This window comes from Papaver somniferum, chromosome 8, assembly GCF_003573695.1.
Source record: "Papaver somniferum cultivar HN1 chromosome 8, ASM357369v1, whole genome shotgun sequence".
In the NCBI taxonomy this organism is placed as follows: Eukaryota; Viridiplantae; Streptophyta; class Magnoliopsida; order Ranunculales; family Papaveraceae; genus Papaver; species Papaver somniferum.
The window spans coordinates 84,624,201-84,696,289 of record NC_039365.1 but is presented as its reverse complement, the minus strand read 5'-3'; the positions used below and the strand labels follow the sequence as shown (position 1 = coordinate 84,696,289).

The 72,089-nt window shown below is 36.2% G+C and overlaps 2 protein-coding genes across 3 annotated transcripts; both read right to left on the bottom strand.

Annotated features, from left to right (window-relative positions):
- Positions 1-37,617: 37,617 nt before the first annotated feature.
- LOC113305727 lies at positions 37,618-38,622 on the bottom strand. Its single transcript, XM_026554736.1, has 2 exons — positions 38,508-38,622; positions 37,618-38,357 (listed from the first exon to the last, which is right to left on the bottom strand). The coding sequence occupies exons 1-2, from the start codon at positions 38,620-38,622 to the stop codon at positions 37,618-37,620; spliced, it is 855 nt and encodes a 284-aa protein (XP_026410521.1).
- A 7,099-nt stretch (positions 38,623-45,721) lies between these two features.
- On the bottom strand, positions 45,722-51,387 carry LOC113301867 (trihelix transcription factor GTL1-like). Of its 2 annotated transcripts, none has more exons than XM_026550708.1 (3): positions 50,258-51,372; positions 46,829-48,533; positions 45,722-46,708 (listed from the first exon to the last, which is right to left on the bottom strand). In XM_026550708.1, the coding sequence occupies exons 1-3, from the start codon at positions 50,641-50,643 to the stop codon at positions 46,403-46,405; spliced, it is 2,397 nt and encodes a 798-aa protein (XP_026406493.1). In that variant the 5' UTR covers positions 50,644-51,372; the 3' UTR covers positions 45,722-46,402. The 2 variants fall into 2 exon arrangements, with proteins under 2 accessions (XP_026406493.1, XP_026406494.1); XM_026550709.1 differs by having other exon boundaries at positions 46,467-46,704; positions 50,258-51,387.
- Positions 51,388-72,089: the final 20,702 nt, after the last annotated feature.

Below are 72,089 nucleotides of genomic sequence, written 5' to 3'. Positions count from 1 at the left end.
TAATAATCTAGGCTACTCTTCGGGAGTCATAAGACCAGATTTTGAGGTTTGCTAGACTTTGTCTATTGCAATCGATGTCCTACCTCACCTTGATATTTGATCAGAACGGAAATCACATATAGGCTTATTTGTGGGAGGTAGATTGGTTTAAAGTATTCAATTGAGTTGAAGCAACTCTTAGGCTGTAAAGGACGCCGGCTAAGGAAATCAATTGCGCGAAGTCCTGCTAGGATTCACGAGGCGTAAGGAGTGCGACTGTAACTGAGTTGTTGTAACGGTTTAATTCGGACTCAACTACATTCCAGTTCAAAGTTCTGATAGTGTACCAGTGTGTGTAGCGGCTTAATACAGTTTGGTGTTCAATCTAGACTAGGTCCCGCGATTTTTCGACATTTGCGGTTTCCTCGTTAACAAAATTTCTGGTGTCTGTGTTATTTATTTTTCTGCATTATATTATTTCTCTTTATAATTGAAATATTACAGGTTGTATGTTAATCAATCAAAGTGGATATATCCATCTTTGTTTGTTGGATACGACTTGATTGATCTTGGATATTTATCTTTAAAAGCGTCCAAGTATCTTCGCACATAATCAGGTTCATGGACTTGCTTCTGTAATATTCAGATTGTGAGAGAAAGAGATATAAGCTTTTCATATAATTTCTGATTGAGATTCATTAAGTTGAACTCTCGGAATTGTATTCGAGTTTAGTCCATATAGGTTGCCTAAGAAAAATTTGGTGGTTTATTTTGGTACCCCTGATAGGATTCTGGAAAACCCTATTTGTAATAAACCGCAATCGCACGGTGTCTAACTAGTAGACAGAGGCAAGTACAGGTCGAATCCACAGGGAGTAGTGGAAATACCAATAATTAATATTTTTAATTGACTGACCAAAGATAATATTTTTGAGATTTTTAGAATGAAAAATGTAAGACAAGATTTTATTTTATTTTAACTAAAACAGATATGACAAGAGGGGTCGGTCGACAACCAGGGTCAACGGACTACACTACTATTTATGATTGAGTACTAAAAAGAATTTTGATTCCAAAAATGTGTTTATATCTTTGTTCAATCTCAACACCTATTATTGGTATAATTTTCAATAAACATGCATCTCCTAAGCATAACCCATCAGAGTCTCTTAAGCATGGACTATCAAATTATAATGAGAAGAAATTACCGAAAATATAATTTATAGGTTCACACTTATTATTTGCGCCGTCTAAACATAACCCATCAAATGATTTAACTTAAGCATGGATTATCAAATACTATAACAAATAAAATTGGAAAACTACATACATTTAGGCTTTTGTATCGTACAAAGCCGGTGGAACAACAACATATATTATTTATAAAATCAATAGATCATAATTAAAGATTTCAATAATTCAATTCATGATAGCCTACTATCCAAATAATATTCAATTTAATCCATAACGGTCTAATGCTGGAAGTGGTTTCCACCGTAAACACCCTAGTTATGAAATCTAGCAACACATGAGAAAGGGTTTCTCAAAAACCATAAAAATGAATTACAAGAGAAAGAAATAGTAAACCATAAAAATGAATTATAAGAGAAAGAAATAGTAAACCGATTTCACCGTTATCACCGGTCGATTGGGTCTTCCCCTCTTGTGTTATCTCCTCCACTGGCCGTCACCAACAGTGCAAATGAAAAATTCCCAAAACTGGAACTCCAGCCGTGTGCCGGACCCATGGCTACAAGAGTGTAGATTGTAAATGTGAAATGAAATCCAACTCTTGTTAGCATTGTACTGCCACCACTAGCCCAAACTATTAAGCCAAAAACTTAGTGGACCTTGTACCAATACTTATAGTCTCCCTTGCCACCACTTTCTATTCAAGTTCCCATCATATCTATTTCACCCGTCCAAAGAAAATGATATAACACCAATCTTTTGATATTGAATTCATACAGCCAACTCTGCTTCCTTCACTGACGCAAGAAAAGTTCTATTCCCGACACAGCTCAGGCCTCCACTTCTATTTTCACGTAGGCTAGTTATTCTTCACCCGGCCAAGCTCATTTGTAACCATTTATTCCAAAACCCATATTTTGTGCAGACAAGTCTATTTATTGTTATTTTTCGCACTTGGATGGAATTAGCTTATATTACCTAGAAACGACTCAAAATTAACATATTAGCAAAATAACGAGGCCTAACTAATGTAATTATGGATGTAAATGCGTCGCATTTACGTGCTTATCAACCACACGTTTTCAATTGGTATCAGAGCATCCAAACACGCGAAAGACCTAACAAGTTTGTGTTTGAAGCAATCTGATTATATGGACAGGAGTGCAATCTCGATAAACGTACCGCCAGCCTTTGATGGCACAAATTACTTATGGTGGAAAATTGCTATGTGTTTCTTTTTACAAGCTCGTGACTTTCAGACATGGAAACTTATAGTTATAGGATGAAATCCTCCGACAGTTGTTAGAGACGGAACACTGTTGTGAAGGATTTAGCAGAATATAGTGCAACCGAGATAAATGCTGCAAAGCATAATTCTGACGGGTTAAATGCTATTATCCACGCCATAAGCCAAGATCTTCAGCACAATGTGACCGAGTATACTAAGTCTAAATATGCTTCGGATATCTTAGAAACCGTATTCAAGGGATATACCTCGGAGAAAGAATCTAGACTTCAAACCTAAATTCTGACTGGGAAACTCTTTGTATGTTTGATGAAGATTCGTTTGATGAGTTTAATCAAAAGGTGTCTGGAATTTTTAATGCATGTTATTCGTTAGAAAAGACTATTCCCCAAAAGAAAATTGTGATGAAAATTCTCCGATCTTTACTAGCAAGATACGAGTCTAAGAAACATGACATCATGGAAGGAAATAACCTTGCAACACTTTCCAGAAATATCTTAGTTGGAAAGTTAAAGATCTTTGATCATGAACTGCAATCCAAAGACGGAAAGGATATTGCGTTCAAGGTACTGAAAAACACTGGAACTCTTCAAAGTGAAAGTGTTGACAACTCTGTGACCAATCTTGTTGATCCTGATTTTTTAGATGAAGATCTTGATAAATCAGTTTTATTGATCACATACAAGACAGTTTAGAGAACTTCCTAGGAAGAGAAATAAACAGTTCACTAGAGAAAAGCCTCTTACATCAGCTAAGCCACATAATCGTATTTTTGTGAAAAACTGAGACTTTAATGATACCGACGATGAGGATATGCCATAATGCTTCAAGTGTAAAGGGTTCAACCACTTTGCAAATGAATTCCCAAATCAGAGGAAATACACTGAAAACAGGAGTTTTGCTGCAACACTTGATGAAACATCTGATCATTACGATTACGAAGAGGATGATGGCTCAACTGCAGCACTATTTGGAGAAATTATCAATTTTAATGAATGTAGCAATGCTCATATCAACCTTGATAATTTAGTTGATGATTTTTCATCAAAATCATTTGAGGATGTGATGGAGTTGTCGTATATTAATTAATGAAAACTCTATAATGTTTCAGGTACTCTTTATTTAGTTGCTAATGTCGTTCCTGAGTCAATCTCCAAATTGACATGTCCTTAAAGTACCATTGAGTGTCACGGACTCACACAATATCTCAAGTACAAACACAAACTAAGATATGTCAACAAACTGCAACTGAGGGCTAGTCATTGGAAAATACGCTTAAACTTGTTCAAAAGTACAATCCTGGGGTATGTAAAGTTAATTCTTCTTCTCCCAAAAGATTTAATGTTTCAAGGGAAAAGGTAAAATCTCAAATGAAGAAAAGAGTCAGGGCTAAACATTTCATAAAGAAGGGTATTACAAATTCCGTGCAGGAACCTAGTGGTGAGCACTTCATAATTTAATTGTGTTGAAATGTGCATCTTGTCTCATGTGCCCTTAAAAGAGACAAGAATTGTGCATACTAGGGATTTGGATTAAATTTTAACATTATTACTTGGATGTCCATCTTTTATTTTCTATGTCTCAAGTAATGGTATTGAAAAATTTGATCTATGTGGAAACTTAAAGAAAGATAAAAGTGACATTTCATTCTTTTTAGGTTTTATGTATTTTCTAGTACGTGAACTATTGTTATTCCGAAAACCTTGCATGGTAAATATCTTCTTCATGAAAACTCGTATATCTTTCACAAGAAGTTTACTTGTTGAGCAATATATTTGTGTTTTCACAAATCCATTTTATTCTTATGAATCATGGAGACTCCAAGCACAATATCTTCTCGTAAAATCTATGCTCCAATGGGTGTTGATGTTAATCCAACTAGAAAGGAATAAGAGATGTCTTATACTTTTGTCTCATCTCTTAAAATTAAAAGGAAAAATATGAAGAAACCGAGAGCGGACCGCTCCAATCAGAAGAGGTTTGCAATTCTTCTTGGAGAACTTAAGAAAACAAAGAAGGAGGTGCAGGGACTGAAAGTGATTCTACAAAAATCTCTTAAACTATAAGAAACAATTGTCAAACAACAGCCTAACATGTTTGCAGGAACTAACTCTTTTATTCATGAACCGTATGTTCTTATGCCTGTTGTTGATAAGGAGTTCGGAGATGATAAAGAATTTTTCAAAGATTTTAAGTACTAGGAAACTTCTTATAAGAATTTATTCTTGTGTTCGACAAGGATAACTAAGGTTTGGTATAGAAAATATTGTGATTACACAAGCTATTTCTAATGATTTTCATCTTGCATGTTTTTAGAGTTATTTATTTATTTTCTAGAGTTTTTGGAAGATGAGCTTGCAGTATTTAATCATTATTGGTTTAATGTATTGCAAAGTCCTATGAGATATATGTGTCCTTTCACTTTATGTGAATTAAACTGATATCATATATATGCTCAAATGTTAAATCTATTATGTTTTATAAACTGAAAATAGAACAAATGTTGTGAGAATTTTTCGCAGTATTGATCTACTCGTGGTCACACTTTTGTGTAATTACTGCACTGTAAACTCTGTAAGACTTTCTTATGTTAGTCATACCGATTAAAATTATCTCTTTGTTCATAACTGGAATTGAGATTAATTTATGTCGATGTTCAGGATACAAATCTAGGTGATTTGTTAATGCCCGACAAAATCCTTCTTTTTCATTAAAGTAAGGTCATCGATGTTGTTCTCTTGGGAGTAACATGAAATGCGGGAGAGTTCTTAATTGAGCTTGTGCTTAATTGCTATATCTTTGTGGTGAGAGTGGATGTGGAATATCAACGGGATGCTTGTATCTTAAATCTCCTAATTGAGAGCTAAGTATTTTATACTCTGTGATATCATCTAAATTAAAGTTGATGTGAATTCCTTTGAAGTCTTTGTTGATGGTGGTTTTTAACTTAGGGCGAAAAATGTAAAATTCTGTGTACATGACCGGCATCAGGATTATTAGACCTTGACACATCTACATTCCGTAAGGAATTTAAGAGATATATCAGAAACTGGGGAGAGCCTATGCCTCTCTTCTTGTATACATATATCTATATTTATGAGCTTCACCTGGCTGAACTCAAAAGTATATATATGTACAACAGTATTCACTGCGTAATGAAGTACCTACATATGTAAAATTATCAGAACAGTATTGGTGCATGTTGCAATAATCCCAGGTGTTCTAATATTTTATCATAAACTCAAGCTCCTAGATGAATTGCTCACTAATATAGAGCGCAATGAATAATTATTTAGTGATGCGTTCCCAGCTAAACTCTTAATACTGCCATGATATTCATGTTCATTCTCAGTTGAATAGCATGAATTTCCTGGAGAATCTGAATTAAGATATACATGAAAGGCACCGCAAGTCGTGCCAACAAGAGCAGGTGTGCTACTCGTAAGAGTAGAAAAAAAATTAATGATTTTGTTAAACGTGCAAAATCCATCTAATCTACTCAATTTTGTGTCAATACACAAAATTTGATTATTTGACCTAGTTTTGTATCAACTCGCTAAATTTGATTTTTGCCCTAAAAATGGAGCATGTAGGATATCCTGATTCCTTTTGGTAGAAGACCAAACCTAGGAAAGCTAGGAAGTAGCCTATCATAGGGGTCGTAGGAGTAAAATCTAGAAGTTGGAAAACCAAATTAAAAGGAAACCATGACTGACTAGTCATGGGAGGGTGCAGGATGGGGCCACTTGGACAGTCTATCCCGCCTCACGCCTCCTTTGGCCGACCGACCATGCTCCATGTTAGCTACCGCATGATACGCTTCTTAACCAACCAATCAGATCGCTGCTATCCTACATGCTCCGTCCTAAATCGTCGACCAAAGTAGGTTGGTCGAGCTGCTTAATTTTCTTAAGGATTAAATGTTGGCCGCCCAAGTTAGTCGCAAACTAATCACGACCACCCAACTTGGCCAGTTGATTTGGCTAACCACATCCTTACATGCTCGGTAAATGAGGTGTCATCATGACTACCAGTCATCCACCTATTATCCCGACCAATTAGAATGCTTGTAGCACACATGGACCGCTTCCAATGACCGGCCAAAATAGGCTAATCGAGCGGCTAGTCTTCATTTAAAATTTTGATCATGACCGCCCAAGACGGTCGTAAAGCAGTCACGACCATCCGTCTTGGCCGGTCAGTTTGGATATCTTAGGTCTCTTTATGGTCGTCCAATCAGGAGCCATAATGACTACCCGTCGCTCGTCTATTATTCAGGCCAATCGGATTGCTAGTATCCTACATGCTACGCTTCCAGTGATTGGACAGAGTAAGCTAGTCGAGCTCGTTACTTTTATTAAGGAACTGAATCCTGACCGCCCAAGTCAGTCGCGAAGCAGTCATGACCATACAACTTGGCCGGTTAGTTAAGCTAGCTTAACTCTTTCGTTACATAACCGAGAAAGCTTCATAATGATCACCGCTCACCCCTCTACCTTTTCAGCCAATAAGAACACTCATATCTTACATGCTCTGCTCCCGGTAGCTAGCCAAGTAGGCTAGTCGAGTTACTTCAAAAATCCTAATTAGGTAAAATAAACGGTCCATAACAGTCGCATATTCATCTTGACCGCTCGACTTCGCTAGATAATTTGATCTGTTTAGATTTGATCTTGGTCAACCAATGAGGTGCCATAACTACTACCAGTCATTCCTCTTCCCAATGGACCAATCACGTTATCGATAGCTTACATGTGTGGCAACTAATGGTCGACCAAAGAAGGTCGGTCATGTTCCTAAAATTATATAAAAAATATTTAAGATTGACCGTGTAAGTCGCACGTGTGTAATCTTTTAAACATTAATTTTAAAGGATTTGCGGCAGGATCAAGTCGCTTTATTATTATCGATATATTGCCTATATATATTTTAAATAAAACTTAATAATGATAAACTACATGTATCAGTTTTGTTCAGAAAGCTAATAATGACCAAGTGGAGAGCCCCAAACCTGGCAAGCCATGGGAGACTCGAATTGCCACTATCTACATGTAACATAACTCACATGTGATTGGTTGAAACTTGCACGTCCTACATGTTCGATCAACACCACATAGTTAGTGGTTAAACAATCACGTCTTCTTATCCACCCCTCATAACTACTTTTGAATCGAGGAGAGGTGATGGAATATTCACGTTCCACACAACACAACTTGTCGACCTAGTCATACAGGTCAGCCTAGTTATACAAGACAAGTTAGTCATGTAAGATGATTTCTTTCATATTTTACTTGAGACATCAACAATATGTCACAAATAGGGGATGTTCATCAGGGTATTGGTATGGCGGCCTACAACATGCGGTTTGCAACACACCCATCATGAGAAAGCGATGGGAAGAGCGGACAGTTGATAAATAGAGGAGTAATGAGTGAGCAAACCGTCCAATCCTCCCTTAACAATAGGTGAAAACGCGGGGGTACAAAAATACACCACCAACTTTTTCTTAGGCAATCTATATGGACAAACTCAACACAACTCCAAGAGCTCAACTCAATCAAGGAATAATATCTAGAGTTATATCTCTTTCTCTTGTAATTAAAACGTTTACAGAAACAAATCCGAACGAATCCGTGAACCTAACTACAAAGAGATTACTTGGATGGTACCAAAGACCAATATTTAAGAATCAATCAAGTTGTATCCAACAAACAAGGTCGGATGTATCTACTATGATTGGTTAACGCACAACCTGTGATATTTCAATTATAAAGATAAACAATATAATGCGGAAAAACAAATAACACAGAAACCAGAAGTTTTGTTAACTAGGAAACCGCTAATGCATAAAAAACCCGGGACCTAGTCCATATTTAACACCAAACTGTATTAAGCCGCTAAAGACACTAGCCTACTACCAATTAACTTCGGACTGAAATGTATTTGATCCCTAATTAAGTCCCCCACTGATTAAGGTACAGTCACTTCTTACGCCTCTTGAATCCCAGCAGGACTTTGCACATTGATTCTCTTAGCTGACGTCACACCAACTAAGAGTTGCTTCAACCCAATTGAATAATTTAAACCAATCTACCTCCCACAGATTAAGCCTATATGTGATTTGCTTTACGATCAAAAATTTTGATCAAGGTGATGGAAATCGATAGCAATAGACAAAATCTAGCTAACCTCAAAATCCGGACTTATGCAACCCGAAGTGCAGCCTAGATTATTATTCACCTCACAAGTATAAAACTTGTGGAATCAACAAAGTTTGAGGCGAAGAGAACTTTGATGATTTCTATTTATCTTGATCGATTGAGCAGCTCAAAAATCGATCAAGATCGGGATACTCAAATTATCAAGATAAAAGATAACTGGACATGGCTTCATGAATCCCAGTGAAGTCTTTGTAGTCGCTAAACCATAAAATGATTAGGAAGAGGATGACTCTAGTTACAACTAGGACACACCAAAAAGTATTAACGGGATTCAAAGATCCCAGTTGCTTGAAGTTCCCCTTTTATAGACATTCAAAGCATAGGTTATTTTAGGTTTAAGCTATCAAAGCATATGTTGCTTTAGGTTTAAGCTAAGATGAGAACATTTGAAAACGAATAAGAATTCTTATTAGTGTTTTTTCTTCAAAAATTTCTCGTTCTCGTCAAAATACTTTCATATTTCATTTCGATCTTCATTTAGTTCAATGATTGATGTCCTTTTTTGGTTCAAGTATGATTAAAGATAATATTAATGATGTCTGAAGCTTCAAAAACTTGTTTAGATTCTGAATCTGGGTTGAGAATGAATAAACCTAACTTTGGATTTATTTATTTTCTGGTGGTGGTATGAATCCTTCAGAGGAAAGTATATCTAGTGAACCTCCATTATATATATCGGATGATAAAATAGATGAAAGCTTAAAAGAATGGAAGGTTGAATTTTGTCAAAATGAAATTTTCTGCTAATGAATTATCTTTGAGAAATCAATGGAAGCTTACAGTTACTTGTCAATTGATTCCTCTTAGTAAAGGTTTTTCATAATTAAACTGAATAATGAGATTGATATGAAATATATTTGGAATGGGTATTGGGTTATTGAGTCACAAACTGTTAGAGCATTGCTCGGTTGAACCCACTAGTGTTCGTATGCCAAGTTAGTTGTCAATTTTAGTTTCCAAAATGCATTCCTGATTTAGTATACTAAAGATAGTTTCGGACTAGATTAAGTCTAAGAAGTAGAATCGAAGCTATCCTTGAAGGATGAAGTTTGAAGACTACAAGAAGACATCAACAAGGACTTCATCAACAAAGGTATGTGGTAATTTATTTCATTTGGATTCTTGTTCAATTCTACCTTTCTAATATATCGAAACAAATGCTCACTCTATGGAACAATTCCTACGAAGGTAAATGTACATTTTTGTATATATACTCGAGGTTATTTGATCCACGACTTTTGTGACGATAACCTTTATCCCTAGAAAGGTTCTCATGTTATAGTGAATGAGCTTACGAATTTAATGAGCCAAGAATCACTCAATTCTGAGTTATAACGATGAATTTATGAGTGATTTATTAAAGTAACAATTATAAGTGTTGTGTAATTATTACAGTTCGTTAGTAGGAAACAATCCACGAACTGTTTGTAACGGTTCACGGACTTGAGCCCAATTACGTGATTAAAAGCCGTTTTTGGTCAAGTTTTTGATGTTTCCTTATCTAGGCAAGATAGCTATTACTCCGAACATATTTGATTACCATATTAAAGTGTTTTTGATCCCTTCCTAAGATAAATTGTGATTTACTCACATAAATACAATATTTGCTAAATTAATTATTTATTTAATTATTTTGGCAAGAGTTGTAACTTAAGAAAGACTCCCAAAATTAGGAGAGTCTTGAAAAAGGAAAATAGCTTTGCTTATCTTCCAAGCTATTGTTCACTACAAATTAATGGTTTGTGAGTGCTACACGTTTTTTATCCCCTTTGGAAAATTGGTGTAAGCTTTATAAGGTTGTTTTCCATGTCGTATGTTTTTCATGAACAGGAGTGAGATAAAAGTCTTTGTATTGGGGATCACAAAGCCGGGTTGGATTTAATCTTCGTGATTGATTATACAACTTTTAATCTAAGTTTTTCACCTCTTGTCTATTCTAAGGTTTTCTCTTCTGATATAAAACCATTCAAAAGTTGTTGATCATAAACCCTAGGTTTTGATAGATTTCAGTTTTCGATCGTATACCAACACTTGTTAGTCGATATCGGAAGCTAGAAAGAAAACTTCGATTAAGGTATCTCTTAAAAATCCTTAAGAAGTTTAAACAACATATCTCTAGATTTATTCTAATTGTTATTGTTGTAGAATTATTAGGTTTTTCTTAACTTGGAAATTGATCTTTGGAATCGCCCAAGTTCACTTACGAAAATCAGGTCCACAGACTCTTTGTGTGTACGCATACTGATTGTAAGTTAAAACCCTATTCTACAAGTTTTTCTCGGTATCTCTACTTTTATCTGGTAGTTGTTCGAAACAAACACAAGATTTCCAAAACTTTGATTTATATCTAAAAGGAAATCAAATCGGTGTTTGTGAAAACAAAAGATCGAAAAGTATCAACCGTGTTGTTGTATCTTTTGAAGAGAAATTTGTTCTGCCAGAAGATTTCGGGAATAACTTCTAAAGAGAATTTGTGTTCTGCTAGAAGTTATACGAGAAGAATTTCTATAGAGAATCGGTGTTCTGCTAGGAGTTTTATAAGTGCTTGAATACAGCTGAAGCAGGTATTATATCTAGTCCGAATAGGTAGTAGGTAATTGGTGTAACAGCTTATAATCATTGTGTATTTATTCTGGACTAGGTCCCGGGGTTTTTCCTGCATATGCGGTTTCCTCGTGAACAAAATTTCTGGTGTCTGTATTATTGTGTTTCCCCATTATATTGTTTATCTTTATAATTGAAATATCACAGGTTGTGCGTTAATGAATCATTATTGATAAATCCGACCTTGTTTATTGGATAGGATTTTGATTGATCTTGGATATTGGTCTTTGGTACCATCCAAGTATTTCTCACATCAATCAGGCTCATAGATATCTATCTGTTTTATTTGCTGATTGATTTGAGAAAAAATAGATAAACTCTTTAGTATTATTCTTTGATTGAGTTTTCACTCTCGGAATATTATTGAGGTTTTGTCCATACAGATTTCCAAATGAAATATTTGGTGTGGTTGTTAGGCCCTCGCTTTTTCAATTGGTATCAGAGCAGGCAAACACGCTAACCTTATAAGTCTGTGTTTGAAGCAATCTTGTTATTATGGAAAAAAAGTGATATCTCTATAAACGTACCGCCAGCCTTCGATGGAACGAACTATTTATGGTGGAAAATTGATATGCGTGCTTTTATACAAGTGCGAGATTTTCAATCATGGGTTCGTATTGTTAATGGATATGATCTTCCAACAGTTATAGTAGATGGTGTAACTGTTGCAAAAGATATTGGTAGTTATAGTGATGTCGAGATTAATGTTGCAAGGAAAAATTCTAACGGATTAAATGCTATCATCCGTGCCATTGCCCCAGATCTTCAGCACCACCTAACTACGTGCAATAAGTCTAAAGATGTTTGGGATATCTTAGAAACCGTATTTGTAGGGAATGCCAGAGAAAGAAGCAAGGCTTCAAAACCTAGCTTCGGAATGGGAAAACCTTCGCGTGTATGATGATGAAACCTTTGATGAGTTTAACCAAAGACTTTCTCAAATAGTTAACTCCTCATATTCGTTAGGAAAAACTATTTCGGAGAAAGTTATTGTATGCAAAATTCTCAGGTCTCTACCATCAAGATACGAGTCTAAGAAACATACCATTGAAGAAGCAAACAATCTTTCTACACTCTCCAGGAATACACTTATTGGAAAGTTAAAGAACTTTGATAATGAACACCGGTCTGGAAAAGAGGTGATTTCTCTTAAAGCTGCAAACAGTTATGAACCCTCTAAGGGTAAATTTGGTTTGCCAGATGCTAAGGATGTTACTCCACGATAATTTAGAAAAATATTGAGAGACGGGAAAAAGAGTTTTTCTAAAGGTGCAACATCTCCTAATGATGATGTACAATGCTTTAACTGTTGTGGTTTCGGGCACTTTTCTTCAGCATGTCCTAGCTGGCGTCGTAGAAAATAGGCATATGCAGCAACTTTGCCTACTCTTGATGATGGACCTGGAATTTATGATCACCAAGAGTACGTAGGCGAGGTTGCATTAGCTTCTGGAAAAATTCTTTCGGATTCGGATTCTGATTCTGATGAAGAAGTGTTCCATGTAGATCCAGTTGCTAATAATCTTTTTAAAGAGTGTCATCAGAAACTCTCGAAGCTGAAAGCACCATTTTCAGTGAGAAAGTTAAATATGACAGACTTCGTAGTGGGAATAAAAATTACAAGACCAACTTGATTCTATTGGTGCAAGAGATTATCTCAACGAAATATGAAAGCTTAAAGAAGAAATTTTCGGAGGTCGAGATCAGGAAATTACTCTTCAAGCAAAGTTAGACAACTTGGAGAATATTGAGCTGAACTTGTTATTTGATTCAGAACGAGAAGATTTCAAATTTGACTGTGAATCATCCAAGAATGATCTAGTTATTGCGCTTGAAAACGTCAAAACGTTGTAAGAAGAAAACTCGAGCTTAAAAGAGAGTTTGTCTAAAAATAGCAGCTCAGATAAATTAACCTCAATATTGGGAGCATGTAGAATTCATCGTGATACACGAGGATTGGGCTATTAAGGAATAGACGCTCTTGGTATATGCAAAGAGGTAAAATTTGTCAGAGCTAAAGTTTCTACTCAACCAAAACCTTCCACGGTTGACAAAAGTTAAGTATCTCTACCAACTACCGATGACGAAAAGAGAAAATCATGTCAAGTTCCAAAGCAAGTGCATACACATTCAGGTAATACTAAACATAACTTTTTCCATTCTACTAAACATTGCTTTTATTGTGGAAAACCAGGTCACTTGCAAAGGAATTGTATATTTCTTAAACGAGATAAAACCAAATCTGGTTCTGTTAAGATGACAAGATCTGATGTTCCAAACTGGAGAAAAACTGAGTCTCATATCAGTTTTTCCATTATTCTCCCCAAGAAGTTTGATAATTATATTGGAGAGAAAAATAAATATGTTGCTCCAAAAGGTAATCAGAAATGGGTACCAAAGAAGATCCATAAAGCAACGAGTGTTATTAAGAATAATCTCCCAGACAAGAGTTCGACAAGGGATAACATCTTAAAAAGGTATGGAACGTTTATTGAAAGTTTCAAGGAAGTTGTTAAATTCCTAGAGTTTATGCATGATTTTGTTTCGAATACCTATGGTGAGCAAGATTCTGTTCACCTCAACACAACCTGATTGTGTTGGAAGTGCATCTTCACCAAGAAGCGCTTGTAAATACGGTAAGGATTCCAAGAGAATTGGGGCGCACATATGATGTTGGGTATTTTTTTTATATATGTGGAAGCTTTTTGCATTAGCTAAGTTCATCTTTACTCGTGACAAAAGTCATATTGATTATTTCAATAACTTGAAAATCGCTTTGATGTTAATAGTTTGTGGATAACAACTATTTTAACATCCTCTAAGAAAGTTTCAATGATTGAAATGAGAATCTAGAACAAGTAACCATGTTTGGATATAAACATAGTGTGTTCTCACATTTGTGTAAAAGTCCAAAACTGGGAACCTAAAGTATGCGTACCCGTACGTGTACCGGAGGTTGTTGGGAATCCGGGTAAGTATGCGTACCCATGCGCATACTGGCGGAAGTTTCACGTCCGTGAATTTCGGCTGGAGTTTGGAAGTAAAAAACAAACTCAATCCGGCTACTTAAGTATGCGTACCAGTTTGCATACTTAAGCAGGTTACTTTCTAAAATCGCTTTGTTCATGAACTAAAACATTTATACAATAAGGAATGCAATCTTTGCAAACCGTGACTATAATGTTCATGAATTGATTCGAGTGAATCAAAAACGATTTTGCTTCGATTGTGTCTTGTATACTTCTATGAGATCTAAGCAATTGAACAAATCTCTAACTAGTTTCATTTGAGTCATTTGAACTAATTGTGGTTAAGATGAATATGGGTAAATACCACTGTATGAATATGGGTAAATACCATTGAATAGAACTTTGTTCTTCCAGAAGATTTTCGGGAATAACTTCTAAAGAGAATTTGTGTTCTGCTAGAAGTTATACGAGAAGAATTTTTATTGAGAATCGGTGATCTTTAGAGATAACCAAGGTGATCGTGTTGTTGAAAGAAAGCTCAAACGATCTAAGACCGACCATAACGGTCTCAAATTCATCACATCCGTCCAACTTAGCTAGCTAGTTGGACGGTCTAGATCTTCCTTCGAATGATTAAAGAGGTGCAAACGTGCCCACCGGTGACCCGGATCCACCCCTGGTTGATCGACCTGCCAACGGCAAGCCAAAAGTGCATCAAATCGTTTGCTCAATCTAGGGTGAACGCGTGTCTAGGAAACCTTAAGGAGGTGTTGTGGAAATGTTCTACTGTCGCAAATCGATCACAATCGTTCATCTTCGCCAGCCAAATGGAATGGCTTAGATCTAATTTTAGGCGGCCCAATAGATGTCAGCATGCTCACCGGCACCTCGCCTTTGCGTCCGGCCAATCAGCCTGCTCAAACTAGCGCCCAGTGCTTCCAAATCGTTTATCCAAAATAAGGTTGGGCACACGGCTTCTAAACCCTAATTTGAATCAATGGCAATAAGAAACTGTCGCAAATCATCTCGTCCATCCAACTTCGCTAGCCTAGTCGGATGGTCTAGACTTATTTTCAAGAGGCCGACAAGGTAATGTCGCGATCACTGGCCATCCCTCCTTCATAGGGAACGATCGACCAAGCCATGGCTCGTTCATAGGTTTCCCAAATGATCACTCAGAAGTGGCCATTCGCGCAAGTTGTATTACTCAACAGCAGTCATTAACTGCCGCAAATCGTCTCAGCCACTCAACTTGGCTACCCGATTTAAGCGGTCCAAATATAACCTGGATCGACCGATAGGATTTTAGAATGGCTACCAGTCGCCACTCTCCTATAGGGACTGATCGGCCATTCCCTGGGAGGGCGGTCACGCTCCTTTTAAGAAACTAAGCTTCGCGACTAACTCATACGAGCTCTGAAACAACGATGCTTCATTAACATCGATCATTTTAAGATGTTTGTTTAAAAGCGATGCTTTATATGCATCGACTATAAAACGATGTTTTATAAATATCGATTCTGAAAAAGCGGGGGTCTAACAACCACACCCAATATTTCGCTTAGCAATATGTATGGACAAACTCCAATATACTTTCTAAAGAATAACCTATACAGTCAGACTCAATATATATAAAAGTATATCAAAGAGTTAATATCTCAATCTCTCAATTTGATCTATATTCAAGCAAATAGAAATCTGTGAGTCTTTATCAAATAATAGAGAGATAACTTGGATGGTACCAAAGACCAATATCCAAGTGTCAATCAATTTAAATCAACAACCAAAGGTTGGATATTATAATTGATTGAACCTAATGCACAACCTGTGATATTTCAATTATAAATATAAATAATATAATGCGGAAATAGAAATAACACAAACGCCAGAATTTTGTTAAGGAGGAAACCGCAAATGCAGAAAAACCTCGGGATCTAGCCTACTTCAAACTAACTTCGGTCTGGACCGTAGTTGAACCCCAACCAATCTCACACTGATCCAAGGTACAGTTGCACTCCTTACGTCTCTGATCCCAGCAGGATACTACGCACTTGATTCCCTTAGCTGATCTCACCCACAACTAAGAGTTGCTACGACCCAAAGTCGAAGAATTTAATAAACAAATTTGTATCACACAGAAAAGTCTATAGTAATAGATAAATCTGTCTCCCACAGAAATACCTACAAGTTTTGTTCCGTTTTTTGATAAATCAAGGTAAACAGGAACCAATTGATAAACCAGACTTATATTTCCAAAGAACAGCTCAGTATTATCAATCACCTCATAATAATCTTAATCGACGCGACGAAAGAAGATATTGTGGAATCAGAAATGATGAGACGAAGATCTTTGCGATTACTTTTATATCTTGCCTACCGGAGACATGAATCTCAAGCCAATCTTTGCGATTTTACTCGTACGATAGAATATGCAAGATCATATCACACAACTACGAGAAAGTAGTATCGGTCTTGCTTCACAATCGCAATGAAGTTTTTAAGTCGTTAACCTGGTTTAGAAGAAGAAACCAAAGGTTAAAGGAGAATCGACTCTAGATATGCAACTAGTATCACACAGAAGGTGTGGGGATCAGGTTTCCCACTTGCTAGAGTTCTCCCTTATATAACCTTTCAAATCAGGGTTTGCAATCAATGTTAGCTTGGTAACAAAGCATTCAATATTCAATGTTAGATGAAAATCTGATTTAGATTCAATCTAATATCTTTCAACCATTAGATTGAAAAATCTAGCTTGTTACACACAAATGAAATGTACGATTTTAGGTTTGTGTAACCGTACCCAAACATGTACATTTGTTGGTTCAACAGTAGCTAACCAAATGGTTAGCCATATGAGTACTTTCATATCAACCAATATTTTCTTCACCATATCTAGTTCAAATGACTCAAATGAACTAGTTAGAGAGTTGTTCAATTGAAAGGAAATCTTATGTAACTACACAAGACACAATTGAAGCAAAAACGATTTGATTCACTTGAATCGGTTTATGAACTTTATAGCCACGGTTTGCAAAATTGTATTTCTTAGTTTATATAAACATGATTTCACAAACAATCGTCTTTAGATATAACCTAACTCAAGTTCGCGGACTAGGTTCGCGAACTTAAGTTCCCGGAAGGAGTTCTCAAACTCCAGCAGATTTTCTCGGGTCAAGAAATTCCGCCAGTTCGCGGACTGAGTTCACGGTTTTTGTTCCGGTTTTCTTGATCAACAAAGTATATATGTGTTTCCACAACAATGCTTATATCCAACAATGGTTATATAATTTTAACTCTCATTTAGATCATTGAAACACTCTTCTATAATGTTATAATAGTCGTTAGACATAAAGAATCGACTATCGTCATCAAAGCCATTTTCAAAGTGATTGAAACATAACATGACTTTCGTCACTAGGTAAAGATGAGTTTGGTCAAAGCGAAAGCTTATAAACACATATTTCGAGAAATATATAGGTGATATAAACTCAGCTCGAAATAGCAAATGTGTATAATCAAAGTCTCTATAGCACAATGACTTTTGTCTCAAGATAGGAGATAGAGTATATAGACTTTTGAGTGATAGATAAGTTCAAGTCTCCACATACCTTTTAGTCGATGAAGATCCACCAGTTCCTTGAGCAGTCCTTCGTCTGGTATGATGATCGCCATGGAGTTCTTGAGCTCAACTACACTTTATATCCTAGTCCGAGACATTAGCTATAGTAGACTAGAAATCAAGACTCATAGTTTTGATGACTAACATTGACAAACATGCTTGAGATAGCAACGCATGTGAGGTTTACCAAGCAATGGTCTAACAATCTCCCCCTTTGTCAATTTTAGTGACAAAACTATTAATACATATGGAATACAAAAATAAATGCATAGACATTTGTAGCTCCTATTCCACATGCCTAATCTTCAAAATTACTCGAAATCTTCGTCACTTCCAAGTACTCCAATGATTCCAAAGGTTGTAAGTTCAGCATCATCGTTGTTGAAAATCCGTAGCTATAGCAATGAGAAAACAAAGTTCTCGATCATTGTTATACAGTGTCATAGTATCATTACACAGTATCAAAGTTCAATTGTATCACAACTTTGACAATAATACTATGGTGATATTATCACTCCCCCTTAGTCAATACTCCATCTCACATGGAAACCACTCCCCCTTACATAATGATCCGAAAACCATATGTATTTGTAGCGTGAACTACATATTAATTCTCCCCCTTTTTTTCAATAAAATTGGCAAAGGTACAAGAACGGGATCCTAATGAAATTTCCGTAAAAGACATTTCATGACCAAAGGAAGCACATATCAACTTGTTTATATGCAATCATAAATCCGAAGCTAAATGCTTTCATCAAGGAGTTTATAAAGATACAAGATAACCCCTATAATATTCTACATCCGCACACCCCAAGAAGATTTAGCAATTAAGCACAAGTTCAAAAGAACTCTCCCCCATTTGATATCGTTCCCGAAAGAACAACAAGAGAGACCTTAATTTCAAAAGAAAAGATGGATTTATTTGGACATAACAAATCACATACGAGTATGAATTTGAATCCAAAAATACTCAATTCAATTAACCAAAGGAGAACCTATGATTAATTTAATCGGAAGTGCTCAACATAAGTAAACTTATGGAGACTCAAAAATGCTCAATTAGATTAATCACAAGAGAACCCATGGTTAATATAATCGGAATACACAACCAAATTAACCACAAAAGGTGATGATTTTGATTGGTTATGCTTGACATAAGAGAACTTACGGAGCAACAACTAAATTGACCACACAAGTATGATCAATTCAATTGGTCATGCTCAATCTTTAAGGATTCTCACAGAGCAACAACTAAGTTAATCATAAAAATATAATCAACTCAGTCGATAGTGCTCAACATAAGAAAACTTACGGAGCCTCACAGTAATACATAAAAGATTATGGATCAGGGAAGATCAATACTGCGGAATACACAAGGATTCATTCTATTTTCCATCACTATTTGCACAATGACATACAATAGACATAATCCTTGTAAATAAAAGATTTTAACCTATCTTCCATCAATAATTGACATAATAGGCTTAACTTTTGTATTTGTCAAAAGTCCATTCATTCTTTTATCAATACTTGAATATCGACTTACGAAATACTTTAATTTTGACAAAGTATGGGACAATCATAGTTCACGGACGTAAACACACATATCACATTGCAATATATAAAACCATAAAGATTAATACTGCAAAAATTATCTTCCAAACAATTTTTTAGAATTTAATCGAATAAACCTAAAAACATGAAGACGAAAATGTTGGACATAGATATGTGTAATCACAATAATGGCTATTCCAAACTTTAGTTATTCTTCTAAATAAAACAAGAAAAAATAGAAGATTTACTAGACAAGTAAAAAATCAACAAGATAACAAAACAGATTCTTGTGTCAAAGCTGAACACGAACTGAAGTCAAATAGACGGTTCTGAATCCTCATGAGCCTTGAGATCTTTAAGCTTGTGATTAACAACATCCATTGCATCTTCAGAGAAGAGATTATCTTTGTGAAGATCATTGATGTGAGATCTTATGAGACCAAGGTTAGAAGTAACCTTTTTCATATCAGTTTTCAACACATCAAGACTTTTCAGAGTATCAACGAGTTGTAGTTTTGCTTCCTCAAAATACTTAAGAAAGTCATGAACCACTTCAGCAGAGATCATATCTTCCTTCTCAACATCCTCATGAGCATAAGCATAGTAACATGAGGCATTAGGATGATCTTCATCTACAAGGGTTCTTTTCTTCTTTACCTTGGACTCGAAACCTAAACCTTTCTCAAGAAATCCTCTTGCAACATCACCATAGCGAGACGAAGAAGAAGACATTCTTGGTAACCCAGAAACAACCTAGAGTATGCGTACGTAACTCAATAGGTCGAGTACTTAAAGGATTTCTTAAGGAAGGAATTCTAGGGTTTTTCAAACAGTTGACTCGTACCAGAACATGGTTATCCGTGCGAGTACAACTTGGCCCATAAAAATTAAACACCAAATACTCTTGCAATAAAAAAGGCTCGATAAATTTTATAACTTCAAAGAAGAAATTCAGAGCACAAGATTAGCAGGAAACAGGATTGCAAAGAACACCCTTTTTAAAAAAAAAAAAAAACTTTAGGCACAACCAATACTTAGGAACAACTCGTCTGCAAACAATAGTTTAGCTATGAACGATAATAAAATAGCTCGACTAAACAGAAACGATTTTGCCAAAAGTATACCTAATTATTAACACATCTTACTCAACAGGATTTTTATGAGTAAGTTCTTTAACCCTTGTGATTAATTAGCACAAGTATGAGCTTTAAGCTCATTAAAAGAATTTTCTTTATGATTAAGTCTCGTTTTCCTTCTGAATCTAGAGAGGGATCCCTTTTGATGTGAGAATTTATCATAGAGCTTACTATCATCAAAATACGAGACATAGTTGGAGTCCTTACCCGAAGAGTTTTGACTTGAGGAGGATGAAAACCTGTTGACAATTTCTTTGTACCCTTCAATTGTCTCCTTCAGGTTATTTCACATATCATCAATTTTTCTTTCTCCTGAGATTTCGTTCATATTAAGGGTAACGTTGTTTCTCGAGGAAATGACTTGATCTTTCCTTAGATGATGTTTATTAAGACGTTTGTTCTGCTTTTGAGCATTCGAGGATCTCACTGAACTGACCTTCCTGGTAGCATACACAGGGTAAGTACGAAAACCAATTGGTTTAAACATACGAATGTCAGTTAAACATTTGAGAATTAAGTCTAAGGTGTGTTGAAGTTGAACTAAGGACTTTTTATTCAACTTAGAGTTTCCCTTTTGTTTAACAGAACTCTTTGTCTCACAGAAGAGACATACTTTTTGTTCACAAGAATGATTAGATAGTACAGTATTAATAGTCTCACTAGGAGATTTCTTCCTTCCATGTGATGTAGAACATCCTTGATTAGAGGAGACTAACACATCATTTTTGATTGGAAGGGACTTCAATTTTACTTATAGATCTGGAACATTTTCAGTTGTAGCAGAAGTACTTGGTATATTAGACTGCTTAAAGCATCCTTGAATAAAGAGTTTACTCAGGCGATGTTCAATTTCCAAAGCATCCTTTTTGAGGCTAGCCTCAAGAGAAATACGTGAAGAGTGATTTTTAGTATTTTCTTTGAATTTGCAGTCTCTTACTACACAAAGGAGAACATTAACATGGTGTTTCAACCGATTAAATCTATCAGCTTGGATTCTAATAAGATTTAGAATTAATTCACTCTCTTCAGTTGTTTCCTGTCCATTAATAGAATGGCCTCTTTTGGAGGGTAATCGGAATGACGCATGTCGTAGCCTGTCTGTCTTGTTTGAACACAAGGTTCGTCTGTGTTCGAGATTGAAGAATCTTTCTCTTCAATAGAGATAGGAGAGACAGAGATTTTATTTCTGGTGACGCTTTTATCAGAAATACTACTCTTGTCCATAGATTCAGATCGCTATAAACACAGACTTTTGAGGTCTTTAACGTGTTTGCCTGCTCTGATACCAATTGAAAAGGCGGGGGTCTAACAACCACACCCAATATTTCGCTTAGCAATCTGTATGAACAAACTCCAATATAATTTCTAGAGAATCAACTAGACAGTCAGACTCAATCTAGATAAAATTATATCAAAGAGTTAATATTTCAATCTCTCGATTTGATCTATACTCAAGCAAATAGAAATATGCGAGTCTTTATCAAATACTAGAGAGATAACTTGGACGGTACCAAAGACCAATATCCAACTGACAATCAATTTAAATCAACAACCAAAGGTTGGATATTCTAATTGATTGAACCTAACGAACAACCTGTAATATTTCAATTATAAAGATAAATAATATAATGCGAAAATAGAAATAACACAGACACCAGAATTTTGTTAACGAGGAAAACGCAAATGCAGAAAAACCCCGGGACCTAGTACAGATTGAACACACATTGTATTAAGCCGCTACAGACACTATCCTACTTCAAACTAACTTCAGTCTGGACTGTAGTTGAACCCCAATCAATCTCACGCCGATCCAAGGTACAGTTGAGCTCCTTACGTCTCTGATCCCAGCAGGATACTATGCACTTGATTCTCTTAGCTGATCTCACCTATAACTAAGAGGTGCTACGACCCAAATTCAAAGACTTTAATAAACAAATTTATAACATACGGAAAAGTCTATAGTAATAGATAAATCTGTCTCCCACATAAATACCTACAAGTTTTGTTCCGTCTTTTGATATATCAAGGTGAACATGAACCAATTGATAAACCAGACTTATATTCCCAAAGAACAGCTCAGTATTATCAATCACCTCACAATAATCTTAATCGACGCGACGAAAGAAGATATTGTGGAATCAGAAATGATGAGACGAAGATGTTTGTGATTACTTTTATATCTTGCCTATCGTAGATATTAATCTCAAGCCAATCTTTGTGATTGTACTCGTACGATAAAATATGCAAGATCAGATCACACAACTACGAGAAAGTAATATTGGTCTGGATTCACAATCCCAATGAAGTCTTTATGTCGTTAACCTGGTTGAGAAGAAGAAACCAAAGGTTAAAGAAGAATCGAATCTTGCTATGCAACTAGTATCACACATAAGGTGTGGGGATTATGTTTCCCAGTTGCTAGAGTTCTCCATTATATAATCTTTCAAATCAGGGTTTGCAATCAATGTTAGATTGGTAACAAAGCATTCAATATTCACCGTTAGATGAAAACCTGATTTAAATTCAAGCTAATATCTTTCAACCGTTAGATCGAAAAACCTAGATTGTTACACACAAATGAAATGTACGATTTTAGGTTTGTGTAACCGTACACAAACATGTACATTTGTTGATTCAACAGTTTTTAACCAAATGGTTAGCCATATGAGTACTTTCATATCAACCAATCTTTTCTTCACCATAACTAGCTCAAATGACTCAAATGAACTAGTTAGAGAGTTGTTCAATTGCAATGAAATAATATGTAACTATACAAGACACAATGAAGCAAAAACGATTTGATTCACTTGAATCGGTTTATGAAATTTATAGCCACGGTTTGCAAACTTGCATTCCTTAGTTTATATAAACATGAGTTCACAAAAAATCATCTTTAGATATAACCTAACTCAAGTTCGCGAACTAGGTTAGCGGACTTAAGTTCCCGGAAGGAGTTCTCAAACTCCAGCGGATTTTCTCGGGTCGAGAACTTCCGCCAGTTCGCAGACTGAGTTCACGGTTCTTGTTCTGGTTCTCTTGATAAACAAACTTCGGTTCAAGGAATAAGGACTTATACATATATGTGTTTCCACAACAATGGTTATATAATCTAAACTCTCATTTCAATCATTGAAACATTCTTCTATAATGTTATAATAGACATTAGACATAAAGAATCGACTATCGTCAACAAAGCCATTTTCAAAGTGATTGAAACATAACATGACTTTCGTTACTAGGTAAAGATGAGTTTGGTCAAAGCGAAAGCTTACCAACACATATTTCGAGAAATAGATAGGCGAGATAAACTCATCTCTAAATAGCAAATGTGTATAATCAAAGTCTATATAGCACAACGACTTTTGTCTTAAGATAGGAGATAGAGTAGATAGACTTTTGAGTGATAGATAAGTTCAAGTCTCCACATACCTTTTAGTCGATGAAGATCCATCAGTTCCTTGAGTAGTCCTTCGTCTTGTATGATGATCGCTATGGAGTTCTTGAGATCAACTATACTTTCTATCCTAGTCCGAGACATTAGCTATAATAGACTATAAATCAAGACTTATAGGTTTGATCGCTAACATTGACAAATATGCTTGAGATAGCAACGCATGCGAGGTTGACTGAGCAATGATCTAACAGATTCCACAAATAGTTTTGTTATTTGACCTAAAAGCACTATGTGCCGCTTTAAGTGGCATGTCACACGACTTGGCCCACTTACTCGAGACATCAAACATGTCACAAAATGGGGGATGCTTACTGGGGTATTGGTTTGGTGGTTTACGGCGTGCGGCATGCAACGCGCCCATTACAAGAAAGTGTCAGGAAAGGACGGATGGTTAACAACAATGAGGGAGTAGTGGATGAAAGGGTGACCGGTCTTCCCACATAATGGAAACGTGATGGTCACCACCATTTTCACAACCCCACTTCTCCACTACTTAACTGCCTCCACTTCCTACGAGATTAACGGTACGCTCAATGACTTGTATAAATAGGTTTTTCAACCTATTTTCGAGAACATAAGTGATCAACGGAAGTATCCAGAAAATACCAAGAACTGATAAGCTTACATTCTGCAAGCCAGTGCCACTTTCTTATACAAGTCATAAAACAGCCACTCCTTGATCTCAAACAATTTCTTCTCTTCCATCCCTAAGATCAACCCTTCTCCTTCACTTTGTGGCCGAATTGAATCTGGAACGACATTTTTGGTTTAGACCAGAGTCTTACAGATTGATCTCTCGAATCTAAAATTACTCATGTGCAGTACACTTTTGTAGGGTTTGAATTCATTTCTCATCAACACACCCAAATTTACCAAAAAACCGCAGAATCAGTTTTTACCCCAAAACAACTGGCGACCGCAGTGGGAAATTAATCTCTCGGTTTCAAAAATAGATTTCAATTTCATTTTCAATCTTCATTAAATTCAGAACGGGTAGATCTTAGTTCTAAGCTCATTCATCAACCCGATTTCATTTCAATCCCCAATCCTAACCTCCACTCCGTGATGTATCCCCGCCAGCCAAATTCTACGAAAGTCATAAATGATCGAAACCCGATCACCATAGAAGGCATGGCTAGAATATTAGAAGATGTCCTAGCAACTCAAGCCTATATCTCCAAACGGCAAAACAAGACGCTTTGTCTCTTAAGGAGTATAGCAAACCGGTTGTGGAAGGGGTCGGAAAGCATTTACCCTGGGAACACCATCAATGTTAAAGACGATACAAAAAATGTTGAATCTTTATCTGAAGTATGTGCTTTTTACAACAGCGATGCTGACAGAATACATAGCCACATCGGACATGAGCTGAAAGGAAATGACCAACAAAATCCAGCCAACGACAAGGAGCCGAGACAGTGTCACAAGGGAACGGACTCGCCAGGAGTGTCACAATACCTGCAAGATAAGGGTAAGGAACCAGCTTATGAAGCTTTGCTAGAAGATATGTATCTCAAGACCCTCGCAGAAGTCCAGAGAGTTGTTCAACAATCCACAGCCACGACGACTCTGACTTTACTAAACAGAGAAGCGCCTGAAGAAGGATAAATTTACCAAGGCCTCCATGAAGACAAGAACCGCGCTGATGAACGATACTCAGTTTAACCACCTCATAGCACTGTTGTCACCGATGCAGGGCCCTCGAGAGAAGTTGCACTTCAGCAAAACCGCCAAACTAAACGATCTGCGTCTATGTCAACGCACACTTAAGCCTCAACTCCACTCTCGAAACGAGCTTCGTATCAAGGCCCAGAAGAGCTATCACGACAAAAACCACTAACGCGAGAAAAACCAGACTTAGGGTACCCGCGCTTCCCATTTCCAATGAGAAAAGTTCTGGAGTTGCTTGATGATTGGGTACGAGACGGAGTAGTTGAACTACCTCCTGTGTGGCGCTCGCCAACTGATCGAGAAACGACAGATTCGAGGTATTGCCACTACCACAGGTTCATCCATCATCCTCCCAGTGAATGCAACGGCCTGAAGCGCATTGTCCAGGAAAAAATTAACTCTGGAGACTTACGTTTATGAACTGGAGATCCTCCATTTCTCTACAAGTCAACAAAAACAAATTGACCGGAGACTTCCCATTGTTGAGAGGCGCGTAATAACCTGGATTCGAAGCAACTCTCCAGGAAAGCCAGTTTTTGGGTCTCGTGAACAAGTAAGTCTCGTAAAACAACAATACACAACCAATTGTTTTGAAATTCACTGGGGACTCGACACATGCATCAGCTTATGTTGAGAATTGAGCCAATAATACGATTATTCTAAAAATATCATGTTACTCTAGTATTTCCCTTTTTCATGTAACACTCACAATTTCTCCAAAAGGGTTGCGTTATTTGCATTCTAACTTGTTAGTTCATCCAAATATTATCACTTCCATAAAATTATTTGCATTCTAACTTGTTAGTTCATCCAAATATTATCACTTCCATAAAATTACTCACAAAATCATTTTAAGAGTAAATTCAAAAATCCTCACAGAGCAATCACTTACTAGTTCATAACCAGAAAATCAAAACCATAAAAGAGGCGTCTTTTGCCTTTTCAAATAAAAAAAAACTAAGAGGAGAAAGTTCAAGAACTAAAAGCATTCAAGAGAAATCGTCCAACAATGGCTCATTCTTCTTGGCGAAAGCGTCCTTCATATTTTGGAGAGCAGCCTTCTTCAACTTCAACTCCTGGGATAACTTATCAACTTCTGCCTCCTGTTGGTTAATAAAATCCGTGGAAGGGACTTCAACCATTTCTGTCTGCAGCTTTTGGATTTTGGAAAATCCTTCACAGAACCAGGAGGCGTTAAACTCAAAGTTCACAAACATATACCGATGGAACTCCCCGTTTTGAACTATTTCCTCATAAACGACACACCCAGTTGCGCTACACATGTCATGAATGGAAGATAGAGCTTCTTCGACACGTTTAACCAGTGAAAAACGACTCTGAATCTTCTTGAAAGTGGCAATGTGACCATGCTTCTTCCATATCCTGGTGTACAACTCTGCATACTTAGCTGGCACGCTAAATCCTCCAACCAGCACATGGTCTATGAAGGGGACGTCAAAAGGGGGATCAAAAGTGGCTCCAACAACGGAATGCACAATTAATGATGTACCATTTCCAAGAGGTTCTTTGGAGGCAGTTAAATCTACAGCAATGGATGCGGCATCTCCATTCTCATCAGAAGGGGCGGAAATGTTCCTCGCATCATCATCCATCTCCACCTCAAGATTGTTTTCCATTACAGTTTCGTCCTGCAATATCACTGGTTAATGTTTATTTCACGTCAAAGAACGAGTCATTTTTCCTGAAAGTGTGTAGAAGACGTACCATATCATCTTCCGGCTCGCTAGAACAGTTAGATTCTCTACTACGCCTATAAGTACTTCCTTCATCACTGCCGTATTCTGAACCTTCTCCATCTTCAGCCTCATCTTCATCTTCAAGAGACTCATTATCTACGGATTTCTCTTCTAGGGACGCCATGTTGTGACTACGTGCGAGTCTAGAAAAAGCATTCACATTCCCGAAACCCTGATTTAAAAGATTCTTAGTGAGGCTGCCTCGAAATAACTAAAATCGGCTGGTTAAGAGAAATCACGTACGTACCTGCATATTGGAAGAATTAAAAATTATCATAGCTGTTGAAGTCATTAGAATGCCGCCTGCACGCGTCTTCGACCTCGCCTCTTTCTCCTGGGGACTGCGAGAAATACTATCCCTAGTCCGTTTTCCCGAAGGAAGCGGCTTCAACAGCGTATGTTGTTTCAAAGCCTCACAAGAAGGCATGTCGCGCGGAACTTTCACAACTTCTTCCAAGAATTTTTGAAAAGATAAGAGCTCTTCTTTATAGAATTCCTTATACTTATCAGTCGCCACCGGTATTCTTCCTGGGAGCAAGAATGGTAGGCTCTTCTTTGTTGCGAAGACGCTAGTATCGAAAAAAAATGCCAAAAGATCCACTGAAGGCGTTGGCTGGCGACAAAACGGGATTCCCTGATCAAATCCCATCTGACGAGCAGCCATGTCATTGTTATACGGAACCACAGTAAAAGATCCATTAAAGAAAGATGGAATATATCCTGGCATGCAGCTTCGCATAAATATAGTCTCTTCAAGACTCATATCTTTCCATCAGTGTGCAACACTATATCAGGAACGACGGCAAAGGTTTTTGGCTGAACTACAGAAGAATGAACCGGCACCCATGGGAGAAAATTTACGGAATGCACGCTGTCGAAAAATTCAATAAGATTTAATCCAGGATTTGGACGCCTCTTTTGCCAACATATTATTCTGGAACCCCCATATATACTGGAGAACAAAGTTGCAGGATTAAGAGCATAACCTTTGAAGTGCTCCCATAAGCATGCTTGGAGAAAAGTGATGTTAACGTGCGACTCCACCTTCATATATCCGTTGGAAGCATGCATATCCTCTGCCAAGGAATCCGGGTGAGAATACAAAGACCCAAGGAACAAGCTACCTAGAGGGAGGACTATGCCTTGCGCCAGGTTAATACCAAACATAACGAGCTTCCGTATTATAGTCTTCTTACCCGAGCAATCATTAAAAACATCTCTAGACATCCCCAAGGATAAAAACGCGGCAACGCTAAACATCATCCAACACTTGGCCCGTTTTCGCTTTCATGGGAAACCATTCAGACACCCACCAAGTATAGAAACATTTCTCGTTATTTTCCTTCTGATTTTATCCTTCAGTTTTTTTAACTAAAGTGGCGAACATCACTTCCTTTTCATTAGACAACTTGAAATCAAGATTCCCTACAACTGGAAGGCTCAACAAAACGGCTACGCTCTCTAAAGTGATAGTCATTTCGCCCCACCTACATATGGTCATGTGCGTGGAGGGACACCATCGAGAAATGAAAGTGATCAAACCTGCAGCGTCTTTCCTAATGTGAAGTGTTGCAGATGTATTGACAGCTTCAATGACCTGTGCCTTAATTAGGTTATTTTTGATAGGCTCATTCCCAAACATATGCCTCATCCATCCTTCATAAGAGCGCAGTGGATTATGGAAAATTTTGAAATCAATAGGATAATCTAGATACTCTTTCTTTTGGAAACAGAACCTCATCACACGCACTGTAGAAACTGACAAAGCGACCTCTTCATTCTTTGGACCCGTAACGAGGGTTATTTTATGGCCAGGATGAGTCCTAATGTTCGTATAAGTCACAACAAAGATCTTATCATCTATGTTTGGCATATCTTTGGAATTGCTGGCATTTCTCAGCTTAGAAGCAGAAATATTTCCAGGTGACACCTTAACGAGAATTCCTTACGTTCACTTTCAAATAACTACAATGAAGAAAAACGGAAAAGAGTCACTACTTCATGCTAAAAGAGGAATCATACACATAGATTCTTATCGAATTTGATATAATCGTTAATAGTCAAAGATCAAAGATGGGGAATTATGTGGATAACAAACTAGCAAGAACGATGGAAAAGGCCACGCGCAAATTTTGCTTCAGCCGCGGGATATACTCCCACAGCTGGGTTGCACCCACAGCTAGTCAAGTGGGGACTTACGCCCCTCGAACACAAAAAATTTCATGGGTATTACACCCACGGTCACAACCTAAATCTAGGTTTTCGCAAAAAAAAAACAAAAAAAAAAAGGAAGAGCAACGGCACTTACCACAAACGCGTCTGCTAACCCTACTATGATCTTTTTGCTTTGATCACCTCTACTAACGCTATCAACAAAAGGAGATTCATTCAGAATTGAACAAAATTCCAAAACTATGGGAGCAACGCAAGCGATTGGAGTTCATGCTCGCAAAGGGTAAAAGAAGGGAAAAGAATGAAGAAACTCTAACCTTGTTGTCAGTGGACGATTGGTGGTGAAGCTACTAACGACGACAATGTACAGACAGCGGCTGCTACGGACGAATCAAGGACGAGCGAATAAAAAAAAGAGGAAAAGGGAGCGTCGACGCCCTTTTATACACACACGCTTTGTAGAGTCCTATTGAAGGAAGGATTCCTTCTTTGATTCGTACATGAAGAAATAATCATGGGCCCGCCGTACCGATGCCCCATGGTCGCGCCAATGTCGTCTCGCACGATCCTGTTGCTGACGATTGAATCCTCCTGGTAAGTCCATCTCTTTCGTCTTTATTCCATTCTGTATGTCACCATCCATTGCTTACCCCGCAATAGCGTCACTTTTAGGGACTTAATGTTGATGGTGGATTTTAGTTCAGGGTTAAAATTGTGAAACTCTGTATTTAATGCGCTGTCACTCTGCAAAGGAACAAAAGCCATTTGAAAGTAACGAGTGCATAAACCTTTTCGCTCACAGATGTATTGAGAAATTCAATATATTTGTATATGTAATTCACTCATAATGGTGCATACAGCAACAATCCAAAATATTCTATGAATTTTATCTTTCACCAGCATTATTTACTAATGCATTTCCCGCCTAGTATTGTCTTATGCTATATTCCCCAGCTGAACTCTCAATATTGGCATGATATGACGATTAGTGTTCACTCGCAGCGGAGTAGAATGAATCTCCCGAAGTGTCAGTATCGAGATATGCATGAATACACTCACGCGAGATACACCACTCTCTAGTAAAGAGATTTCTGTGTCAACGCGTCTTTAATTAAAAGTTAGCACGATCGACGCGCTTAAACCTAGACTATCCATGTCAGTCTTAAAAAAGCAATCACGACCACACGATTTGGCCAGTCGATTCAACAAGCTTATCCTTTTCCCAGCGGAACTAGGCAATCTCCATGGTGTCCATCGGCAGGCCCACTAGCACCCCAACCGATCAGAATCCCTTTAGTTCACACGCAACACCCCTGATCTTTAGCGAGAACCAAGGTGATCGCGCTGTTGAAAGAAAGCTCAAACAAGCTAAGACCGACCATAACGGTCTCAAATTCATCACATCTGGCCAACTTAGCTATCCTAGTTGTATGGTTTAGATCTTCATTCGAATGATCAAAGAGGTGATGACGTGTTCACCGGCGACCCGGCTCCACCCCTGGTTGATCGAACTGCCCACGACAAGCCAAGAGTGCATCAAATCGTTTGCTCAAACTACGGTGAACGCACTTTCTCGGAAACCCTAAGGATGCATTGGGACAACGTGCTACTGTCGCAAATCGATCGCAACCGTTCATCTTCGCCAACCAAATTTGAATGGCTTAGATCCAATTTTAGGCGGCCCAATAGATGTCAGCATGCTCACCGGCAGCTCGCCTTTGCGTCTGGCCAATCGGCCTGCTCAAACTAGCGCCTTGTACTTCCAAATAGTTTAGCTAAAATATTGTTGGCTACACGGCTCCTAATCCCTAATTTGAATCAATGGCAGTAAACAACTGCCGCAAATCATCTCGTTCGTCCAACTGTGCTAGCCTAGTCGGATGGTCTAGATTTATTTTCAGGAGGCCGACAGGGTAATGCCGCGAAGACCGGCCATCCCTCCTTCACGGGGAATGATCGTCCAAGTCATGGCTCGTTCATAGGGTTCCCAAACGATCACTCAGAAGTGTCCATTCGCTCTACTTGTATGATTCAACAGCAGTCATTAATTGCCGCAAAATTCATCCCAGCCACTCAACTTGGCTTAACTGATTTAAGCGGTCCAGATCTAACCTGGATCGACCGATATGATTTTAGAATGGATACCAGTCGCCACTCTCCTATAGGGAATGATCGGTCGCTCCTTGGTATGCGTGCGTAGCTCCTAACAACTCCCTAAAAGAGGGCGGTCACGCTCCTTTTAAGACATTAAGCTCCGCGACTAACTCAAACGAGCTCTGAAACAACGATGCTTCATGAACATCGATCATATTCAGCTTCTTGTTTAAAAGCGATGCTATATATGCATCGACTACAAAACGATGTTTTATAAATATCGATTCCACAAATAGTTTTGTTATTTGACCTAAAAGCATTATGTGCTGATTTAAGCATCAAGTCACACGACTTGGCCCACTTACTCGAGACATCAAACATGTCACAAACTGTGGGATGCGTACTGGGGCATTGGTCTGGTGGTTTACGGCGTGCGGCGTGCAACGCGCCCATTACGAGAAAGTGTCGGGAAAGGATAGACGGTTAACATCAATGAGGGAGTAGTGGATGAAAGAGTGACCGATCTTCCCACATAATGGAAACGTGATTGTCACCACCTTTTGCAAAACCCCACTTCTCCACTACTTAACTGCCTCCACTTCCTACGAGATTAAGGGTACGCTCAATGACTTGTATAAATAGGTTTTTCAACCAATTTTCGAGAACAGGAGTGATCAACACAAGTATCCAGAAAACATCAAGAACTGATAAGCTTACATTCTGCAATCCAGTTGCACATTCTGATACAAGTCATAAAATAGCCACACCTCCATAATTCAACATTTTGATCTCAAACACTTTCTTCGCTTCCCTTCCTAAGATCAACCCTTCTCCTTCACTTTGTGACCGAATTGAATCTGGAACGGACAATTCTTGGTTTCGACCAGAGTCCTACAGATTAATCTCTCGATATAAAAGTACTCATGTTCAGTATATTTTTTTAGGATTTGAATTCGTTTCCCATCAACACACCCAAATTTACCAAAAAACAGCAGAATCAGTTTTTACCCCAAAACACTATGTTATTTCTTTTCCCCATTATATTGTTTATCTTTATAATTGAAATATCACAGGTTGTGCGTTAATGAATCATTATTGATAAATCCGACCTTGTTTATTGGATAGGATTTTGATTGATCTTGGATATTGGTCTTTGGTACCATCCAAGTATTTCTCACATCAATCAGGCTCATAGATATGTATCTGTTTTATTTGCTGATTGATTTGAGAAAAAATAGATAAACTCTTTAATATTATTCTTTGATTGAGTTTTCACTCTCGGAATATTATTGAGGTTTTGTCCATACAGATTTCCAAATGAAATATTTGGTGTGGTTGTTAGGCCCTCGCTTTTTCAATTGGTATCAGAGCAGGCAAACACGCTAACCTTATAAGTCTGTGTTTGAAGTAATCTTATTATTATGGAAAAAAAGTGATATCTCTATAAACATACCGCCAGCCTTCGATGGAACGAACTATTTATGGTGGAAAATTGATATGCGTGCTTTTATACAAGTGCGAGATTTTCAATCATGGGTTCGTATTGTTAATGGATATGATCTTCCAACAGTTATAGTAGATGGTGTAACTGTTGCAAAAGATATTGGTAGTTATAGTGATGTCGAGATTAATGCTGCAAGGCAAAATTCTAACGGATTAAATGCTATCATCCATGCCATTGCCCCAGATCTTCAGCACCACCTAACTACGTGCAATAAGTCTAAAGATGCTTGGGATATCTTAGAAACCGTATTTGTAGGGAATGCCAGAGAAAGAAGCAAGGCTTCAAAACCTAGCTTCGGAATGGGAAAACCTTCGCGTGTATGATGATGAAACCTTTGATGAGTTTAACCAAAGACTTTCTCAAATAGTTAACTCCTCATATTCGTTAGGAAAAACTATTCCGGAGAAAGTTATTGTATGCAAAATTCTCAGGTCTCTACCATCAAGATACGAGTCTAAGAAACATACCATTGAAGAAGCAAACAATCTTTCTACACTCTCCAGGAATACACTTATTGGAAAGTTAAAGAACTTTGATAATGAACACCGGTCTGGAAAAGAGGTGATTTCTCTTAAAGCTGCAAACAGTTATGAACCCTCTAAGGGTAAATTTGGTTTGCCAGATGCTAAGGATGTTACTCCACGATAATTTAGAAAAATATTGAGAGACGGGAAAAAGAGTTTTTCTAAAGGTGCAACATCTCCTAATGATGATGTACAATGCTTTAACTGTTGTGGTTTCGGGCACTTTTCTTCAGCATGTCCTAGCTGGCGCCGTAGAAAATCGGCATATGCAGCAGCTTTGCCTACTCTTGATGATGGACCTGAAATTTATGATCACCAAGAGTACGTAGGCAAGGTTGCATTAGCTTCTGCAAAAATTCTTTCGGATTCGGATTCGGATTCTGATTCTGATGAAGAAGTGTTCCATGTAGATCCAGTTGCTAATAATCTTTTTAAAGAATGTCATCAGAAACTCTCGAAGCTGAAAGCACCATTTTCAGTGAGAAAGTTAAATATGACAGACTTCGTAGAGGGAATAAAAATTACAAGACCAACTTGATTCTATTGGTGCAAGAGATTATCCCAACGAAATACGAAAGCTTAAAGAAGAAATTGCCGGAGGTCGAGATCGGGAAATTACTCTTCAAGCAAAGTTAGATAACTTGGAGAATATTGAGCTGAACTTGTTATTTGATTCAGAACGAGAAGATTTCAAATTTTACTGTGAATCATCCAAGAATGATCTAGTTATTGCGCTTGAAAACGTCAAAACGTTGTAAGAAGAAAACTCGAGCTTAAAAGAGAGTTTGTCTAAAAATAGCAGCTCAGATAAATTAACCTCAATATTGGGAGCATGTAGAATTTATCGTGATACACGAGGATTGGGCTATTAAGGAATAGACGCTCTTGGTATTTTCAAAGAGGTAAAATTTGTCAGAGCTAAAGTTTCTACTCAACCAAAACCTTCCACGGTTGACAAAAGTGAAGTATCTCTACCAACTACCGATGACGAAGAGAGAAAATCATGTCAAGTTCCAAAGAAAGTGCATACACATTCAGGTAATACTAAACATAACTTTTTCCATTCTACTAAACATTGCTTTTATTGTGGAAAACCAGGTCACTTGCAAAGGAATTGTAGATTTCTTAAACGAGATAAAACCAAATCTGGTTCTGTTAAGATGACAAGATCTGATGTTCCAAACTGGAGAAAAACTGAGTCTCATATCAGTTTTTCCATTATTCTCCCCAAGAAGTTTGATAATTATATTGGAGAGAAAAATAAATATGTTGCTCCAAAAGGTAATCAAAAATGGGTACCAAAGAAGATCCATAAATCAACGAATGTTATTAAGAAGAATCTCCCAGACAAGAGTTCGACAAGGGATAACATCTTAAAAAGGTATGGAACGTTTATTGAAAGTTTCAAGGAAGTTGTTAAATTCCTAGAGTTTACGCATGATTTTGTTTCGAATACCTGTGGTGAGCAAGATTATGTTCACCTCAACACAACCTGATTGTGGTTAAATTCCTAGTGTATTGTTACCATGAGATAGTTCTATTTTTTAGTAACACGATCTCATGAGAGTCTTTCAATGATTGGTTCTTAGTTTGTATCTCCTTGTGGGATTTCTAAAATACAATTTATAAATCCTTCTCCCTGGAGTAAGGTCACTCTTGTTGTTCTTTCGGGAATGGCATTTTATGGGGGAGATTTCTTAAATAAACTTGTGCTTAATTGCTATATCTTTTAGGGGATAAGCGGTTGTGGAACATGTAGGGTTAACTTGTATCTTAATAAACTCCTTGATGAAGTCACTAAGTTTCGAATCTATGACATCATCTAAAGTAAAAGTTGATATGTTCTCGTTTAGTCATGAATAATCTATTTGAGAATTTCGCTATGATCCCACAGTTTTCGTACCTTTGCCAATTTATATTGACAAAAAGGGGGAGAATTATTTTGTAGTTCACACTACATATACATATATTTTATGGATCATTATGTAAGGGGGAGTGGTTTTCATTGTGAGATGAAGTATTGACTAAGGGGGAGTGATACATATCACTGTAGTATTATTGTCAAAATTGTGATACAATTGAACTTTGATGATGTGTAATAATATTATGATGGATCTTCAACAAGTACAGGATGAACACACGCATAGTTGAAGAACCAAGGAAATCAAGCATATCGGATTATGGAGTTGTAATGCTTTTAACAAGTGCAATCCATATGTAAAATGGTTTTGTCACTAAAATTGATAAAGGGGGAGATTGTTAGACCATTGCTCGGTTGAACCCACTAGCGTTGGTCTTTGGTACCGTCCAAGTATTTCTCACATCAATCAGGCTCATAGATTTCTATCTGTTTGATTTGCTGATTGATTTGAGAAAAAAAGATAAACTCTTTAGTACTATTCTTTGGTTGAGTTTTCACTCTCGGAATATTATTCAGGTTTAGTCCATACAAATTTCCAAACGAAATATTGGGTGTGTTGTTAGACCCCCGCTTTTTCACAAACCCTAAAACTTAGAGAATAGGAGCCAAATTTCAATCTGGCTGCTCAGAAATCGACTACTGCTGTTGTCTGGATTCATTTTCCTAGTCTAGGAATTGAATATTGGAAAGAAAAAATTATTATGGATTTGGGTGAAAGATTTGGTAAAGCTATTAAGGTGGATGAAACTATATTGAAGAGAAAAGTTGGCTACTGTGCTAGTGTTTTTATGGAAGTGGATTTATCAAGATATATTCCGAATCAAGTTTTAGTAAAAACAAAGTATGGTAGTTTTAGTCAAGAAGTTCAAATTCCTCAAGTTTTGTACCCATTATAAGGTGGTAGGGCATTTGGTCACTGAATGTAGATCAAACAAAGGTAACTTTCAGTCTGGAAAGGAGCAAGTAGTAAAGAAAAAGAGACAATGGAAGCCTAAAGTGAGAATTCCAAGTACAAGTGGTTTTGATATCTGTTTCACAAATGAAGAAAAATCAATGCAACAACAGGTTGATGATCTTATTTTTAGTGAAGATGAAACAATGGATGCTATTGTACCTCCAATATTGCATCCAGGGGAGAATTTAGATGGTCTTATGGACAAGCAATTTACTCTTGATATTCAAAAGGATTTTCCATTATTATCTGATGAAAAATTACTTAATGTAGCTTCAGTTAGTTTTTGGTTCCTTTTATTAAAGAGCCGGGGAAAGTAGGTAACTTCTGGTATCATATGAAAGGAAGTGGTTAGAGAAATTATTACACATTCAGGTGGGGATAAATTTGGTTCAATCAATATGGTAGATAATTTGCAAAGAGGTGGGAGTAAAGTGACTTCAAATAAGTTTCAAATTTTGAGAGATGTGGCTGATGAGATGCACTATGATGCTGGTGGAGGTAATTCTACTTCAGGTGGGAATGGAAACTCCAAAGTGGTGGGGGGAAATGTTAGAGGATAGAATATAAGACCTAATTCTAATGTCATTACAAGAAAACAGGCAGCAACACAGTTAACTCAGTTAACACAAAAGGAGTGAGAAGTCCTTCTACTTCTAAAACTATTTATTCTCAATGAAAGTTTTGTTCTGGAATGTCAGAGGCTTGAAGAGATTGAGAGCCAAATATAAATTAAAAAAAGTTTAGTTAATCAATTTTGTCCTGCTTTGGTATGGATAGCTGAACCTAAAGTGAAAGCTAATGGGAATTCTATAAAAAAGTTTCAAACTACCAGGTATGTGTAAGCAACTAACTCATAACTCTATTCAAGGTGAGAGGCTAATATTTGGTTATTCTGACATGTTTCTTTAGCTTTTTTTTATCGAAAGAGAAGGATTCATTAGATGAAGAAGAATTTACAAAATCTACCAGAGGTAGAGAAAAAAAAAAAAAAAAAACAGATTACATGAAGACTACATCCCAACTATTGTGCACTGAATAAGAAAAGTTCAAATGAACTCTATGTCCAGCAGCAACAGCCCAGCTAAGAACAATAGATTTAACAACTCATCATCCATTTTAAAATTGTAATTCTTTTCGAAGGTCCTACAGTTCCTTTCAAGCCATACAACCCAAATCACTGCAGCTAGAATGACGCCCCAAATGAATTTGCCAGAAAGAGAAAAATAAGATTGTTGATCCCACATTTCTGCAAGTTGACGCATAGAAAAAGGAAAAACCCACGCCCAATTACCACCTGGAAAGACTGTACACCAAATCTTATGAATAATCTTACAATATAAGAAAAGATGTTCGTGAGTTTCTATTGTATTACCACAGAGAATGCAGGAATTGTAAAGATTAACTCCCTTAACCTGAAGCTTGTCGATAGTACTAAGCTTGTCATGGATTACACACCAGACTAGAAACTTAACTTTTGGAGGGATAGTTGCTTTCCAGATGAAATAATAAGGAAATTTTTCAATTCCAGAACCTTCAACGAGCTTAGAATATAAAGATTTTACAGTAAAGATTCTGGAACTATTAAGTGTCCATCTTCTAGTATCTGTAGCAGAGTCCAAAACAGGTGGTGAATCTCCAATGACCATGAAAAGAGCAGCAAGATCATTTGTTTCAGTATGTGATAGCAACCTTCTGAAGTTAAGATTCCAGCTACCATCTTGAGACACAACATCTGCAAGTTTTTTATTTTTATTTCTCACAATCTTATGCAATGAAGGGAAAAATACTGCAAGAGGGGCATTACCAATCCACCGGTCATTCCAAAAAGAAATATGAATTCCTTAGTGAATATAAAGAGTAGAGTTCATAGATATTAATTGATTGTTCTCGGCAGCAACTCTCCAACAAGAAATGTCGTATGTAGAGTTAACTTTACCAGGTACCCAACAAGAAAAATCACTGCCATGTTTGTCAGTAATAATTTTATACCAAAGCTTATTCTTGTCAATACCAAACCTCCAACACCATTTAGCTAACATAGCTAAATTCATCATTTTGAGATTGCAGACACCCAAACCACTGGCATGTTTCTTTAGTTGTTCCTTCTATAGTTTCTATAACTAAACAAGAAATCACAGTTGCAATTGTAATGTTTTGGTCACTGGAGTACATGCTGATTGTCTGACAGTTAATATGAGAACTATTGGAGGAATTGGTGGATATTAGTGAAATGGATTGTCCTTGGTTGGTAATTGGCGACTTTAATGTTGTTCTAACTAATGATGAGAAAAAGGGAGGGAGAAGACCTTTGAGGGTTTCCATTCAAGATTTTAGAGAATGTTTAGACTTATTTAAGCTAATGCAAGCTTCAAGAACAGGAATTCAGTACTCTTGGTACAACAATATAGTGGGGAAGAAGAGAATCTTATGTGACTTAGATAAAGCTTTCATCAATGTTAAATGGCTGGAATTATATGTTGGTTGGAGTTACAAGGCGGTGGTTAGAGGGGTGTCAGATCATGGAGCTCTACTTGGTTCTGTGGTAGGTATTCCAAAACCTTTAAATATTCCTTTTAGGTATCAAGATGTTTGGACTACTCATCCAGATTTCTTAAATCTGATAAAACAATCTTGGGAGGAAGCATGTGAAGGTAATCCAGCCTTTCAATTTTTTCATAAACTAAAAAGGTTTAAACATTGTGTGAAACAGTGGAATTTGAGTGTTTTTGGAGATTTAAGAAAAAAAGTGCAAAAAACTAAAGAAGATGTTATGAGTGCTTCAAAATTATTTGATGTAGATCCTGAAAATATAGAATTATTGAATAGTTTAGTAACTGGTAGAGGTAGATATGAAGTAGCTGCTCAACAATGTAATATTCTTATGCAAGCTAAGTCAAGAGTAAAATGGATTAAAGGTGGTAGAGCCAATATTGCATTCTTTCATGCAAATATGAGAATAAGACAAGCACAAAATGCAATTGTTGAACTGTGGTTACTGATCAAAAGGTAATAGCTGACATGTTAGTGGGGCGATTTCAAAATAAATTTAAAAAGCAATCTGTTGAGTTTGCAGATAGAATTTTTGATGTAATTCCAAAAATACTTAGTGAAAAGGACAATATTTTAATTGATGTTGTTCCTTCATATTTGTAGATAAAAAATGTTGTTTTTGGAATGGATGCAAATAGTTCACCTGGTCCAGATGGTTTCCCTGGAAGTTTTTATAAGTTTGCTTGGGAAGTAGTTGGTCAGGATTTGGTATCTACTCTACAATTATGCTGGAGATGTAGATTTATTCCCAAAGGTCTAACTCAAATTTTTTGTTTCTTCTACCTAAAGTGAAAGGTGCAAAAAAGGCCGATCAGTTTAGACCAATTGGATTAGATAACTTTAGTTTCAAGGTGATCATTAGAATTATAGCTACAACACTAAGTATTGTGGTGAATAAATTGGTATCCAGTCAACAAGGTTCTTTTATTAAAGGTAGAACCATACATGAAAAGATAGTGTTGGCATCTGAATTGATAAATGACATGAGCATCAAGAGAAGGGGAGGAAATGTTGGCTTAAAATTGGATATTTCTCAGGCTTATGACTCATTAAGCTGGGATCTTCTTTTTGAAGTGTTAAGAAGATTTGTTTTCTCGGAAGTGAGTATTAACTGGTTGAAAACATTGTTTACTTCAGCTAGAATTTCAGTATTAGTAAATGGTAGTCCTTGTGGCTTCTTTGAAGTGAGTAGAGGGTTGAGGCAAGGAGATCCTCTTTCTCCCATTGTATTTGTGATTGCTGAAGAAATATTGAGTAGGAATTTAACTCAAATGGTGCAAGAAGGAAGAATTCAGGCAATGGTTCAAAGAAATGGATGCCAACCCTCTCATTTATTGTTTGCAGATGATATGTTTGTTTTCTGTAATGGACATAAGAGATATCTTGATAGGTTAATGGAGTTGCTGATTAAATATCAAAATGCTTCTGTCCAGGTGATTAATATAATGAAAAGTAAATATATTTTTTTTGGAGGTACTTCTGATACTAGAAGAATGAGTATTGTTGAGCATATGCATATGAAACTATCTGAGTTTCCTGAAAAGTATCTAGGGGTTATCCTCAATCCTGGTAGAGTGAAAGTACATCAAATCTAGGGGATTGTTGAAATGATGCAGGATATGCTTGCTAGTTGTAAAGGTACATTACTTTCCTTCCCTTCTAGACTTACACTAGTCAAATTTGTGTTATGTAGCTACCTAATTTTTACTATGTCTATTTACAAATGGCCAAAAGTGGTGATAAAAGAATGGGAGAGAATTATTAGGAATTTTTTGTGGACTGAGGACCCTGCTGAAAATAAGTTAGTAATTGTTAGGTCGGAAGAAGTTAATGCTCTTATTTATGAAGGTGGTTTTGGCATCAGAAGATTGGAGGTGATCAATAAAGCAGTATTAATGAAACTTATGTGGAAAATTATGATTGAAGATGAAGAGTGGACAAGATTTATGAAGGCTAAATTTATGAACAAGAAGGGTAAGTGGATCCAGTCATATAAAAAATCTCCAATCTGGCCTGGTTTGAAATGGGTAATTAAAGATATAAATGAAGGTTCTAGATGGATTGTGGGGGATGGGAAGAGCATTTCAGTTTGGAATGATAAATGGGTGTTTGATTATCCTTTAACTGAGAGGTATCCAGATAATGAATTTATTCAACAACATCAAGACTGGAAAGTGAGGCACTTTCCTTTAAATGGAAAATGGCTTATTCCTACAGAAATGTACCAGTTCTTGAAGTTGGAGGATTTACCTCAAGTGGGTGATGGTGATGATAAGAGGATTTGGAGTTTATATATAACTGGACAATTTTCTATTGCAAATGCAGTTAAACTGGTCATAACTAAATTCCCTACAGTTTCTTGGACCAAAAAGGTATGGGATCCTTGTCTTCATCCTTATGTATCTATAAACGTATGGAAAATTCTTAGAGGAGCATATGCAACTGAAGAGACTGTTAGGAAAAAAGGTTTCAGTACAATATCTAAATGTTATCTATGTGGGAATGATCAAGATTATATGGAGCACATAATATGGAAATGTAGCTTTAGTGAAAACATATGGCATTGGTTATCTGAAATTTTTCAAATTCCAATTCCTTCAAATTTTGAAGAACTGACTAACCTTGTGAAGCATAAAAGTCCTTTTATAAAACAAGTTTGGTATATTAATGCTCTTACTACTATGGTGGATATATGGTTTAGTAGGAATATAAAAATGAATGAAAATGAAAATCCAAACTGGGAGAAGGTTAAATACAGAGTATTGAGTTTTACTAAGGAATGTAATATCAGAATGAATGACAAGAGATGGAGTGGTTTATATGATTTTCGAGTATTATCTACTTTTGGTATAAACTATATACCAGTTCTTAATAATGTGGTTAAGGAATGTTTCTTCGAGTTTTCAGCGGTCAATCAAATATTAATATGCTGATGGTGCGGCTAAAAGAAATCCTGGACAAGCTGGTGTTGGGTTTATTGGTAGGGATTGTGAAGGTGAATATATATGAGCTATGTCAGGTGGACTGGGAATTTCCACAAACTATGTGGCATAGGTAATGGCTCTGATAAGTGCTGGAGAATGGGCAGTGAAGATATGCTTTATAGAAGTTTGCTTTAGTCTTGACTCAAAGGCATTACTACTGACTTTTACTTATGGTAAGATCCCTTGGATTGTGAGAAATAGATGGCAGACAATAAAGAAGAAGTTGAGGAAATTATCTTTCAGACATTCATATAGGGAAATAAATTTTTCAGCCGATAAATTGGCTAAGAAAGGGGTTCTGATGAATATAGGAGAATATGTTTATTATGCCAATAAACCAACTTTCTTAGGTGCACTAGAAAGTGAAGAGAGGTCTTACTTCAGATTTTGATACAACATGTAAACTGTAATTTGTTCTTTTTTGGTTTCTTCTTGTCTGGGCATGTCTAGAGAGAAGTTTTTTTTTGTAAAAACTATTTTTTCCTGTTTGGTTAATGAAATTCTTATGATTAACCAAAAAAAAAAGGTTTAAGCTAAGATAGCTTTGGAACTAAGCAATCAATATCCACCGTCAGATGAATCGTTGAATCTGATTTACATAAACAAGATATACCCTATGGTTAGGTGAAACCGTAACCGAACCGTGTATAAAGACCATGTTCAAGCTGGTTAGCCGAAACTAGCCGATTTGAATTTATAAGATTAAGTATCACTTTCATAAACACTTCAGACATTAACCTTGAGTCACAATCATGTGATCAAATAAGTCTAGTTTTTTTAGAGATTTGATCAAATTCTAATTATCTCGTAGAAATAATTTTATCGCATTTAATCGACATGGTTAGCAGATGTACAAAATACAAATACTATAGTCGTTCGTGAGCAGGTTAGTCACAGTACATGTACCGGTTTGTGAACTTTTAAGCACAACCGAGTTCCGGAGTTCACGGATTTATTTAAATATGGGTATCGGTATGTGTACCTTAAGACTATAACCGGTTCCGAAGTCCACAAAAAAAAAATTTGGCATGCGTACCCGTATAGACACATACACGAGTTCCGAAACACATAACTTTTCTGGTACGTGTACCAGTATGAATACCAAACCGGTATTGTGACCATAGTTCTTTTTTGATTGGCATACGTGTACCCATACCGATTCGGTTCACGAGTCAAACAAATTTATACATTATGTGCATAAGGATATGCGTACCACAAATCTGCAAGTCTATATATAACTACTCCGCTACGTGTACGAGTACATGTAATACAGCTTCAGACCTATAAAAGTTTTCCCAGTTTGTAAGACTGATAACACTATCTTATATCTGAATCTATAATAGTTACATATTTCTCTCTAAATCGACTCGAAATATTCCCGAATAACATGAATGACACATATCACTGTTTCAAGCTATTTTCGAACTATAAAACTTGAATCATGATGTTGATTGCGAACAATAAACTTTCCTTAACCGAAATTCACCAAGTATGAATAAATGTTCATTAAGCTTAGTCATTATATTTCAATGACTAATTATCAAGATAAACTTGACTTGAAATTCTTGAATATGCATGATAGTCCAACTAGTTATGCGACATTGTCTCATAGATAAAAAGATGAATATAACTTGAGAAATAGGTAGTTCATTCTTCACTTACCTTTTGTTGATGAAGTTCTCCAAAAGCTTTGTTTTATCTTCGCCTTCAAATGGTAGAACTCAATGATGACTGTCGCGATCCAATGTTTCTCAACCACATTTCTATCCTAGTCTGAGACTTAACTAATTGAAACTGTAGCTTATCTTCTTTTCTTCAGTTAAACTGAAAGGAAATACCAAATCTCAATACTTGTAGTTTTTTTTCCCACTTATTCAATCAATTTGAACCTAAAATTACTCTCTGAGAGATGAAATCGGAAGGAGAAGATCTCAATTCTTTGAACGTTTGAATTGAAACACTAAAAACTAAGAAAAGTACGAAGATAAAATTAGGGGAGAAGATCTCTAATTTTTTTCTGAATTTGATTTGTTTGGAGAAGATCTCTTTTTCTTTCTCTAAATATTTCTTCGTCCAAAGTTATGTTTGAAACATAAATAATATCTATAGAAGGTCAATTCTAGAATTTATAAAATTACTGAAAACTAAATTTACGAATTATAAAAGGAAAAGGGTTTTGGTGCCATTTTTTTTCCAAATGGTTATTATTTACTAAAAATAATATAGGTGGAATTTTTGTATCCCAAATATGATCACCTTGATATTTTACCATTTGTTATATAATATACACGGAATACATACACATATACATGTACACATTAATTTAAATTGAAGCAAAAAAGGCAATCTCATTATAGCTGTCATTGACCACACATCTTCCAAACTCCCACAAATATCCTTCAACCTAATGGATACGAGTGTTCATTAGGTTTTTGAACCAACACCAACATCTAATCCAAAATTCATTTGATTTCTAACATTGCGCCGGCATCTAAGCCATCAGTCCATATGTCGGATACCCATCCACACAATAGTCAGATAGGCCGGATCAGGTTGGGTCGGCGGATTGACAAATCCTCTGCTCACTTGGGATAAGTAATGTAACACACCCGTCCGGAATTAATTCATTTCTTAGTACACTAATAACTGAAAAAGAAAAAAAAATGAAAATGGACTGAGGTAGGAGCAGATGATAGAGATTTCGATCATTTCTTCGTCAAGTTTGGATATGGATGAATTGCAAGGAATTAGAGAGAGATATTTATGGCTTTATGGGCCATATATATGGGGTTGGGGGTTGAGGTAGAGTTATAGTGGTGGACTATTAATACTAGCAAGCTACGTCATGACTAAAACGGTATCAAAAGTGGCCTGATAGTGAAATCTCTACTGAAGAAACCAATTACACCACCACTCACTTGCAAGTCACTACTACCATTCATTCAAAAAAATCAAAAAATTCAGAACAGTGATTATTATTTTCTTCGAAGGACCTCTTCAGCTTTTGTCCCCACACTCCCCTTATAAATTATATAGATCTCTCTCTATTCTGACAATTAAATGAGATATAAATAGGAAGGGGAGACCACTTGCAGCGATTACCCACCATGACTGAAACTGTTCCAACAGGCAAAAAAAAAATTACAAAATGCCAAAAGGAAAACTAAAAAGAAAAAAAAATGTTACTATCTGAGAAATCACAAAATGAGCTGAAACCGAAATTAAGCAAACAATCTGTGGAAAATTTTGAGTTCAAATGGTTCTTTTTACCGACAGGGAACATGGTTGAAACTTCATAAATAAAAAGAAAAAAAATGCACCACCACCTAACTGATCAAGTCAAGTCTCGACCAGTATACACAGAAAGGGTGTGCTTTCGGTTTTTGTTATGGAATCAGCATTTTGATGTAGTCGCCAAACTTGTTCTTGTTTGGTCGACGAAGAACCCATTCATTTGTTGTAATGAAATCTTTAATTTTCATCAAAATGATTTAAATCACCTTCTTCTGATTGACTTGCTGTGTTTGGTAGCAGTGGCCTCCTGAATGCCGCTAGAGGTCTGGTCTTTCAATAATTCAATGTTTGCTTACTGCTGCACTGCTTTTGTAGGAACAAATTGAAAAACAAAAGCTTATTTTCTGATCTCTATTCACTCTTAAACCAAATTCAGTATTCTTCTGTTTTTTTGTTTCTTCAAAAGATAACTGAAATTGATTCTTTATTATAATTCAACAACAAATTTTAATAATCAAAATAAAAATATCAAAAGGGATCGAAGCAACGTCTCTCTTCGCCAATACGATACGGTGGTAGTGATAGTAGTAGCATCAGTAGTAGTTCATTATCCAAAATGATCAGTTCTTGTATTCCATCGTACTGCTTGATACTACGTACCTCTAGCTCCCTTCTACTAATGATAGTAACGAATAAATTAAACAAGGAACAGTAAAAGAAACAAGAAGATGATGAATTGAGGAAAAACATGAACAGAGATAAAGGGAGGAAATGTGGAAATTTTTTGCAAGTTATTTTTCGGGCTTTAGTTCGATCCAATTCGAAGAGAAAGATGATATATCTACCTGATGATCAGGGCTAGCTCTAGCTTTTCATCTGGGTATGTGTTGTGGACACAATAGGTACATATGGTACATAGAGGAGGAGGAGGAGGAGGAGGGGGGGAGGAGGAAAAGTAAGAAAGGGTAGAATTCTATCCTTCAGGCATTTTATGGGGTTCCTCGGAAGAAAAAAAAAGTCAAGGCAATTGGAGAGAATGTGGATGGGGTTGGGACTAGTAGTATCATTGAACCATTGCCAAGAATGTGCTTGCTGCTGTATTTGCTGCACCATTAGAGGATCCTGTATTTTGCCTGTTTTGAAACTCAATCTTATAATTCATCTTACTAGTATTTCTATCTTCATCTTCTATTTCTTCCGTGGTGTCTTCATCATCATCATCATCTAAATCATCCATTTCCTCATCATCTTCAATATTATCGCTGTCCTCTCCCGTCAGCTTACCATAGTTGCCCATTGTCATTGGTTGTGGTTGTTGGTGATGATTGTTTTGTCTCTGTTCCATCAACTCCTTCACAATGTCTTCTGGCTTCAATGCAAAATAAGAATCACTAATCCACTTGCAGTCCCTCATCAATCATAATGTTGAGAACTTAAATTACGAAAATTAAACAAAAAAAAAGGGATTATACTATCGAGCTATACTTACTTTCTTTGCTACTGATGCTGCACCTTCAACGTTGCTACCACCACCGACATTGTTGTTGTTCTTTACATTGGTTTCTGCTGCTGATTCATTAGCATTTGTTTGTGGAGGAGGTGGCGGTGGAGCCATGATTGCTTGCTGCAAGGTTGTCGATGATTGATTTGGGTCCATTGAAGAAGAGGATGTATTAGAAGATTGATTATGATCTATTGGTGATTCTTGCTTGGTTTGATTACTTCCACCATGCACTTTCTTCCGGTATAGAGCATCTAATTGATGAAAATAAGGGCAAGTCTTAGCATCTTCAGGCCGTTTCTTGTTACTCTCTTTAACCTTTTTGAAGTACTTGTTGATGTTCTCCCATTTCTCTTTGCATCTCTTTGCACTCCTGCTGTATCCCATCTTACCCATCCCCGCAGAGATCTCTTCCCACAGTGGCCCCTTTGGTCCTGCTTCTTGATACCTTGATTCGAGTCCACTTCTGAGTTTAATAAGTGCAAGAACTTCTGTCTTCGGCCATCTTGATGATGCTGAGTCGAATCCACCGCTACCCATCTCTTGCGCGGGTGGATGTTGCTGCTCGGGAACTGCTATAATTACATGGTCTGCCGAGGTAGGTTGATGGTGGTGGGTGATTATGACCTCGCTGCTCTGACTCTGAGGCGGTGGCTGCTGCTGCGGTTGATGTCGTACTATCTGGTGATGTTGATGTTGTTTTTGCTGCTTTGGCTGTGAAGGAGGAGGAGGGGGAGGAGAAGGAGTCGGTGCTGTGGGAGGTGGAATAGATTGAGGTTGCGGTGTGGGTGGTGGTGCCTGAACTGGTGCTGGTGGTGGGGCGGCGGGGATAATTCCAGGAGACGGTAATTGAATAGTTTGTCCAGTGATTTTCTGAAGGAAGGCGATGACGGCGGCATCTCTAGAAGCAGAGATTGCTCTCTCTTGTGCCATCATCTCGTGCTCTCGAGTAAGCCTAGCCATCTCTTGACGTTTCCAAGCTTCTTCCCTAATCATTCTGTCTTGTTCTCTTTTCTCAATTGTCTCAAGAAATCTCTGTTGCATAGCCTCTTGTTTTTCCATCACCTGTTTCATTAGTCCTTCAAAGAAATGCATCATCCTGTGACTCGTACTTCCACCAACACTTACACCACCACTTCCGCCTCTTTTTCTTTTGCGGGTATCAGTTGGATTAGAACTTGGACCACCACCTTCATCTAAATCCTCGTCTGAATCTGAATCTCCCGAAGAAGATGAAGTATTGGAAGAGAAACTAATTCCTGCGGCAACAGCAGCAGCGGCAGAAGAACCAGAAATCCCAGTTGTGGGTGGCTGTGGGGGTGGTGTTTGGTAATCTGATCTTGGTACTCCGATCTGGGCAGTAGGAATGGCGGCAGAATCAGAAGGAGGAGGTTGAATTCGCCCAGAAGTAGCAGAACCAACCATCCCGATTCCCATAGGAAGTGGACTCACACCTTGGTTTGTTGTTGTTGCGGAGGTGATGGGAAGAGGAGGAAGAGAGTGAGTTGGAGTGGCGGTGGTGGTGGTGGTGGTGGTGCCGTGGAGAGCTTCAAGTTGAGTGAAAAATCTGTAAGATTTGCCGTCTTGACGACCAGCACGGCCTTCTTTGGTGCGCTTGTAGTATTTGTGGACGTTTTCAAACTTCTCTTTACATTTCTTGGCACTTCTGATAAACCCAAGCTCAGCTAGTTTCCTGAAAATGAATGTGAATACAGAGAAGAAGAAAAAAAAAAAGAATCAAGTTAAAAAAACAGAACGGAACCACCAAAACGGGTTAATAAAGAGAGAAGGAGAGAGAAATAATAAATTATTAATATCAATTACTTGAAAATTAGAAAGAAAAAGACATAAATTATTAACTAAACCAAGTTAAAAATGAATGAGTAATTCAGAAAGCAAGATAAAGGAAAAAGGAAAGGGGAAGGGAAGAGATAAAGTTTAAGTATTCTGCAGCGATTGTTGCTTTTCGTTTTCCCCTTCTCTCTCCACTAAACAACAACAACAAAACCTTCCAAACTTTTTCTTTTCAATAATGTAATCTCTCTTTTTCTCTGTTTAACTAGAAATATCCCCCAAAGCTTATCTATCATAACGCATCATGATTACATAGATCTACTTAATTATGATCCTAATTAATTAAATTAAGAAATTCAGTGGAAAAAGTAGAAGCCGTTATTTTGTGTGAAAAAATAAAATTATTTAAATTGCATGCATTTTAAGTAAGAATTTTGAATCCGGTTATCACTTTTTATTTTATTTTTGGGAAGAAATAAATGCTATCACTAAACTGGGGGATATGGTCAGGATCTGTATCCTGACCACTGTTTCCTAATTCATCACAGTAGATGAGCTTTGATTTAAAAAGAAAGATGCCCCCTAAAACAGACTAGACTCATCCCATTTCAGCAATTTGAGTTGTCCAGAGAAAAAGAAATCACACAAGATAGATGAAAAGGAAAACCAACGACAGCAGCTAACTCAACCTCTTACTGCTAACCGCTCGCCGAAAGGGATGAATATTAGCTGCAAGTTTTATTTTATAGTGCGTTTTTGTGCATCTGACTCTGAGAATCCGTAGTACGAAACCACCTCATCACCATCAGCGATTAAATCTTTCTAACTAGTTTAGGAATCTAACTCGGAAGAAGCAATTCTCTCCAATCAATTCATTCCTCTCTCTCTCTGTAAAGCTTATTATTTTCTTCTCGCGGTAATAATGAGTGAGAGGAGTTGAAACCCAAGAAGAAATTAAAAAAATAATACCATTTTCTTTTTTCAATTCTTTTTCCCTCACCTCTTTTCTCTCTCTCTCTCGTCCCGATTCTACACCTAGCCTGCATGACAGCAGTCTCTACCCACGTACAACCTGCTGCTGCGGAGTACAACTATTACTGCGATCGATCCCGATGGAGTAATTTTCTGTTTTATTGGATTCAATTTAAGCTAGCAGCTACTTCTTCATAACACCGGTTGCTACTTGATTTCCTATCTAACGCACTTGTGTTCCTCATAGATCTGCTTACTAATTCATCATTACCTACTGTATCCCCCACCTCAAATCTCAAAACATAAAATTAAAAATAAGTCTAGAAGAGGAAGAAGAATTGAAACCTAAACAGTTGGACTCGTTCATATGTTGAGTTTTGGCCACATTATTTGCAGAAGGAACAATTTTCTCCCGAGATGACATCCAGGTAGAGGCAGAAGAGGGAGAAGAGAATTGTCGATTATATAGAAAGATGTGGGAGAAGGGATAAATTAATAATTAAGTCAAAAAGAAACAAGGCAAATGTATGAAATGCAAGTGATGATTCAACTAGTTTATTTATGTACCCGCATTGGAACTCACTGAAATACTTTGGAATTACGATGATGTGACGATAGTGACAAAAGATTAGTGACAATTGTTGTTCATACCTTGAGACGTCTTCCCAGAGAGGGCCTTTAAGCGTGGCATCTCGGAAAGCGGCATCCATATCCGACCTAATTTTCAATAGAGCAATAGTTTCTTGACGTGGCCATCTATTACCTCCTCCACCTGCTGATCCTCTTTCAGTTTCTTCACCACCAAACCCATCCTCGTCTTGAAACCTACCTCCACCTGATCCAGGAGCACCTACCAATTCTTCAAAACTCCCTGATGCAGGTGGTCGACAACTGATTGGTGACGCTGCTTCTGCCGTTACCACTGTTGCATCCACACTCAATGATTTATGTTGCCTTTGTTGTTGCTGTAAGTGATGGTCTGCAGGATTATTACTCATCTCCGGTGATACCCCATATTGGGGTCCTCCTTGTTGCATACTAGATTATGATACTACTGATTATGATGAGCCAGTATTTTCCAATATGGAGAAGAGAAAGATGAAGAAGAAGCAGAATTCCCTTAACCCCTTTCTCTCTGTCTCTCTCCTATACCTTGAGCAGTATTGTATCTTTCTTCTTCTTCTGTATCCTTGAACCCCCTTTTTTTTTACCCAGTGTATTATACTATACAGTACTAGTACTATGAGTAGAGGTAGAGTCTGAACAGATGATTTTTGAACACCCAATTGTATGTTCTATTAAGCTAATAATAATTTCCTGAAGTACTTTTATTTCTCTCTCTAACTCACCCCCTTGCAATTGAGAAAAGGGAGGGAGAAAAGAGAGAAGTGGTCGGAGAAGAAAAGGAGGAATTAGAAAGATAGAAATTATGAATTTTGGAAGAAGAAGAAGATGGGGGTGGTGGATGATGGGTGAAAAAGATAAAAGACAGACAACTGGAAAGATAGATAGATGGATAGATAGAAATTAAAAAGAATAAAAATTTAAACAGAAGTTGGAAGAAAAGAGAATTCTTATTTCCAACAAGGGAGTGCTGGCGGATAATTTCTTTTTTGATTTATTTTATGGGTAACAAATTCTGTGAAAAAAAGTAAAAAATAAAGAAAGAATAAAAGAGATCGGCGCTCAAATCTTAACATTAAAAAAATATAAGTTAATAATTAACTGGTGAAACAAAAAACACAGATTATAAAACAGAAGTTAAGATGATGATGCAGATGATGAAGATGAGAGAGAAAGAGAGCGACAGACAGAATGGGGAAAATGAATGAATGAATGAAATGATTAAAATATAAATTACGAAATTAAAGTGGTGAGGAATGCTGCGTTGTCAGCAAGGTTTACTTCGCAGCGCGGCTGTTAAATTAAGCGAAAACGCGACAGATATGTCTCGAAGTGTTGTATATCTCTCAAAATCGTTGTCAAAATCAAAATCAAAATCGTAGAGTTGTACATCTCTCAATTTTTTTATTTTTTATTTTTTTTTAAACAATAAACCTTTTCATTAATGGGATTTGAAGGTTACACTGAGTTTAAGATCGAAAATAAGAGAATACAAAATAACAAAAACATATTATAAGTGTACAATACCAAGAAATTCGATAAGAGAAAGAGAATGATTACCGGAGTAAAACAAATATAAGTATGAATAAGATTTGATTAAATCGGAAGAGGGATGGTTTTTCTCCGAATTCAATTCTAACCATTTAGTTTGTTTTTCTTCTATAGAAAGAAATGCTCCAAAAGTAGGAGTGATTTGCTCAAATCTCTTGTAACTAGTGATGAAGCTTCCGTCGTCAAAAAGACCATCTATGGAGATTTCGTCGCCGGACAAGTTGATGATGAAGATTCCGATGAAGATTTCATCGCCAGAGACAATCAAGATGAAGATTTCATCGTTGGAGAGCATTGAGAGCATCACTATTGATCTTAAAACCCAACCCAATAACCAAAAATTGTCACTAAAGCGAAGATAAACCTCAGAAGAGTAGATAAAACCACCAAAAAGGTGTAGATAAGTCAAAAACATAACAAAAACTAAACTAAACTACTAACCAACCTAGAAAGCAAGGAATAATGAAAAAATCTGCTCAGATCTAGTCCAAAAATGGAGAAAGCATTTTTGGAGAAGAAGAAGGGGTGAGAGAGGGTTGTTTTCGATGATTTTGTTGGAGAAGAAGAAGGGGTGAGAGAGAGGAGAGGGAAAAAAAGGACGAAAAGTTTGCTTGCTTTTTTTCTTCCAAATATGGGGTATTTTAGGCTCATACCGTACAACGGACTGTGCCATGCTTTCTTACCGTGTTGTGCTGAGCCGTGTGTTATACTTGTGTTACCCTGCGACGTGTCTGTGACGTGTGTTGTGTCGTGCCGTGTAATTATATGATGTGTAAAGTCGTGCATTGTGGCGCCTTTGTTAGGCCTGTCAATGGAAGAATATCCGTCGGATATTTAGAAATCCGATATCCGACAGGTTAAGCACTACCGGATATTCGATATCGGATAATATCCTATATGATATCAAAATCAGATATCAATTCTGATAGGCTAAGTTGTCGGATATCCGATAAATATCTGGTTATAACAAAAAAGCTTAAAAACCCTTGTAAAAACATTTTCATAATTGACACTTATCAGATATTTATCCGACAATATCCGACAATATCCGATAGTAGACTCGAGGTTAAGATAAATTACAAATAAGTTCATATACTATCGGATACCGGGTATTAACATTTCGGATGGGGTCTAATCCGTTTCCGGTATGTAAAGGAAGAAATGTCCGATAAAATATCCGATCTGATATCCGATAAAACGGATAAAATCCTATAGGATCTCGAATACTCGGAAACGGATACCGGATATCGGACAAATATTGACAGGCCTAGCCTTTGTGGTATCATTTACGTGATGGGATAACACACTATACACTGAGCAATGTTTGCGCCAATAATAGTTAGATTTCGTATGATAATTAATTTATTTACTTACTAGTGTGTTTTTTTTTCTTTTTTTTTTTGAAGGAAATGAAGCAAAAACCTCAATTTCATATATCTCATATAAAATTTGCATCAATCAAATACAATCTAATTGAGTTGCGATAAAGGTACTTGCACTAGTTTGATCTACAGTAACTGGAGGACGCTTATGGTTTCGTGATCTTAGTGTTGATCTTATTGAGTCCCAATTGGTTTAGTTGGGACACTCCTTGTGCAAAGTTAAACTCTTTCGCATCAGTTTCAGTGATCTTGCAACGGGAGATTGACTGCAGTCTACAAGTGTTTATGAAATCTGTTTTCAGCTTCAGGTAACGGAGGACGCCTGAGTTTCGTTCATGAAAACTAAGATGAATGCTTACACATATGCAGTCTACTGACAGTCATTCTGCAATACATTGGCAGTCATTTTGCAGTCAGTTAAGGATAATACAGTCGGCGTACAGTCTGTGTTTTATTGCTTGTTGGAGGGTTGGCATCAGCTGTACTCTTGTTGCAAAGGCAACTTTAATTTTAGTCTTTTGGCAGATGTAGTGCTTGTACGGGAGGGAGGTCTAATTTGTCTGTAGACTTTGTATTTTGATATTACAGATTCAATATTCGTCTGTTGAGACCTGGTATTGGGTCTGTTGTAACTTTGCTTTTGTTTGTTTTTTTCTTTTTTAGTATAACCTTTTTCATTCAAAAAAAATAAAAATAAAATCTAATTAAAATACATGAAGAAAATAGAAATACTATGTATTCTAAGATAAGACAAAAGTATTAAATACACATTACATTAAGGAAGTCGGTGATTTTTTTATCTTTTTTTGAAGCATAAGAGTCGATAATGATTGTGGGATAATGTGAAATTTCTAACTCCACCAGTTGAATTTTCATTCTTCAATTAAAACATATTTTTTTCTTTTCGACGAGTAGATGTTCCGAGAAGGAGTTATTTGCATAGTTCATTGAAATTGCAATCACATGCAGTAGCTATGGAATTTCATATGAATGCAAGCCTATGTCACGCCAGTGGTAATTGTCTTCGAATTATACCGGAAACGATTGAATTAATCAATGAAAACGCCACACAAAACTGAATAATCACCAAAATAAGAATTATGTTTTATTCTAAATGATAATTATTAATATGTTTATAAATCCTAAATTTTGTCAAAATAAATATACCTAAGATCTTGGCAGAAAATTTAATTAAAAAAATATTAAACTTAAACTCAAGAAACTAAGAAATTGTTTTCTGACTTGAGAGAAAAATGGAAAGGAAGAAAGGAAAAGAACAGTTATTTAGAGTAAATCCATATAATAATATATTTATCATTATTAATTTTTATTTGATGGATTTATGTTGACATAAAGTAATTACTAGTTAAAATTCGTCTGAAGAGAAATATATTTATTTTATATTAAATATTAACTCTCTTTTTTTATCATTAATATTTCTGGTATTTGTAGTCCATAATCCTCCATAGCATCTAGTTGGAGAAAATTCGATTCTCATTTTGGAAGGGCTTTAAGCTCGAATTGTTAATCCCTTGGGGTCTGTTTGGCAGCTGGGACATGAAATACGTTGTCCAGATTAGGGAATTCCTTGGTTTATCCAAGACTATCATGGCAATGGTTATTGTAAATGGTATTTGTTTTCCATTGTGGGTTAATGTAGTATGTTGTTTGTAAAAGATTTGTATACAAGCTAAATTAATTAATTAAAAAAGAAATAAAAAATTAAACCATATAGTTTTATGGTTTTGAGCATAAGAAAAATTTAAATAAAATAGTTATAAAAGTAACCGTCTAACCCAGGAAATGATTAAGATATTCCAGGTTTTACATGGAATTCCAAAACCCCGCCTTTTTAGCCTCCTAAAATTCAGGTATGATACCTTCTTCTTCCCTCTCTTTCTCTCTCCGAAAAAGAAAAAAAACAAGCTCTCATCAGCCTCTTGCTCAGATTTGGTCCTTTTTGACCCGATCTGAGCAAGATTTCTTTTGTTTTTTAAGTTTTAGTCATTAGTTAATCAAATAAAACATGTTTTCTATTGTTTTGATGTCTTTCGGCGTATTTCTTCGTCGTTTGGGTCGATTTTTTTCGTCATTTTGGGTGATTGTCTCTTCGCTTTGTGGGCGATTTTTTCAAATCTTTGTGGCTGGATCGTGGCTTGCTATTCTCAATTCAAAAACATCAATCATCCAATACGATATCGCTTTCGATTTTTAATAAAAGAGATTTAGGGCATTTGGGTTCGTTTGGGTGTACAAGATTACGGAAAAGTACTCCTTTCTTTTAGGAGTATCTCTTATCAAAGAAGAAGAAAATCAGATTCAATGGTCGGAATTGATTCGGATAATACCATCATTTTTCCCTACTACATAAACAAAAACTGGGTATCTTTACGATTTATGACTCTTTCTCTTCGCGATATACTTATAATTGGTTTCTTTAATTGTATTGGGGTTTAATCATCATCTTGTATTTTGATGTTTTTGTTATTTTTGTAATCGATCATGTAATCAGTGTTTTGATTTGAATGAATTGAAATATGTTGACTGATCAAAAAAAAAAAACACACGTATGATACACTATTCTTCTTTTGACATGGAATAAGCACCTACACAAACACAATATACGGTTATTTAAAGGATAAGCCAACTAGGTTAGGATATCAAGGATGCCAATTTACATCATGTTTTGATTCAAGGAATTGAATTCTTGGTAATCCAATTCCGAGGGAATGTGGTCAATTTCTTGGACCAAAGTTACCAAACAACACAAATCAACTCTATGAATTTTGATTTCCAAGAATCTAATCTCTTCCAAAATGATAAATTTTCATTGTATTGGTTCAATAGTGTAATGGAATTGGATTTTAGAGTTTTTATTTATTCGAATTCAACTTTAAGAATTGGATTACTAAAAATGGAATCCTTCCAACCATACGAAGTGTTAATAATTGCTGACACTAACAACAAATTCAGAATTACCGTTGATTGCGAGACGATAATAATAGCTGACACTAACAACAAAGTCATTGTTTATTTTGAACACCGGCCAGGGCCACCTCTCTGTATCGATAAACTTCGAAGAAAAATGGAATTTCGTTGTAATTATATTTTGAGAATTTAAGTTATTTATAATTATTATTTTTTGATATATTTTCTAGAATTAAAAATTAAAATTGTTTTATAGAAGTTCATCTGATGATAGTGACGGTGAATGATCACTAATTCCAACTTAATTATGTTAGTTACATAATGAGAATTATCTATTGGCACCAAATTTTAATATACCAAATGAGGAAATCAAAAGTCACACCTCATTAAGCTCATTAATCAATCAGATCTTAATTATTTAATACGAAAGACTATAATAATTGAGAGGAAGATGAAAAATAAAAATTAAACAAAAAAAATAGTAGTAAAGAGAAAGATAAAAAATGAAAAGAAGATCGAACAAGAGATAAAAAAGTAAGAGTACCAGCAGACAGTAACACAATGAAACAGCTGTAGTGTGGGCCCACGGTGGTAAGAGAGACATAAAAGTGGGTTGTGGAGAGGTGGTGGGGTGAGGGTTGGAACGTGCCTGGCGATTATCGCGGATCCCACCCCTACAAGCATTAAGCTTCTCCTCTCAACTGCCAGACTTCCCCCACCCATGCCGGCATACCTGCCACGTGTTTTTATCTTTCAATTTTTCCTATGTTTTTTCGTCATGTTCTCTGATTATTAATTTACGTTTACTCGTTTTCTTTTTAATTATGATATTTACCACCCACGATATGATATTTACCACCCATGAATCAACGTTTATTAACGGATGGAGTCGGGAATTAGTAGGCCGATGGAGTCGGGAATTAGTCGACGGAATGTGTAATGCTAATGGTAGAGATGATTAACCTTTTAGAGCATCTCCAACGGGACACCATAAACCTCCTATTTTAGGGCCACCTAGGATTTATTTGGTTTTTGGAAAAAATCCATCTCCAACGGAGAAATGGAAAGGAAATGTGAGGATGACGTGGGTGACAGTTACAAGGACATCGTTTAGGGGATCCTCGGGTTTTAGAAGTTCATCTAAAGATGTGAACGATACTAATCAGCAAATCTATTGTTCCGTTTTTTTTGTTTTGTGGACGAATTGATAATTGATACTTCAAACTTCATAAATAAAATGGCATAGCCAATCAGGTTTGTCCAACTGCACCACAAATTTAGTAGAATACACGTTCCATTGGAGATGGTTTTGTTTCTCCTCCTAAACTCACTGAAATTTTATGTTAAGGATGTTTTACCAGCACAGCCACGTAGGAAGCACTCCAAGTTTCCACTGGAGATGTTCTTAGCGAGTCCTATAGACTCCTAGATGAAAAGAAGTGCGCTAATGCCGGTGACACCCGATGCGAAATTAGCAAGGATTACGCACTCACCATGACCACACAATGAAAATGAATTCTAAACGGTTATATTCACGCTATTTTTATAGCAAATATGACAGTTTGAAAATGCATGATCATTGTATACTCGTTACACGAATATTTCTCTCTTTTTGGTTAATACGGCTAGTTACGATCTTTTTTTTTTGATGCAAATGACAGCTATGAGCTATTACTCTTTCACATGTTTTAATTTACAACTCAAAATTGAGGGATATCCTCGCAACTTAAGGGATATTCACGATTATATGGAGCTGGATTTTAGCTAAGAATGTGTCTTTTTTAAGATGAAAATCCTAAATCATTTTCTTTGCTATCCCTCTCAAAACCTAAATAATTTTTTTTTAACATTATATGGTTCCAATTACTTAGAGCAAGGGTTATGGAATGAGTGTTTTTAACACTCATTCACTACCAAAACCAATGAGAGTTCAACTGAAAGAGTGTGTTTGTGACCGTGGGAGAGCAAAAATATATACTAGGAGGCTGAAGTTCAGCCGTTTGAAAACAATTTTTCCCTCCGAACGGCTGAACTTCAGCCTCCTATGTATTTTTATTTTATAAAACTCCTATGGGACCCATGTAAGAGAGTTTAAAAAAATAAAGAAACTAAAAATTCTATCCAAACGGCACAAATTCAGCCGTTTAATGTGTGTTTTTACCAAACGGCTAAAAATCAGCCGCTTAGTCTCCTCTTTCGCCCACTCTTTCGTTTCAATGAGTGTATGAGTGATTATTGATGAATGCGTGAGTACTCTCACTCCATAGTAGCACCTAATTTGAGCAAATCTAGTGAAACTCATTCATATTGAATGATAGCACTCACTCCATAGCCCTTGCTCTTACCAATCAAAGATCTTTAATAATGCCACGAAATCAAACATTTTCAGTACCAATCAACGTTGTCATCGACCCAAACACCTCGCAAAATTGTAAAATCTCTAATAAGTGTATGGAATTGTGTAATGGATCGCAAAATCCTAAGTCTAATTTCGATGTGCTTTCTCCAACGAGCGAAGAAGATTGCTCGCGGGATAAGATTTTATTTCTCAGGAGAACAAGAAGAAAAGAAAGAAAAAAACTTCTTTCTTTTCTCCGGCAACTCTTTCCTTCTAGTTCTGGTGTTTGAGTAGAAATATTTTCTGAATGCAATACCGAGTGTTATAGTCGGTATTGTTTTGTTGATGAAACCAATACCGACTGTGTTAGTCAGCACTAATATTATTTTGAAACCAATACCGACAGTCGGCATTGATATCAGTTTGGTATATATGTTGTTGTGATTCTCAGGTTTATTTGAGAGAATTTTAAATATAATTACTATGGGTACTGTAAATTTGCGTACAAAAAGTCCATGATTTATAATGAGTCCAATTATTTCATTTTCTCATGATCTTTATCAAAATGATGTTCTTCAAATCGAATCTCCCCATCATCAACATCTTCGATCTGATGATTCTTTACTTTTATAACTTAATTTTGATTTCTCTGAAGTTTAATCTTAACACACTTGGGGGATACTTAAAAGTAATTAAGCCATTATAGAAAACATTTGGATAATGGGTTATTCAAATTACTTCATAATGTTTTATTTTTTTTGAGTATCCCCCAATTGTACCTTCTTAATTTACCCTCCCTCACACTTTTTTTTTTTTTTTGCTAAACCACCAAATACCATTCATTCATAGAACTTGAGAGATTACAATTGGGATAAAACATTCCTTACAAACCAAAATATAACAAGTGATACTAACTAATAATTCAAAAAGAGAAAGATCGGAGAACCGTAAAAGCACCAACATTGTGTATTCGAAAGAGGGGAAGATAATGGTTTTTGGAGTACTATCCAACCATTTTGATATGATTTCTTCTTTAAGAAGATGTGCTCCCATGAGTAGAGATAAATTTGCTCAAATTTTTAATGAAGACGCCATCATCGAAGTACCTTGATCTTGTTGTTCTTCACGAAGACCCAAATTTTGCCAGAGAAAAACATCGTTCTTCAAACTCCCACTTGAACCAAACCAGAATCAGTGAATAAACACCATAAAGGTACAGAAAGAATTGTGAAAACACACAATAAGAAGTCGATAATCGACAGCTAAGAAGCCGTTAATCGGCAAGAACAGGGAAGAACAAAAGTTAAACCCTAGAATCAATAAACTACTCTAAAAACAAGCAAACGAAATTAAAAACTTAAAACAAGCCTAGATCTATAACGAGAAAGCAAAGAGGAGCTCAGATCTACTCCGTGTAGAAGATCTGAGCTCGTCGGAGAAACATCGGATATTAATTGTTTAGCTCGTCGGAAATCGCCCTAGAGGAGAGAAAGTTTTGAGGAGAATGGATGGATAATGTCTTTACTAATGTGTATAGAATGAAGATCCTCACACTTTTATTCATTATTATGTTTTTTTTTTTTTCTGAAGCAGCTACCCCGTTGCTTGCTACTCGCTTTGCCCATGATATATAGGCAGAGAAGAGATTTTTGTTTGTCCAACTAGATAGGAGAAAATCTAATTTCTAGGTGAATTTTTCATATATACGCATATTTATGATACATGTATATCCCCACAATTTACTTAATGTTTCTAGTATTGGGAGTATAACAAAAGGTAAAACAAGAAATGAGATGAAATTTTATAAAACCTAGATTTTTTTTTAATCTAAGATATTTGAGTTTTCCGCTTATATAATTTGGACGGAAGAAGTAGTTTTCTCGTACATGTATTTGCCAAATTACGACGGCATCCGTAAACAATAATATTTCAACAGTTTGATATGTGATTAATAATAATAGTTGGGTTTGTATAATCCTTCCGCATAAGCTTCAAAAAAAAAAGGAATTTTATGTGTATTACGATGGTTTAATGAGAGTAGATATCCGACATAATATGGATTCATCTTGATCTTAAATAGCATAATATCACTTTTTTCTCAAGCATAATATCATTTTTTTATATGCATTGGCTTATTGAATATATTGACACAATTTTTTTCGTAAACATGGCTTATTTTGAAGATTGATGCGAGCTTCGCGTTAATTTTTTTTTTTTTTTTGGTCAATCAACATATTTCAATTCATTCAAATCAAAATACTGATTACATGATCGCTTATAAGAATAACAAAAATATCAAAATACAAGATGATTAAACCCCTAATACAATTAAATACGAATTACAAGTATATCGCGAAGAGAAAGAGCGATAAACCGTAAAGATACCCAATTTTTGTTTATGTAGTAGGGAAAAATGATGGTATTATCTGGAATCAATCCCGACTATTTAATCTGATTGTCTTCTTCTTTGATAAGAGATGCTCCTGAAAGAAAGGAGTATTTTGCATGTAATCCTTTATACCCAAACGAACCTGGATGCCCTAAATCTCTTATGTTGAAAATAGATTCAAAGCGATGCCGTGTTGAATAATTGATGTTTTTGAACCGAGAATAGCAAGCCACGATCCAGCCATGAAGATTTGAAAAAATCGCCCGTAAAGCGAAGAAAAAATCGTCCAAAATGACGAAGAAAAATCGCCCCAAATGGGGAAGAAATATGCCGAAAGACATCAAAACAATAGAAAACATGTTTTATTTAATTAAATAATGACTAAAACTTAAAGAAGAAAAGAAATCTTGCTCAGATCTGGTCCAAAAGGACCAAATCTGAGCAAGAGATTGATGAACGCTTGGGTTTTTTTGATGAAGTTTTACTATATTTGGTAAAAACAAAACCATCACAACTTATATGATCAAGAGAAATAGGAGCTATTAAAGAGTGTTCAATTGACTCTCAAAAATCAATACATTTAACGTTATCTCGATCGAGGTTGTGCTCTCCAATTGATCATAATACATTGTGGGATAAAAGAAGTAATTTGTGAGGTTGCAAAATTGATTTATATGCATTTTTTTGTTCATAGAATATCTTAACGGTTCATCCTATTAGGCCAGTTACTATGGAACATACCAAATGAAAGTTTTTATTCAACCAGGTGGATAGGCAAAATAGAATTTCCACTATGGTAAAAGTGTTTGGTAGCTTATCAAGAGGCACGCTTTCTAGCTAAAGTTGTTAGCGGTTTTGGGAAATCCGCGCTGATTAAAATAAATCGCTGGCGGATGATTGTAATCCGCAGGCGGTCGTAGTAAATCCTCCAACGGCTATTTTGTTACGGTAAAAAATAGTTACTTTTTACAACTATAAACTACCCCAACTTTCAAACACTTCACTCACACCAAAATTCACTTCTCTTAAAAAATTTCTACTAAATCTCTTCTAAATTTTACTCTAGTGTTTTAAATTTATTAATAGAAATTCTCAAAAAGCTATTACACTTTTTTGTGATGCCAAACATGAAGTTGTTGTTTTTAAGATATGTGGTAGTTTTAAAAAGATTGAAAATACTAAAAATCAAGTGCAAGTTTTATAAGTTAATCCAACAAAATGTTCTGTTAAAAGACGAAGAAAAGTTCCAGTTTTGAAAGTGAACAACCGAAGTTACAAAAACAAAGGAAAAACAGTTTACGAGTGCGTCAAATGGAAGATACGTCAAATAAAGAAAACTAGGAGGCAAAGATTGTACTAAATTTTTATTGAAGTCATTATTTAAGTTCTTATTGTTGTCTAGGTTTATATCCTACAAAAGAAGTGGCAGTAATATTAATCAATGAAAATATTTAAATCTTAATTTAGATTTCGATTTTATATTAAGCGATACTTATTACATTAGCAAACTGGGATTGAGCCATCTCTAAGGATGTTGAAAAAACCTTCATAAAGAAAAGATTTGCCTTGAGTTTCCTGCCAATTATTTAGAGCTATTCCGAACACTTCAGCTTCAGTTACACCGTTAAATTTTCTAGATCAACTTTCCTTATCTTAGCAAGAAATGGTGTGACCGCATGCTTAATTTTTTGAAAACGATCTGGCAGTCCATGAGCACCTCGGTTTCCGGCATTCCCCGTTTCTAAAATGAACGTTGTGAAAATGTTTTGCCAAAAATATGTGTGCGACACGGCTTGATCAGTAATAATATTTCCTTGAGTACGAAAAACATAAGCTTTACAGATAGCAAAATTATCTTCTCGAGTATATTTAGGATCACGAACTTCGGCAGGCATCTTTCTACAGATATATATAAAGAGAGTTTTAGAAAGAAAGATTAGATTCAAGTGAAATTATAAAGTAGTGTAGGAGGTGTGAATTTGGAGTTGGGAAAAGTTGAATTTATAGGGTAAGAAATTAGAGTTGTTGTATATATATCCATTGTCGATTAAAATAGGCCCACATGGCTTCACCTATACCGCTCCACGTAAATTACCAACGGCTAAAAAATAACGACTCTACTTTTCTTATAAATACCGCACTAATTTTCATTCTCAACTCAACCACTAGAAATCATTCTCATCCAACACCGTCCACCATGTTTTCTAAAAGAAAAGGGAAGCAAATATTATTTGTGGAAGCAAAAGAGGTTTTTCCATTATGTATCATGAATTAACCACAGTCTGATGCAATGCACTTGGATGTATTCAAAGTTTCCACATAAGGGTTTTTCACGCATCAGAATGGTCATTGAATCCAAACCTTAAAAGCTCAGGTACTTGCAATGTCAAGATCCCGACTGTTCAGAGGAACCACATATGCTAGATGCAGCGATGAAGGTTAAAGAAGAAGAAAAGTTTGCAACATTGTGCAGAACTTCAAACATAAAGTCAAATTGAAGAAGAAGTTATACACTGCGAGCATTGTGGAGATGGAGATCACGTATTCAAACATTGTCCACATAGAATTAGTGGATGCTCAAAGCCTGGTTACAGAACTCTTATGCATTTCTACACTTCTACATAAGAAGACACATACGGAAAGAACTTCTGGAAATGTCCTAGGTATTTTTTGCTGGAGTGGACTGATTAAAGTGTAGGTCCTGATTGATTTACTATCGTTTTATGTTTTACTTTGGTGTTATGTTTATATAATTAATGAATATTTTTTTTTGCATTTGCAACATCAATATCATAACCAATGTCAACCTTTCTTATAAAAAAAGCATACTATATTGGATTAAATCAACTACATTAGATTAAAGAAACTACTACATAACAGTTAATTAACTTCCTCACTTAATTGTCGGGTGGTGGAGCATCTAGGATGATGAAAGGGTTGAATCTGTTGAGCTCTCTAAGAATGTTGAAACAAGCTTGGAAGATAAAAAGTCTGTCGTGAGATACCACCCACATTGCTGGTGTTCTTGGTTTCACTTCATCTAAAGCTTCACCATTCAATTTATTGCAGTGATTGTGCATTAGTAGACATGGAAATTAAGATATTACCCGACTAATTACACTAAAACGATGCAACAATCCTTCAACCTCACGATTAAACAGGTTCCCTGTTTCTGCGATGCACATTCTAAAAATGTTCTCCCAGAAAGTATGAAAACACCTGGCTTCATTATCGTTGATATTTTCGTTTGTTTGAAAAATATAGGCTCTACAAATAGCTAAATCCTCTTCTAGAGCTTATTTTGGACCACGAACTCTAGGAGACACTCTGGGAGGCATTGTGAGATGATTTTTGAATGATATTTAGAAGCGTAGGTGTGAATTTTGAGTTGAAATGAATAATATTTATATGAAATTCAAACATAATCGTTGGATGATTAAATCTGTAGCCGTTCAAATTAATCCGTTACCGGACAGAGAAGGGCCACACAGATTACCTTGAACCGCAAATGGATTTACTGGGACCGCATGGATGACTATAGTCCGTTGACGGCTGAAATGAACCGTGAGGCTTGAAAAGAGACGCGCAGATGATCAAGGACCGCAGTAGGCAAACCATTAAATTTGTCCATTTGCCAATCGTTTTTCTCTTTTACTGAGTCCATAGTGGTAACAAAACGGGCAAATCTTTACTTTCGCCATCGCATCGGAATTACTCTTATTCCTCAAGTGAATACTTCCGCATATTAATTTATAATTGTCGGTGAGTTTTGAATTATAAATTTACATATACAAGTTGGCTCATAAAAAGCTAACTATTAATCAGAAATTACAACTGACAAGTAACTTTGTATGTTAAAATGATTTTGTTTATCTACATCACCATTGATTTTTGCTTCATCTTATGGTCACTTTGGTGGACCATAAACGAACTCATATATTGGCAAAAGAACTTAAAAATCAACAAACATTTTTCATACAGGACAACAGCTATAATGAGAATTTATTTAGGATAAAGGGTGCTCTTTCCTCATTTACCTGACATGTACCCACCTGTAAAATCACACCCTTCCCTCCGTACAACTACAATAATATGAACCGGACCGTTCATGGGTTGGATTAAAATTAACATGGACGAGAAGGATAGGGGATGCCTAGGTTATAATGGTCATGGATTCATCTGTAGTGATGCTACAACAACAATTGTCACTGTAATGGTGCAACCTCTTGGGGGTGCAACCTCTTGGGATCACTATAATGACTCGACTTTCAATCGATAATGTTCCTACTTAGCCACTACGGTTATCTGGCAGTGTGGGATTTTCAACAGGCACCACTGCGGACATCCAATAACAGTTTTCCAAGAAGTCACCTTTTTATGAATTACTCTTTTCTAAGCACGCTTAACTGTAGAGTTATCTGCTAACTCTGGAACCAATTAGATTGAAAAGGCCTCAGTATAATATAGACGTTATCTGCCTCTTATGAGACCAATATTTGGCATAACTTTCCAGAATACTCTCACACTCGAGCACAAGAGAGTTGTCCCTAGTTGTATATTGTTTCCGCTTATTCATCACGGTTAACCAACGGTGAGGGATTTTTCACGCCACTGCTACGGTCATCCAACTGAAGCTTCCCGAGACACCCATCATGTGAATATTCCAGGCCGATCCCAGCTGATCACACTTAACTCATAAATTTTTCCTCATAACTCAATCAAGAGAATTCATCAGGCCTCGATGTTAGGAAAATACAAACCATTACCTATATTCCATTCGACGAACCCTACCTGCCGAATCGAAATACTACAATCACCACACCGCTACTGGAAGAGACGTGGGCTATTCAATCTACCTTAACGTGTTTATATAGGTTGTAAGCAAAACATTTCTGATCCTTTACAGAGAAGATAGTTAATGGTAGTAAGAACATCAACATCACGCCAATGAACTAAAGTTTACTTTGAAATTGATTCAGCAAATCGATACATTTTATTGTCTTCAATTCGAAACCGCCTTGATACCTCACCAGCATGGTCAAAGGACTGCACGCTACTCCATAATTACAGAGAAGCCAATCAGGTGACACGGATCAGACAATAATGTGATGGACCAAAGCCTAACGGAAGATTTTAGAACGACTATCTGGAGTTTGTAATCCCTAATTTTTTGATTAAAATTGTATTAAACATCTCAATGGACGGGATGTGCTCGTGTAACAGTTTATTCCATACCTCCGGAATGACAAAATGTCCTTAGTTACAACGATAGTATTCTTCCACCTACATAAACAATAGCTAGACAGGAGATTTTACTATACAACCTATTCTTTTTTACATAAACAACGAGTTACCGTTTAGACCAAACACAAAGACCTCCAAATTATGCTTTTATATTTGATAAGGTTTTGAGTCATACCTTCTGGCTATTATCACATATTCATTTTTAAGCAGCGAAATGAGTGTGTATTTCTATGGATCCTAATACAGAGGCTTCACAGTCCAATATAAGGGCCTCACTAATAGAACAAAAACTTGAACAAAAACGGGTCATCATTTAGTAATTTCAAAATCTATCTAAAATATTTGTATAGTGGCTAAAAAACCCTATCTAAAATATTTAGTAAGTTTTAATAACCTAACTAGCTAATGATTAAATTAACAAGTTTCTTATTATATAATTATAGCGATAAAAAATCAGATTAAATGTGTTATTTTGGTGGGAAGAAAAAGATAAACTTTGGAGAAAAAATTCAACTAAAACCCTAGATTTTCGATACATCCAACCAATGTCCTTTTTATTTCTCAAAATTGGTGAAAATAATAGCAAAAAGATTGAATTTTCAGATTTTTCAGAGCCGTTTACGGTTGGGTTTTTCCTTCGTAGCCAACCTTAAGACAAATTTATGGTTAGGTGATGCTGAACTCCAGTTATGGTTGGGTTTTTGGTTTTACGGTTATGTTTGGTCTTAGTCGAACCCAATCGTAAATAAGTTATGGTTGAGTCTTTTAGGAAAAAACCCAACTGTAACTGGGTAAAACCCAACTGTAAACTAGTTACAGTTAGTGTTTTTTTTTTTTGGGAAAGCCCAACCGTAAATTGATTAAAAAAACTTGAATTTGACTCAGGATTTTATACAGTTAGGTTCTATGAGAGTCGAACCCAACCGTAAATCTATTTACGGTTACAAACTTAACCGTAACAATACATGCAATTTTTCTTTTTAATTTTTGGTTAGGATTCTTAGTTTCCTAACCTTAACAGCTTCAAGAACAAGTTTAAATGTTAGGAAATTAATAATACCTAACCGTAAATGGTTCTGCAAACCTAATTTTTTCTATATATTTCAATAAATCTAACCATTTCAAACGTAATTGGTTTGTTGATTATCATCACTTCTATCAATTTGTTTCTACCGCATCTTTAATAGAGATTTCAAACGAAGATTATAACTTTTTGAATCGCCGATTAATCGAAGATGATTAAATGATTTTAATTGAAAAAAAAGAGATAAGGATTTACGATTAATGAAGGAAAGGAAGTTTAGAAGAACAAGGGGAGCATATTTTTGAATTAGAATTAGGTTTTGATTCTAGTTTTTATGTTTTTGTTTTAGATGGAGGATAACTTAGACATTTTCTATTGCATCAAGATACCCCATAACCAACTTTTTAGTCGCTAGAAAATCCACGTGAAGCCCTTTTATTGGAAAGAAGCAAATTTGAGAACAATTGGGTGAAAGAGCTTTTGAGACATGTAATCTCCTTGATAAGGCCATGTGTATCCCAATTGGGTGCAACTTCTTCTCGGCACAGTTGAATTGCGTAACTAGAGTCACTCTCCACTTCCACACAATGTAAGCACAGGTCAGCAGCCATAGGCAAACCATCTTTGATCGCCCAAACTTCAGCAACGTTGTTGTTGTTATTGAAAATGTGCTTGCCATAACAAGCAACAAAGGTTCCAGACTCATCTATAATGATTCCTCCAATACCTACAAAACGACACCTATTAGATGAGCCATCAATATTTAATTTAAAGAATCCATTGCTTGGACTCTGCCAAGCAACTAAATCTCCTCCTTTGCCTTGCCTTCCATAACCAAATCTGAGTTAACCTTGCAGAATTAGTTAGCAGCCTTAACAGCTTCAGCCAAAACCCAGAAACCTGACATAGTAGTAGGACGAGGAGGAGTTGTGTGAATCGGTGAGTTGAGCTCTGAGGATCGGGAGATAACTCGGCGAAAATTTCTTCCCCAGATCTCCTTTTCAGGGCGTGAAGCAATTAATTCAGGTGAAAAACTTCTCTCATTGTTTGATTTACAATGATTACTGAGTATTAATTGAAGTGTTTTTTCATGGATTGTCCGAAAAATACCTTGATTAAACATCATAGTTCTGAAATGGATAGTTTTAGTAATGGAGAAAATTTTAAGAAAATTCCTTCGATTCAGTTAGCAGATGATTTGTTTGAAAAAAGTTTAGATCCTTGGAAATTTTCTCTCATTGGAAGACTCGATTTACAGAAGATCAAATTTGTTGATGCGTCAGTTATTTTAAAAAGTCAATGGAATTTAGTTGGAGATTGTAAACTTATTCCTCTTAAAATAGGTTTTTTTGCAATCAAACTTGATAATGATCAGGATAAACAACATATCAAATCTCAGAGATGGGAAGTGTTGAATCAAATCTTACAGGTTAGAAACTGGGTGTACAATTTCAAGCCAGCAAGTCAAAGAACTTCAAAAGCAATGCTATGGGTTAGATTTCATGGGTTGGGATTGGAGTTCTGGAATGAAAAAATTTATGTACAATAAGGAAATTGGAACTCCACTCAATATTGATAATGCTACAGCTAGATGTGAGGTTGGATATTATGAAAATGTTTTGGTTGAAGTTGATTTTTCTCAGCATATTCCCAGTAAAATATGGATTGGGACCAAATATGGAGGCTTCTTTCAGGATGTTATGATTCCAGGCTGTCCTAAATATTGTTCCTCATGTAAGATTGTAGGGCATTTGAGCTCTGAATGTAGATTTAAGAAAAACCCAGAATCAGAAAAGCCCGTGGAAAGTGTTCATCAAAATAATCACAGAAGGGAGCAACATGTACCTTTTGATATTTGTGAACCAGTCATACCTGAAGACTCAGTAGTAGATTCAATTAAGGATGTTGTTCAAACTAATTTTTCAAATGTGGAAGGTATCTCACAAGGGAGTAAATTCAGTGCTCTAGAAAATGATCCTCAAGAAGAGGTACTTGAAGAAGTAATTATAGAAACCCGTAAGATTGTAAAAGTTGTTGAAGCTAAAAACTTGAATAACAGTACTGTCAAATTTATTAATGGTACAGATGATAAAGTAGAAGAGGTATCAATACAAGTTACTTCTTGGGATAAGTTAGTTGAGAAGGAAATGGTTACATCTACTTCAACTAGTACTTCTACATCAGTTAAAGATCATAAAAGTCCTAATGCTCCTTCAAAGGTAAGTGGTCGGATTCCACAAAAAAATAAGTATAATTTTAGAAAACAGACTGGTAAAGGGGGAACTAAGGATCCCCATCTTAAACAATGAAGATAAGTTTTTGGAATATCAGGGGCCCAAGAAGAGTAAGGGACCAGGATAAACTTTGGTCTTTAATCAATCAATTTAATCCTTCTTTAGTATGGGTTGTTGATCCTAAAGTTGTTTGTAGTTCTTCTTTTTGTAGTAAATTGAATCTTCCAGGTATGGAAAAAATGGTCATTCATAATTCTAGTCCTGGTATGAAAGGAAATATTTGGTTATTCTGGAACAAAAGTATACAACAACCTCAAGTTATTTCAGTTTCTAGTCAGATGATAACAGTAAGTGTGGGAGATGTATTGGTGTCTGGTGTTCATGCTCATGTCAAAGTTATTCAGAGAAGGTTTATGTGGTCAGAAATGAAGATTATAAGTGATCTTAATAAACCATGGATTATTTTAGGTGATTTCAATGCAGTACTTACTCGAGATGAGAAAGTGGGTGGTAGAGTCCCTAACAGAAATTCAATGTTAGAATTTAATGATTGTCTAAATCAGTGTGAGTTATTGCAAGCTCCTAAAACTGGTTTACAATACTCGTGGTCTAATTGTCAACATGGAATCAAGAGAATTTTATGCAATTTAGACAGGGTTGTGTTTAACCAAAAATGGTTGCAGCTGTATAGTGATTGGGGGTATAAGGTTGGCATGAGAATAGTATCTGATCATGAACCTTTGTTAGGAGGATGTGCTAATATTCCAAAGCCAAAGAATACTCCAAGGAAATTCCAAAAAAACATGGCTCAGTCATCCATATTTTATGCAAGCTGTATCAAATTGTTGGTCTCAAAATGTGGTAGGGTATCCTGTTTTTCAGTTACTACACAAGTTAAAGGAGTTAAAAAAGGTTCTTAATACATAAAACTGGGAAGTCTTTGGTAATGTCCAGGTAAAGATTAAGGAAGCTAAAGATAAATTAAGTTTGGCTACTGGAATTTCAGATGATAACTCATTTGATGAGGAGGCTCTTGCTAATTTAGTTCAAGCCCAGAATGAAAATGCTAGTAGAGAAATTCAAGCTAATACTCTGATGAGGCAAAAAGCTAGAGTAAGTGGGTAAAAGAAGGTTCAACTAATACAATTTTTTTTATATTAAAATGAAAATTGGAAATGCTAAAAACATGATTAGTGAGCTTGAAGACAATGATGGTGATGTAATTGTAGACCAAGACAAAATAGCTGAAACTTTGGTTAATCATTTTCAAAAGAAGTTTGAGTTCCAGCCTGTGAATGAAGCAGAAAATTTGTTGGATGTTATACCAAAAATCATTACTGAAGAAGATCATCAAAAATTAGATATTATCCCAGAAGAGGAGGATATTAAAGCTGTTATTTTTGACATGGATCCAGAGAGTGCTCTTGGTCCTGATGGTTTTTCTGGTATCTTTTTTAGAAGCTATTGGGATATTATCAAAAATGACTTGGCAGCAGCTATCAAATTCTGTTGGAGGAGAAGATTTATACCAAAAAGGATGAACTCAAGTTTCTTATTCTTGTTGCCTAAGACTCAAGGAGCTAAAACTGCAAATCTATTCAGGCCAATTGGATTAAGTAATGTGGTTTTCAAGATCTTTACTAAAATAATGAGTGGGCTTATGGAAAAATTAATATCACCTCAGCATGCAGCATGTATCAATGGAAGAAACATACATGAGCAAGTTTTGCTTGCTTCTGAGTTGGTCAATGAGATGAAATTCAAAAGAAGGGGTGGAAATGTTGGAATTAAGCTAGATATTTCTCAGGCCTATGACTCAGTAAGTTGGGATTTTCTTACTGAAGTCCTTTTGAAATATGGTTTTTCTGAATCTTGGTGTGAGTGGTTAATCATTCTTCTCAAATCAGCAAGGATTTCTGTGTTAGTTAATGGAGGTCCATGTGGATTTTTTTCTATGGGAAGAGGACTGAGACAGGGAGATCCACTCTCTCCAATTCTCTTTGTTCTGATGGAGGATGTCTTAAGCAGAAACATTTCTACTTTGGTGGAAAGGGGTGAGATGCAACCAATGGTTATGAAGAATGTAATTCATCCTACACATCTGTTTTTTTGCAGATGATATATTCATCTTCTGTAATGCAGGTAAGAAGAGTCTAAAGAATTTGTTTAAATTACTTGATGAATATCAAGCTGTTTCTGGTCAGATCATTAACGAAAACAAAAGCAAGCTCTTTGTGGATGGTACTTCACATATCAGAAGAAAATTGATTAGTAACATGATACACATGAAAGTGGTCAAATTTCCTGACAAATAGTTAGGGTATATCTTTCTCCAGGAAAAGTTACATTTGCAATGGTTTGGCATATAGTGGAAGTGCTTCAAAGCAAATTGGCAGCTTGGAAAGGTAATAAACTATCTTTTCATGATAGATTGGTGCTAGTTAAATTTGTTCTTAGTAGCTTATCTATCTACAAAATGTCAGTTTATAGATGGCCTTCATCTGTAATTAAGGTCTGTGAAAAAATCATAACGAATTTCTTATGGACTGGAGATGGAGATACAAGGAAATTCAAAACTCTTTCATGGAAAAAAGTTTGTACCCCTTATGAGGAAGGTGGTCTAGGTATTAAAAGACTAAAAGTAGTCAACCAATCATTGTTAATGAAGCTCATGTGGAGAATTTTAAATTCAGAAGAAGAATGGGCTTTGTTTTTATATGCAAAATTTCAAGATAAATATGGTTAATGGACATCAAATTGGAGACAATC

Bases quoted from the DNA above. Each gene is read 5' to 3' on its own strand.
- LOC113305727 (XM_026554736.1), bottom strand. From the start codon at position 38,622: ATGAATTTAGCTATGTTAGCTAAATGGTGTTGGAGGTTTGGTATTGAC. The intron at 38,358-38,507 runs GTAAAGTTAACT...CCCCTCTTGCAG, and splicing joins TTTTTCTTGTTGGGTACCTG to TATTTTTCCCTTCATTGCAT.
- LOC113301867 (XM_026550708.1), bottom strand. From the start codon at position 50,643: ATGCAACAAGGAGGACCCCAATATGGGGTATCACCGGAGATGAGTAAT. The intron at 48,534-50,257 runs GTATGAACAACA...ATTCATTTTCAG, and splicing joins CTCTGGGAAGACGTCTCAAG to GAAACTAGCTGAGCTTGGGT. The intron at 46,709-46,828 runs GTAAGTATAGCT...TTTGCATTGAAG, and splicing joins CAGCATCAGTAGCAAAGAAA to CCAGAAGACATTGTGAAGGA.